Source organism: Melozone crissalis, unplaced genomic scaffold (assembly GCF_028551555.1).
Source record: "Melozone crissalis strain CALT ecotype California unplaced genomic scaffold, PUWL_Pcris_2 ptg000032l_1, whole genome shotgun sequence".
Taxonomy (NCBI): Eukaryota; Metazoa; Chordata; class Aves; order Passeriformes; family Passerellidae; genus Melozone; species Melozone crissalis.
The window spans coordinates 1,257,987-1,322,728 of record NW_026535810.1 but is presented as its reverse complement, the minus strand read 5'-3'; the positions used below and the strand labels follow the sequence as shown (position 1 = coordinate 1,322,728).

The following is a 64,742-nucleotide window of genomic DNA, read 5'->3' as shown; positions in this document are numbered from 1 at the left end:
GGGGCGGCGGCGGGCGCGGTGCCCAGCCCCGGGCTCCTCCGCTCCGCGCGGGGACAGCAGAAAGTAGGTCACGTTTGTCTTGGCCGCCACAGAAATTCCTCCGGCGGATTTAAAACGCGGCGGACGGGGCTGGGGGGCCCCCCCGACACCCCCACGCCGGCCCCCATCGCTGTCGCCCCCCCCCTAGGTGAGGGCACCCCAACCAGCGGAGGATGGGGGGTGAGGGATGCTGCACCCATGGGTGCACAGAGCACCCCGCGCCGCACATGGGGTTCGCACGAGGGGTCCCCCAGAATGAGGAGGGGGCGTCGCCTGCAGCAGCCTGTTCAGGGAAACTGAGGCACGCAGCGCACCCACCAGCCCGGGGTGCACTCCCCACTTCGGGGGGGGGGGCTTATGAGGAATGGACGCCCCTCGCCCGCAGCCTCAGGCCGGGTTTGGGGCCGGCGGTACCTATAGAGCCGGGGGCTGCAGCAGCAAATGTTTGTTCCATATGGGAACGGCGCGCCGAGAACTTCCAAGTATAGGCACTGGCAGGGATCCAGAGCTGCGCGGCCCCCGCCGGGCACCGGCCCCCCCGCCGCCCCCCGCCCCTCTCCCCCGGGACCCGGCAGAGCCCCGACACGCTCGGGGCATGTGTGGGGCTCGGGGTGCAGCGACGTGGCGCTGGAACCGCTCTGCGGTGGAATACGGGCTGTCCCCAAAGCCGGCGTGCGCTGGGTGGGCTTGGCCGCCCCGCCTCAGTTTCCCCGCTGAGGTGGCCTGGGGGTGCAGCCCCAAACGAGAGAGGTTTAGGGATAAACGGGGCGGCGTTTCAGGACGGGGTTCGCCACCCCAGCGAGACCCCAGCAGCCCCCTGACACCCGCGGCATCACCGGCACCCTGGGATCGCCCGGCGGAGCCTGCGGTGCCGCTCCAGGAACCGTCACTCGAGGAATCCCGGGCGCGCTGGGGCGGCCCAGACAGACAGACAGACACGGGAGGCGGCTCTTCTCGTCCTCCTCCTCCTCCTCTTCCTCCTCCTCCTCCTCCAGCGGGACACGTGTGATGAGCGCAGCCAGGTCTCAGCCCACCCTGCGCCGCCGGCACCCAAACCTGCGCGTCCCACCTGCAGCGCCAGGTGCTCTGGGTGGGTGCTGGGTGGGAGCGGGGTGGCAGCCGGCGGGAGCCCCCCCGGCGCCCCCCCAGCCCAGCCCCACGCCCAGGGGAGCGTTTCTGCTGAGTCGGGTGGTTGCAGGCGGCTGAAAACAACCCTGGGGCAAAGTCCGGGGCTGGGCCCGACGGCGGGAGCTACCTCGCCCCAACGGGGGCACCCAGCACCCCGCTCCCCACGACCCCACCCCGGGACCCCCCAGACAATGGGAGACCCCTCCACAAAGGCACTGACCGCCTCTGTGGGTGCCGGGGCTGCCCCACGGGGCCACTGCCGTGTCCCTGCCCCCCAGCACAGATGGGCTCCGGGGGTCCCAGCGCCCCCCCAGCCCAGCTGCCAGCCGGGTCAGGGAGGTGAGGCCCTAAGCGCTTTAGCCACGGTGCCAATTAGCGTGATTAGCACGGGCTGGGGGCAGGGCAGCCCCGCGGCCGCCGGCCAGGGATCCCCGGCCATGCGGGCACCGGGGCAGTGTCACGGTGGGCACCAGGGCACTGTCACACTGGGCACTGTGGCGTCACGGTGGGCACCGGGGCACTGTCACCGCGGGCACTGCGGTGTCACGGTGGGCACCAGGGCACTGTCACACTGGGCACTGGGGCAGTGTCACGGTGGGCACCCGGGCAGCGTCACGGTGGGCACCAGGCTGGCACAGATCTGCCTGAAAACCCTGGCTGCACCGGCTGGCACGGCCGTGCCGTGGGAGTGTGGCCAGGCACGGGGCACCTGCCGTGCCACGGCTGGCGGCACCCGGCACGCGCCGATGCCCGTGTGTGAGGCCGTGCCAAGCGCCACACGCGTGTCTGCGGCTGCTGTTGTCACACACCTGTGCCAGTGCCCGGCACACCATCACACCCAGTGCCATGCAGCGCTGCGGGCACGTGTGGCAGTGGGGACAGCGCGCTGTGCCGTGCTGTGCCGTGTCAGGAGGCTGCAGGAATCCCAGGCATGCACAGCAGCTGGGCAACCCGAGCAAGGGGGATGCCACGGGCCTGACATCAGGGCAGCCCACCCAGTGCCATGGCGGCGCTGCATGGTGCCCCCTCCCCACAAAGGATGGCTGAGCCCGGGTTTGAGTCCTCCCTGTGGCTCACGGCTCATTGAAGCCACCACTCGTAGGACAGCTGGTGGCTGCAGGGCTGGTGACCTGTCCCGACACTGACAGGGCACCCAACGTTGTGGCCTTGAGCCTCTGACAGGTCCTGTGTCCTACAGGTCCTGCATCACCACAGAGGGGACCTGCACCACGACCCAGCCCTGGCCCTGCAGCCCCCAGGATTGCCAGGAACTCTGCATCCAATCAAAGCCCCCAGGATTCCCAAAATTCTGCATCCAACCAAGGCCCCCAGGATTCCCAAAACTACATCCAACCAAGGCCCCCAGGATTCCCAAAACTGCATCCAACCAAGGCCCCCAGGATTGCCAGGAACTCTGCATCCAACCAAGGCCCCCAGGATTGCCAAAACTGCATCCAACCAAGGCCCCCAGGATTCCCAAAACTCTGCATCTAACCAAGGCCACTCCAGCCACTCCTTCCTGCCGTGTGTGAGCATTCAGCTGTGCCTCCTTTTCCCCATCCCACCGGAGCTGCCTGGCAGAGAAAGAGCCACAGTCCCCTATCCCCAGCAGCGTGTCCCCTGTGCCAGCACACAGGATGTGCCTCCTCCCGCTGTCACAGCTTGTCCAGGCTGCAGAGGTCACCCAAGAGGGTGACCCCCGAGCACCTGGTGTGTGCTGAGTGTGCCCAGGCTCAGCTCTTTGGGGTGGCTGCGGGCCCCGAGCCCCGCGGGGTGCCCCTGGCCCCAGGAGGTGTGCCGGGACGCCGGGAGCTATTCTCAGCCCTTGGCACGGCATGGGACGTTTCTAAATCGGGGGCTCTGGTTCACGTGCACGGGGACGGGGGGGGGGGAGCTCCTGGGTCCCCTCCCCCTGCTTGAAGGGGGGCAGGTGGCCGCCACGAGGTGCCCAGCGCGGGCACCCACGAGGGGACACAGGGACAGGCACCGGGACACGGCACCGGGACCGTGTCCCCCTTGAGAAGGGGACACACGGGACAGTGCTCGCAGCGTTCCTGCAGCCACCCGACCCTGTCCGAGGGTCTGCAGCGCGGGGGACACCCCGACCGGCACCGACCCCGCCGCGCCCCCCGCCCGCACCCAGCCTGAGCGGGGCCCTGGCAGCGCAGCCCGCGCCCGCCTTCGCCTACACCGCGCCCCCCCTTCTCCTCCTCCTCCTTCTCCTCTTCCCCCCCAGTCCGGAGGGGCACCCAGGCGTCCGGCCCCGCCCCCATGCACCGGCGGCTGCGCGGGGTCCGGCGGGGCCGGGGGTCCGCGGGATGGGACCCCCGGGGCGGCCCCGCCGCTGCCTCGGTGTCCGCTGACCCGGGAACGCGCTGGTGGGGCGAGGAGCGGAGCCGGGAGATTGGGGCGGGGGGGGGGGTCCCGCTTCCTGCAGCCGCCGCCCGTCAGGAGGGGTCGGGGGTGCGCCCGCAGCCCTCCCGTGCCCGCTCCGCAGGGTGCGGGACACCGGGGACACCGGGAGCGCACGGCCCGCGCTCCCCGCTCCGCGAACCCGAGCGCGGGGCGACCCCGCGAAGGTCACGGCCGCGGGAGGGAAAGGGGTGCCCGGGGAGCCCCCACGCGAGGATCCCGCTCCCGGGGCCCGCACCAATGCGGGGGGCGCACGCAGCCGCACCGAACTGCCCTGGGGAGGGGGGGACGCGCCTCGTCCCCACCCTGCGCCAAGACCCCCGGGCAGGGGAGCCCCCCCAAACCGGTTCCACCGGGGTTTGCCCGCGCCCCACCGCGGCCCCAGCCCCCTTAGCGCTGCAGCGGAGCCGCGGGGGTCCCCGGTGCCGTCGGGGGTCAGGCGGGGTGAGGCGCTGCCCGGCCTCCCGGTGCGGCTCCGGTGTCGGTGCCGGTGGCAGTCCCGGGCGGGGGGGTCACGGCTGAAGGTCGCGGTCCCGGGGTGACCTTGGCCGTGGCGCCCGCCCGCCCCTGCCTCAGTTTCCCCGCATCGCACAGCGGGGACGCGCCAGAGTCCGGTTGGGACCGCATCCCTAACCCCGGCGGCGACACCGGACCGGGGCAGGATCCGCCCCCCCGGGTTGGGGTGGGGGACACCCCGCGGGACCGCGGGGCGCCGTGCACAGGGGAGCCCCCGCCACGCCCCGCGCCCCGCTCAGGGCGAAGCCCGTGGTGCGGGACTCGAGCCCCCCCCTCCCACCCCGCCGCACCGGGGACGCCCCCCCCGCTGCCCCCGCCCTAACCGGGAGCGGCCGAACCGCCCCCCCCGCGCTCCGCTCTCGGCGCAAAAAAAAAAATAAAAATTTAAAAAACAATTTAAAATTTTCAAAATAAAAAAAAATCGCAGCATTCCTGCCGCCCTGCGGGGTGGGTGCGGGGGAGCGGACACAGCGGTCCCTAAAACCCTCACGGACACCCCACGGCGCCGTCACGGCCCGGCCGTCCACGGTTCCTCCCCCCCCCGCCGCGACAGGGCCACGGCCTGCCCACGGCCCGGCCCCGCGACCTGCCCACGGCGCGGCCCCGCGCCCAGCACCGCAGAGCCACGCCGCGGCCCGGACCCCGCCACGCCGCCACGCCACGGCCACGGGGGGGCCGCGGGGCCGGGGGGCCACGGCCGGGGGGGGGCTGCCCCCGTGGCGCGGCGTGGCGGGCGGGGGGCAGCGCCGTGCCCCGCATGCAGCAGCCGCGGGTGCGCTGGGGGTGGGGGGCGCGGTGCCCCCCCCCCCACCCGCCCCCCACGGGGGAACGCGGCCCCCCCGCCCCACGCCAAACGCCCGGATTTTCCAAGAGAAAAAAAAAAAAAAATCTTTGCCCGTGTTTTTTCCTCGCGGTTCGCGGCCCCCGAGCCCTCCGCGGGTGCCGAGGCTCCCGGAGCGATCGCCGCCCGCCCCCCCATTCCACGCACCGAACTGCGCCCGTGCTCAGCCGGGGGGGCCCGGGGGGGGCGGCCGTAAACAACCGGGGGGCGGCGGGGCCTCTCGGGCCGGCGGGGCCGCTCGGGCCGTACCTGAGGTCGACGGCGGCGGGCGCGGAGCGGCGGTGCGGGGCGCGGAGCGGGGCTCGGAGCGGCGGTGCGGGGCGCGGAGCGGAGCGGGGCGCAGCGGCGGCGGCGGCGGCGGACGAACGGCGCTGGCTCCTCCCTCCCCCGGCCCCGCCGCCCGCCCGCTCCGCTCCGCCGCGGCCGCAGCCCCCTCCGCCGGCCGCAGCCGCTCCCTGCACCCGCCGCGCCCGGCCCCGCGTGGGGACCCACGGGGGTACCGGGGCAGGGTGACCCCGGGATGGCGGGGTGGGGACGGTGGCGGTGGCAGGGTGTGAGTGTGTGTGTGTGTGTGTATGTGTGTGTGTGTGATGGGAGCCCTGGCCGTGCCCACGGGGATGGGGTGACAGCGACAACGAGGACGGGGGGTGGTGAGCGCAGGGTGGGGGGCTGTGGGCAGGGGGGGGCGAGGGGAAGTGCCCAGGGAGTTGGGGATGGCACCACGGGGAGCTGGGCACTGTGCCCACAGCGTCCCCGGGGTGGTGCCCGTGGCCACAGGGGTTTGGGACGGTGCTCGCGGGGATGTCGTGACAGTGACAACGGGGACGAGGGATGGCGACCACAGCGTGGCGGGCTGTACCGGAGGGGGAGCGGAGATGGTGCCCAGGGAGGCCCAGGGGATGCCCGTGGCAGGGTGGGGATGGTGCCCACAGGGACTGGGAACGGCACCCACGGGGATGCTGTGACAGTGACAACCTGGTGTCCACGAGGGCAGGGCACGGCTGCGGACGGTGCCCACGGCCATGCTGTGATAGTGACACTGGGGACCGGAGAGGCTGCCCACAGGATTTGGGGACAGCACCCAGGAAGGGCTGGCGCGGCGCCCTCGCTGGGTGGCAGTGGGGTGGAGATGATGCTCACGGAGATCTGGGACGGTCCCCACGGGGCTTGGTGACAGTGCCCACGAGGCAGGGGGCAGCTCCACAGCCCGCGGTGCCCAGCCCGGCCCGGGGAGGGGCACACACCAGGCACGGAGGTCGCACTCAGCCCCACGCCACAGGATCCGCTCCCGCAGGACACCAGCACGTCGGGGGGCCCTGCCCCTGCGCCCCCCGGGGGATGTGGGGGAGAACGGGGGTCGCACCCCGCTGTGGGGCCGCATCCGGAGCCGCTGTGGGGCCGGGGATGGCGGCGTGCACCGGGAACGCGGGGGGATCACTGCGGAGGGCGCTGAGGGTCGCCCCCCGGAGCCCCCCGACCCGCCCGTGCCACCCCACCCCCGTTCCCAGCAGCCCCTGCTCCCAGCCCCCCCTTTTCCTCCCCGGACTACACGTCCCGTCATGCCCGGGCTTAAAGCGGCTCTGCCGCCCCCCACCCCCGCCCCCAGCCCCGCAGCTCGGCCCTGCGACCCCCGAGGGGGTCGGTGTGGCCGCCCCCCAGCCCCCAGCCCCGTGGGTACCCCCCTCCCTGGGCTGCAGGGGCGGTGCGGTGACACCCAGGGGAATGGGGGTCCCCAAGGGATGAAGGCTTCTGGGAGAGGAGGGTCCCCAAGGGATGAAGGTTTCCTCGGCACGGGTGTGCCCAGGGGATGCTTTCCCATACTCGGGGGGTGCAGGGAAGGGGGGTCCCCAGCGGCTCTCAGGGCACGGTGCTGCTCAGAACGGGGACAACAAGGGGACAGCGCTACCCTGGGAACAGGGATCTCCAGGGGATGGCGGTCCCCAGGTCATGGGGACACCCAGGGAATGGAGGACAGTGACACCAGTGACACCTGGGACTGCTGGTGGCTGTCCCCACAAACCCCGAGGGACACCCCAGGACCTCCTGCTCCGCTGGTCCCCACAGCCCCGTGTCCCCACAGCCCCCACGGATCCCCCCGCTCCCTGGGTCACCCTGGGGCCCTCCTGGCCTGCCCGGCGCTCCCAGCGTGGCGGGGCAGCGGCAGCGTGACGGCCCCCCCGGCCCTCCCCGCCTGTTCCGTACACTTTATCCTCAGCAAACACGGCACGGCCGCGGCCCCCCGCAGCCGTCTGCCCGCGATAAGGCCGTGGCCGAGCTTGCCTGCCCCCAGCCCCGTCTCAGCACCACCTCATGTCCCCAAATCCCCTGCCCGAGGCTGCCTGGCAGCCCCCATCGCAGTGGGGAAACTGAGGCAGGGCTGGAGTTTGCCTGTGGCCCCTCTGGAGCGCATGGACCTCTCGCATTCATCACCAGCTCTCTGTGCCCTGTGAGGTGCCACCAGGGCCACCACAGCTCCCTCTGCACTGCCCCAGAAGGGTGAGGACCCTGTGCCCTGTGGCTGACCCTGATTTGGGGGGATTTGGGATTTAGAGGGGCTGTGCTGCTCTTGGGGCGCAGACACTCAGCCGAAACACGCTCAATAAAATTCATCCTGCTGCTCTGCTGCAGAGACACTAAATATAGCCCCAAATCAGCAGTGGTGCCCCCCCAGGACCCCCGGGAAGGGGATGACACCCAGCACCTCCATCCCCAGCATTGAACACCCCCATGGGGCAGCACCCACCACCAGCTTGGGGGGGTCCCAGCCCCACTGATCAAACCCTTCACACCCCACCAAACACCCGTCACCAGCCATGTGCCCCCCAGCAGGACGTGCCAGCAGTGCCCCCGTGGGAAGGGGGAGCCCCCCACGCTGGCCCCCGCTCGCCCCTCGCCTGCCCCCGGCGCTGGGAACGGCCCCGGCCCCTTCCGGCCCCCCCCCCCCCCCCGGCCCCGGGCCGGAGGCAGCTGTGCCGGGGCGCCCTGCCAAGCACCGAAACCTCGACGCCTTCCCCCCAACCCGGGGAGCTGCGACCCCCCAAGCACACCCTGCCACCCCCCACCACCCCCTTGCCCCCTGAATTTGGGGGTACCGTGCCAAGGAGGGAGGGGGGTCCACCACAACCTGAAGATCCCCGTGTTGTGTTTTCCTCGGCCAGCTGTGGGAAGCGGCCCCCCCTGCACAGGAAATCCCTCCTCACGGCCAGGGCTGCCCCCGGCGGGACCCCCCCTCTCTGCCGGGGCCCCTCGCCGGCTGGGCAGCGCTGCTCGCCCGCCTAATCCCGGCCCCGGCACGGGCGGATTTGCTGCGTCCCGGCCCCATGAATGATTAACCGGGGAATTAAGGGGCCGAGAAGCCCCCTCCGCCCCACCATTACCCTCCTTGGAAAATGGGGGCAGTGGGTGACTGAGCCTCCACCTCAGCCCCATGGGGGTCTTCGCCCTCCTTCTGAGCCTTGGGGTTCTCCTCTGGGGGTACTGACAGTGTTGGGGGTGCTGAGGGTTTTGGGGGGGTTTTGGGGGTGCTAGAGGTGTTGGGGGGCTACTGGGGGCGTTCTGGGGGGGTTGGTGAGCTGGGAATACAGAGGGGGGGGCGCTGGCAGTTCTGGGGGGCTGTGCCCCGGCCTTGCTCCCCATCCTCCCGTTGCCATGGCAACGACTGGCACCATCCCTGGGGATATTTTTAGCTGCTGGTGCTGCAGGGAGGGGGTGGGGGGCAGCCCGGGCCCATGGCTGTGCCACGTGTGTGCACACACGTGTCTGTGTCTGCAGCACAGGGCCGTGCACACCCGCGTGTGCCCACCCCTGCACTGGGGCCTGTGTGTGCAACACCTGCCCGGGGCTGCTGGTGTCTGCACACGTGTGCAAGAACACACTCGTGCACACACACACATTCCTGTGCATCCACACGTGTGAACTCACCTGCCTGTGTGCGTGCACACATTTGCACACCTGCACACACGCCCAGAGATGTGCTGGGAGACCTGTGCTGCCACCCCAGAGCCTTTGCACACTCCCCCCTCATGTGCACCATGTTTGCACATCCCTTGTTTTTGCACTCACCTTTTATTTCTACATCCCCTGTTCTCACACTCACCCTGTTTTTGCACGACTCCTGCTTTTCACATCCACACCATATTTGCACCTTCCCCCTGTGTTTGTACCCCCCCACCTTCCCACACCCCTGCTATTTGCACACCATGCCCTGTTTGCACACCGTGTTTGCACACACACCCTATTTGCACACTCACCCCCAGTGTTTGCATAGTCAAGTCCTATTTCCTCACTCAGCCCCACGTTTCAACACACACATACACACACACACCCCGCGTCAACCATCTCTCCCCCGTTTGCTCACCCACACATTGTTTGCACTCTCCCCCCGCTGTTTGCACACTCGCCCCCCGTTCGCACCCACCCTTTGCACACTCACTCCCGCCCCCGCCCGACCTACCCCTATCGAACTACAACTCCCATCACCCCCCGCGCCCGCCCTGCCCGGCCGCCCAATCAGCGTGCGACTTGTTGGCAGGTGCCGCAATGGCGGTGCCCAGGCGCTGAGGGCGTCGCCGGGCCGCGGTGAGGGGCGGTGGGACCCGGCAGGACCCGCGGGCACCGAACCTCGGGGGCACCGAGGGGCTCCGGGGCGGCTCCGAGCTCCTCCAGGCCCGGGGAGCGGGCACACCCCGATCTGCGGCCGCCCGAAACCGCTGGGCCGCTTCCCCGCGCTCGCCGGCCCGCTCTGGGGTCAGAGCCCCGTCCCCCTCGCCTTGAGCTGTCCGTCCGCAGGGTGACCATGAAGGTGGTGAACCTGAAGCAGGCCATCCTGCAGGCCTGGAAGGAGCGCTGGAGCGACTACCAATGGGCCATAAACATGAAGCGGTTCTTCCCCCGCGGAGCCACCTGGGACATCCTCAACTTGGCAGGTCTGGGGGGAGGCGAGGGGTTCCCCCTCCTTACTGGGCACACTGGGCTCTTTTGGGGGTCCCCACGCGTGTATTTGGGTGTTACCCCCAGTGTTCTCTCCTTTGGGGTATTATGGGGGTCCCTGTTGCATTTGGACCCCTCTTTCCCTTCCCACACTTCTTTTCAGACCAAAATTCCCATTCCCAACCATGTAAACCCACTCCCAACTGTTCCCGCCGTTTTGGGGTCATTCCCTCCTTTTTCCCTGTGGAAAAAGGTGTTCCCCCCTTTGGGGTATTATGGAGGTGCGTGTTGCATTTGGACCCCTCCTTTCCTTCCCACACTGCTTTTCACCCCAGAATTCCCATTCCCAACCATGTCAGCCTGTTCCCAGCTGTTCCCCCTGTTTTGGGGTCATTCTCTCTTTTTTCCCTATAGAAAAAGGTGTTCCCCCCTTTGGGGTATTATGGGGGTCTCTGTTGCATTTGGACCCCCCTTCCCCTCCCCGCCCCTTCCCACACTTCTTTTCACACCAAAATTCCCATTCCCAACCATGTAAACCCATTCCCAACTGTTCCCCCCGTTCTGGGGTCATTCCCTCCTTTTTCCCCATGGAAGGGTTCAGAGATCAGCACAGCGTGGCTTTTGGGACTAGAGAAGCAGCTTCAAGTTGAGCCAGGAGAGAATTAAGTTCGAAATGAGGAGAAATTTCTTCATTGAAAGGGTGTTGGAACAGGCTGTGGTGGAGTTACCACGTGGATGTGGCTCCAGGGGGTTTGGGTTATGGTGAGATGCTCTTGGAGGTCTTTCCAGCTTTAATGATTCCCTGATTTCCTGATTCTAGCACTGCACAGGAGCCAGGTGCTGCTCCCAAGGCTGCTTCCCAGCCCAATTCAAGGGCATTTCACAGAAATCCTGCCAAGGGCTAGGACTGGTTTAAAGATTTGCCAGGCTCTCCTGCTAATTATAGAAACTTGGTGCTGGGATTTTCCCTGTGCTGCAAGTCCCGGGATAAATAAACAGAGCTGCTGCTCCAGGGGGTTTAAAGGAACCAGCCCCACACAGGCAGCAGCTCTCACTCCTCTGAGTGTGGGGATCTTTCCCCTGTTCATGTTTTTCCCTTCTCCCCACCCTCCCATTGGGTTTTGTGTCAGTGCCTGTTTTTTGTCACACGCTGTCCCCGCTGCTGGGTTTGTCATCTCCGAGCTGTGGCCGTGGGGAGAGGGATTTGCTGTGGATGGATTTGCTGGGGGTGGGGGTGCTTGGCTCGAGGGCCAGCCCTGCTGCTGCCCAGCTGCTCCCTGGGGCTCCCAGGTGTCTGTGGCCACCCTGGTGCCACCAGCTCCTGCTCCTCTGGCCTGCAGGGTGCTTGGCTTGGCCTCATCTGTGTATCCCCCAAAACCAGCCACACAGAGAGGATAATTCCCTATTATTTCTGCAGGAATGGGTTTCTCCTGGCTCACATTTAGCCAGGGCTCAGTGGTTTCTTTGGGGCAGCCAGGAGGAGAAGGAGCCGTGTCCCCTTTTCCTTTTGGGAGCCACACGGGCAGGATGCTGGCCCTGACTCTGAGCATTGTTTGCACCCCATTCCCGAGGTCCTGATGGCTGGAACAGCAGCTCCCCTTCCTCACCACAGCCCCCAGAGCTGTCCTTTCCCAAGCTCAGCTTGGAAGTACAAAGGAGGGAGAGCTGGCACGAGGTGCCAGGATCACGGCAGGGCCTGGCAGATCGCTGCTGACACGTCTGCAGCAGGGAGCAGCATGTGGCTGGCTCGTGGTGACACTCTGCGATGGGCTGGGGAGGGGATGGCTGCCACCAGCCTTCTGTCCTCATCCCAGACCCTCCTGGCCAAGGATTCAGCCTTGGAATGACACCCAGGGAGTCTCCTGCACTCAGGATCTGGTGGTGCCTGCTCCTCTTCATCTTTGGGGTGACAACTTCCCACCGAGCTGCTGCTCCCCCTTTTACATCTGGGTGCTCTGACCTACTTGCAGGCTGCTCTGCAGCCCGGGGCCTGCTCAGGGAGGTGCTTCCTGCACTCTGCCATGGCTCAAATGGGCAATTAAAGGCTTGGCTGAGCAGATGGGACGGGCAGAGCCCCTCGGGCCACCGAGGGCCAGACGGGCAGGGCTGCGCCCAGCGCAGGGGACTGGTGGCCCCAAGCTCAGCCCCAGGTGCCTGGGTAAAAGACACTCAGTGGAGGCTGCAGGAGCCTCCTGGCAAGAAGTGGGAGGGAGGAGAATGTGGAGAGCAGCAGCAGCAGTTTCGGGGCTGAAGCAGGAGGCTGCAAGCTCTGCCTGAATTATTCAGGGATTAGAAAGTTGTGGGATTCGGTGAATTGAGGAGAAAAAAGGTTTGGAGTCTCTGTGGTTGGTACAGTTGGACTTTGCCAGCTTCCCTGGGGGATGAGGGGAGAACAGAGTGTGTCTGTGTGTCCCCATGTGCTGACCTGGGACCCTCTTTCCTTGCAGAGGCTCTGCTGGAGCAGGCCATGATCGGGCCGTCCCCAAACCCACTCATCTTGTCCTACCTGAAATATGCCATCAGCTCCCAGGTAAGGACCTGCTGCTGCTGCTGGGGGTCACCTTGCAGCCTCAGTGAGGTTGGGCAAAGCAACTGGGGTGTCCCCAAACCCCCATGTGAGCCTCTCCTGGGCTGGGGCAGACACCCCAAACCCCCATGTGAGCCTCTCTGGGGCTCAACAGACACCCCAAACCCCCATGTGAGCCTTTCTGGGGTTGGGCAGACACCCCAAACCCTCAAGTGAGCCTCTTTGGGGCCAGGACAGACACCCCAAACCCCCATGTGAGCCTTTCTGGGGTTGGGCAGACACCCCAAACCCTCAAGTGAGCCTCTTTGGGGCCAGGACAGACACCCCAAACCCCCATGTGAGCCTCTCTGGGCTGAGCAGACACCCCAAACCCCCATGTGAGCCTCTTTGGAGCTGGGCAGACACCCCAAACCCCCATGTGAGTCTCTCTGGGGCTCAACAGACACCCCAAACCCCCATGTGAGCCTCTCTGGGGCTGGGCAGACACCCCAAACCCCCAAGTGAGCCTCTGTGGGGCCGGGGCAGGCAGTGGAGGGCTCAGCCTGTGCCCTGGGCAGAGATGTTTCCATAAATAGCCTCTGCCATCGCCCAGGGTGGCAATTCTGCCCCCCGAGAGGCTCCGCACTCGCTCTGAGCTCCACAATTCCATATCCTGGCATTTAATATCGCCCAAAGTTTGTGTGAAACCCATCAGCCATCACCTAAAAATGTCTGTTTGGATTTGTGCCGGGTCAGTGCCCCAGCCCTGGCCCCGTCTGCGGTGACAGGCAGCGGGGCCGTGCCCTGACCTTGCCGTTCCTCAGCAACAGCCCCTGTGACACCGCGCTTGTTTTGGCTTTCTCTCTTGTAGATGGTGTCCTATTCCACGGTGCTGATGGCCATCAGCAAGGTAGGGCTCTGCCAGGTGCTCTCAGAGGTTTCACTCTTCACCCACAACCCCACAAATCCCCTTCCCTCCCCACAAACTCCCACCAAATATAGGTCAAGTGGAAAGCGACGTCCTGGGCTGAGTCAGCAGCGGGCAGCCGGCGCAGATTAACGCCCAAGCCTTTCTGTGTCCCCCTGGGGATGGGCTGCCGTGGGTCCCAGGGGGTTTTGGGGGTGTCAGTGCCTTGTCCCTCTGCCCTGGGGGGCCTGGCAGGCTCCTGCCTGTGTGTAACCTCATCCCAGCTGCTGGAAACCACATCCTGCTGTGGCCGGCGGTGCTGGCAGCGCTGTGGGGATCAGAGCTGGCCATGGAGGAGCTGGGCTGCAGCCACACACCACGCTCAGCTGTGCTCTGTGTCCCTCTGCTGCTTCCTTGGGGACACTGAGCGCCCTCCATGGCTGCCTCTGTGTCCCTGTGCTGCTTCCTTGGGGACACTGAGCACCCTCCATGGCTGCCTCTGTGTCCCTCTGCTGCTTCCCTGGGGACACTCAGCACCCTCCATGGCTGCCTCTGCTTGGTGTTATGATACTCCTCACAGGCTATGACAGACCCTCCACTGTCCTCCTTGGCAGGGTCACCTCAGGCCCCCTACTCAGGGTGACCAAAGGAGGAATGACTTCAGGGAGAATGATTTCTGTTGTTATGGGGATGGAGGGGAGAACTTCGCTAGCAGTCAGCGTTGAAAATTTTGGGGGACTGTGGGCTGAGTTTGAAGCTCTGGGAAGGTGGGGACCCCTCCAAGGGTCCCAGCACCGATCCAGGGGGGAGGGTAGAGCAGAGCCCAGCCCAGCTCAGCTCCGAAGGGCTCGGACTCGTTGCTGTTTGCCCGTGCCTCGTCTCTGCCCGTTCGCAGGGGCGGGCACAGCGCTGACCTTGACAGCCGAGCCTTCCTCCTTCAGCGCAGCGTGGGCCCAGCGCGGAGCTGCGGGCAAGCTCCGGCCCGGCGGGGCTCCCCATCTGCTGCGGGAGGAGGCGGGGGGGCCGCGCTTCTGCTGCCCGCCGCCCCCAGCCCCGCGGCCGGCCGGGCTGATGGTGCTGCCAGCCCCAGCGAGCCGGGGGTGGGCAGGGGGCTGGCGGCCGGCCCACCACAGCCCCGGCCTGAGGCTGCGGAGAAAACGCAGCCCCGGCCCTGCTGCCGCGGCCCCACCGCCTCTCACAACCCCGGGAGGGCACGACCTGGCCGACAGACAGCCCTGACCTACTTCTCATTCAAGTGGCTTCTGGGCAGCTGCCAGGGGGAGTGTCCTGTGGCCGCAGAGCTTGGCCCGGCCCTGGAGGAAGGGCTTGAGCTCGTGTGGAGCTGCCGGAGCAGTCCCCATGTGAAGCCTCTCTGTGTTCCCCTGCTCTAGTTCGATGACTTCTCCCGGGATTTGTGTGTCCAGTCGCTCCTGGAGATCATGGACATGTTCTGTGACCGCCTCAGGTACTGTGTGGTGTTCCAGCACTGCCAGCTCTGCCCTGGCTGTGCCATGGGCAGAACCAGAAACCAGCAGAGCCTGGGGGTCCTGTCTGATCCCAGAATACTCACCCTGGCAGAGGAAGGCAGGTTCCCTCTCCAGCTCTGTGTCCCTTACCAAGTTGCTGCCTTGTGGGTGCCAGCACAGGGACAGCAGAGGGAATCCAAACCCCACCAGCTTTGTGGGAAGCTGCCAGAAAAACCCCCCTATTCTGGATAAACCTCACTGTTTATCCTTCCCAGTTCAGCTGGATGAGGTGGGTGTAAGACCCCATGGTCTGAGGGTCTCTATTTCCTTTCCCTCTGCACCTTCCCAGGCCCCAGCTGCATGTCCCACTCTGCTCCTGCCCTAGGCACTGCCTTGTTTTTTTCCTTTATGCTTTTCCGCTGGTGTTGCAGGACCCAGGGGAGTCCAGACAATTCAGGCCACAAAAACTTTTTTAGAAAGCTCAGAAATCTTCCTGTTAACCCCTGACAGCCTCTTCTGGGAGGCAGGAGCGTGTGGCAGGGACAGTGAGAGGAGAAGGAGGATGAGGAAGGCTCTTCAATGAGATGAAATGAAGCAGCAGCAATGAATATGCATCAGTGGCAGATGTTGACAAGGAGCTGTCGCTGGCCAACTGCAGAGCCAGCCCTTAATCCTCTCCTGGCTGCTCTGATCCTCTGCTTAATTTGATCAAAACTTCTGGCCCCGATGATTTGTGCATCAGGAGGGGAAAGCGTTCACCTCTCGCAGTGCTGATCAATGCTGAGCCTCCCTTAGCAAGATAATTTGATTAAAAGCTTGGAAAGTTTCCCTGTGGTGGAGAGGCCAGCGAGGAGGCTGCATGGTGGGGGTGGTGGGGGTATCTCCTTCCCCCTGGCCCAGCAGGAATTCTGGTGGGATGAGCAGGTTGGGATCTACAGCAGGGGAGTGGGCTGGGAGTGCAGGACCTTTTGGGTTCCTCAGCCTACCCAGTGTCTGTGCCTCAGTTTCCCCACACACAATGAGCATATTCCCACTTGTTTCCTGTCCCAGCTGCCATGGCAAGGCTGAGGAGTGCATCAGCCTGTGCAGGGCACTGCTCAGTGCCCTCACCTGGCTCCTGCGCTGCGCCACCTTCTACGCCGAGAAGGTGAAGGATCCTCTGGAGCAGGCAGCAGCAGAGAACCAGCTGAAGATGTGCCTGGAGAGGCTGGAGAAGGTGCTCAGCAGCACCAAGAACCGTGCCCTGATCCACATTGCCAAGCTGGAGGAGACCTGTACGTCCCTGTCCCTGCATGCTGGCCCTGGGGAGATGTCATTGGCACCTCTCCCTTCCCCCTGCCCGGCTCCTGCCGCATTGTCCCTGCGGCTCCAGGCCCATCCATCTTCCAGCCCTGTTGCTGGAACCGTCTCCTCCCTGGCTCTGTGCCACTCTCTGCCCCCTCCCCTGCGTGCTGCCTTTGGAAGAGGAGCAGAATTAATGTGAAGGCTGCAGGAGCTGTTCCTGGGTGTGCTGTGCTCACACAGCCTGGCACAGCCCCACGCCTTGGTCTGTGTCTGGCCAGGAGGCTCTGCCAGGCTGGGCTTGGGGTGGGACCACACAGACCCCTGGGCTGGGCTTGCATCACCAGTGGGGACTCCCAGCCTCTTCAGCCTGCTGTAAACCTTGGAGCTGGCCTGCCTGGTTTCCCCATTTCCCTTCACTGAATCCCTGCCTTCCCTCCCCAGCCTCCTGGAGCACCGTGGAGCAGTCCCTGCTCAAGCTGGGAGAGAACCTGAACAACCTTGGCAGCTCCCCGCTGCGGAGCCAGGCTGATGACTGCGTGTCCCTCATCAAGAGGTGGCTGTGTGCTGCTGCCCTGTGGGCTCAGGGGGTGAAATGGGTCTGAGTCTCACTCTGAGTCCCCCAAAATCCTACTCTGAGGCTCCTGCACAATGGCTCCCTGCTTCCCCATCCCTTCCCTGCTCCAGCAGAGGAGAGAGGACAGAGCTAGTAGTGATTTATTGCAGAAGAGTCTTACCCAGGGGTTGCCCCTCTGGTGACCCTGAGACCTTTTACTGTCCCTCAGCTGCTCTGTCCCTGCTGTGGATCCCCCTGGAATTGCTCCCAGGGCTTGGCCGAGCCTTGGAGCTCCCAGGTGTTCCAGTGTCCTCTCCCGGGGGCAGCAAAGGTCAGGGGTTTGGCCAGGGAATGGGAGTGGGACAGGAGGAGCAGGAATCTGTCCCTGCAGGGCTCCAGTGACCCTGTGCTGTCCTCTTCCACCCAGCATCCCCACCATGCTCTCAGTCCACTCAGAGCAGCTGAACAAGACAGGCTTCCCCACCGTGCACGCCGTGGTGCTGCTGGAGGGCACCATGAACCTCACAGGAGAGACCCAGCCCCTGGTGGAGCAGCTGATGATGGTGAAGAGGATGCAGGTACAGAAGTGACAGTGTGTTCTGCTCAGGCAGCCTGGGGCTGTGGGGCCAGGCCATGTGTGTGCCTTCCCTGTGCTGGTCCTGCTCCAGGGGAGCAGCAGGAGCCCATCAACACCTCAGCAGGGCTTTGGCTGGGCTGGGGGATGAGCTTTGCTGCCAGCCCAGCACTGGGAGGGTTTGTGTTTGTGCCCCACAGCGCATCCCCTCCCCTCTCTTCGTGCTGGAGATCTGGAAGGCCTGTTTTGTGGGCCTCATCGAGTGTCCTGAGGGCACAGAGGAGCTCAAGTGGACAGCATTCACCTTCCTGAAGGTAGGGCCCAGCCCCAGCACCAAATCCCTGCCTGCTGCTGTCCTTTCCCTGCTCCTGCTGAGGTCTGAGCTTTGCCAGAGCAATCAATCCTTCTTCTTTGCAGTGTGCTCCTTGGGGTGCCCCCACCCCACAGTGTGCCACTCACCCCACAGTGTGCCCCTCGAGGTGTCCCCTACCCCACAGTGTGCCCACACCCCACCTTGTGTCCCTTGGGGTGCCTTCCAACCCCCCAGCGTGCCCCTCACCCACTCAGAATTCCCCTTGGGTTACCCCCACACCCCAAAATGTGCCCCTTAGGTTGTCCCACTTCTCGCAATGTTCTCCCCAGGGTGATCCCCACTCCCTACAATGTTCCCTTTGGGGTCCACCCCACCTGAGCCCTCCTGTCACCCCCTCAGCATCAACTGTGCTGTTAGGGGCCTCCTTTCAGCCCGGCCTCATTTTGTTTGGCAGAGTTTTTTCCTGAGATGTTATGGGGGAAATGTGGCTCCAGGTGATGGTGGAAGGACACTGCAGAGGGGAACAGGGGCACAAAATCCCCTGGGTGCACACCCTGCTCCAGAAATGCTGCTTTCCTGGGACTGGGAGAGCAGCTGTGTGCAGCTGTGTTGGTGTGGGCTGGTGCTGCTGGGGGGTCCCAGCTGTGGAACAGGGTCTGCCTTCATGTCACTGTGTGCCCTCATGTCACTCTGTGCCCTCATGTCACTCTGTGCCCTGTGTCTTTCAGATGCCCCAAGTGCTGGTTAAACTCAAGAAGTATCCCCAAGGGGACAAGGTGAGACTGGTGGTGTTACCTGCATGGGGAAATGTTCCCTGTCCCAAAAACCCTTCCCTGATGGAGCAGGTGGGGACAGGGGGAGGTGGGCTGGTGAGCTGAGTGCCTGGCTTTGTGTTTGTCAGGATTTCACTGAGGATGTGAACTGTGCCTTTGAGTTCCTGCTGAAGCTGACCCCTCTGCTCGACAAAGCCGACCAGCGCTGCAAGTGAGTGAGTGCCCAGCATGGCCACAGCTACCACAGCCACCCTGTCCTCTGTGTGGGGTGCTGGGGCACCTCCTGGCAGGGCTGGCTTGGTTTCTGATCCCATTTCTTCTTCCTGAGGAGCTGCTGCTGCCACATGAGTGAGGCAGCTGAGTCACGTGTGTGACACCCAGAGCTGCTGTGGACCCTGCAGCATCCTCAGAGGGGTGGGACAGAGCCAGGAGGGGCAGCTTATGATCCCCCTGCCCTGTGGCACTGTCTGGGGTGACAGGAATGCTGTCCTTGGGGCTACAGCTCTCCTCTCTCTCTCTCTTCCAGCTGCAACTGCATGAGCCTGCTCCTGCAGGAGTGCAGCAAGCAGGGGCTGCTCTCTGAGGCCAACATGAACAACCTCATTGACAAACGGTACAGCCACCCCAAAATCTGGGGAACCCCCACAAAGGAGCACCTGGTTTTGGGGGGTGCATGAGGGAGCAGCTGTGCTGACACTGCGGGACTGCAGCTGGGACATGCATGGTGGCCTGGGGGGACAGGATGGTGCTTTTGGGACAGGTTGGGTACAGGTAGAGTTTGTCCCCTCAGAGAGGCAGCTGGTGGTGGCCTGAGGCAGTGGCTGTCCCTTGAGGGTGCCATGGATGGAGGGAGGGAGGCAGGGTGATGGATTCCTACAACTGGCCCTTCTTTGGGGTCCCCCAGGGCCGCAGACAAGGAAAACTCTCCGTCACTGAAATCGGCCGAGAACGCCAACATCCAGCCCAACCCTGGGCTCATCCTGAGGGCTGAGCCCACTGTCACCAACATCCTGAAGGTCAGTGCCCTTCTGCAGCCCTGCTGGGCTGGCTGGGCTCAGGCCTGGAGCCCTTTGCCAGCAGCATCAGTCTAAGCAGGCAGCCAGAGTGCTTGGGAGGCGCCGGATTTCTCCCTGCCCTGGGGTGGAGTAGTGGAGGAATCACTGGAGCCTTGCTGCTCCGTTGTGGAGATGAGGAGCTCCCCTCCTCCTCTCCTTCCCAGGAGGAGCTGTCAGGTGGCATGTCATCAGTGCCAGCAGCCTGAGCCCAGCCAGCTCTGCCCGTCCTGCTCAGCTGCTCTCTGTGTGTATCTCCCCTGCTCCCTGGGGACTCCCCCTGTCCCTGTCTCACTCTGCTTGTTTTGCTGCTACTGAGTGACAGGGGGTGTTTTCCTGCTGATGGCAGGGGCTCAGAGATCTCCATCCCGCCTCTCCCAAATCCAGCAGGTCCCTGCTCCTGAAGGTTTCAGGGACAGCTCTTGCAGCGGGTCAGCTCTGTACCCATAAAGCTGGAGTTTGCTGCTACTCTGTAGCACACATCCCCCATGACTTCCATTTCCTCTTGCTTTTTTGCTTGTAGACCATGGATGCAGATCACTCCAAGTCCCCTGAGGGCCTGCTGGGGGTCCTGGGTCACATGCTGTCTGGGAAGAGCCTGGACTTGCTGCTGGCAGCAGCAGCAGCCACTGGGAAGCTGAAATCCTTCGCTCGGAAGTTTGTCAAGTGAGTGTCCACATGGATGGCACTGTGACTGGTGACCAGGGGGCTGGGGGGACAGGCACCCCTTAAACTGCCCCCTAAACAGGGCTGGATGTGCCTGTGAGCCTGTGGAGCACTGGGGAGGGCTAGGATCTCAGGGATGCTGCACCCCACATCACCCCATCTTTGCATGAACAGCACAGAGAATTGGAGCCAGGCTGGTCTGGGGTGTTCAGAAAACTGAAGGCTGTGGCTGAGCCCTGATCCAGGGCAGTGTGTCCCTGCCTTCTGCAGATACACATGTCCTGCTTAGTGCACACACACATGGGGCTGTGTGATGGGCTCCCCCAAGGTGGCTTGGGGGGTCTGTGCTCTGAAATGCCCTCTCTGGGGAGAGCCCTTGATGTGGGTGATCAGCTTGGCTGGAGCTGTGTGACCACAGGGAGCAGAGACAGGGAGGAGGTGACGTCCCTGGGGTGCTGGAGGGTGTCTGCAGAGCTGGGCCTTGCATCTCCTGCCCCTCTGTGCTGGAGCTTGGGAGGGTTCTGCAGGCCAGCCCTGCTTGTGTCAGGGCTGGGAATTGTCTGGTTGGACTGATCATGCTTTGCTGCCACTCTGTGCCCCTGCAGGCTGAATGAATTCACCAAGCAAATCACCGGGGAAATCTGTGAGTGCCTGTTCGTCCGTGCGTGGGGTGATTGGAGCTGTGTCCCCCCTGCTGCCCCTGCTGGGGTGCCCTGGGGCCTGCCTGGCTTAAACTGGGACTGGCTGTGGCACCAGAACCAGCTGAGCTGTGCCAGGCCTGGCTGGGGGTGCTGGCAGGGAGGGTGCTCTGTGCCACCAGGGATTTGGGGACACGCTGTGTGTCCATCCCAAATCTGGGGTGTTCCCGTGGGCTCCCTCTCCCCAGCTGAGCCTGGGGGCCCCTTGGCTCCCTCCCTGGAAGGGGTGATGTGTCAGCACAGCCCAGATAAGGACTCTGACTCCGTGTGATGAAACTTGCAGAGTGCTCTGACCTTCCATGGTGAGGGAGGCCCCACTTGGGCTGGGGCTGCCCATAGGGAGCCAGAGCTGCTCTGGGAGAGATGAGGTGGGGAGAGGCACTTGGAACATCCACTGGGGGGGTTAGAAACTGTCTGGGGGAACAGTGGGGGAACTGTGCCCTGGCCCCCTTGTTTGTGGGGTTCTGCTTCCCTCCTCCTGCTGAGGCTCCAAGGTTTTTATTTCTCCTCCCTCAGCCAAGAGTGGCCCAGTCCGGGCTCTGCTCTTTGACATCTCCTTCCTCATGCTGTGCCATGTGGCCCAGACCTATGGCTCAGAGGTAAGGATCCTTTGGGGAGGGATGAGAGGGTGGGACTGGATCCTGTGAGGGAAGGGAAGGATGAGGCTGGATGCTAAGAGGAGGTCTCAGATCTGCCAGTTCAGGCCTTGCGCTGCTGCAGCCTATCAGCCTCCTCTAGTGGCCAGCCTGCCACTGTCCCTCCTGTCCCTGCAGCCACTTCATAGCCCAGGGCACAGCACCCAGTGCCTGTCACCTGGAAATGTGTCCCTGGGGCTCTCTGGGTGCCAGGTGATGGAGCAGGACTGGCTGTCACCTCCCTGAGGAGTTGGACTGTGCTCCATTGGTGGGAATCGGTGGCAATGCTGCTTCCAACGGCCTTGCAGCTCACCAGACTGCTCCCAGTTTGGCACTGGCTGGCATGGCCAGGCAGTGTCAGCCCTCCCTGTCTAAGGAGGAACTCCCAGCCCTGCCCAAGAAACCACTTTGGGTTGCACGAAAATTTTCCAGGTTTCGACATCTGTGTGTGCTGGGAGGCGAAACGATACCGAAACCTGGGGATGCAGAGAGGGGGAGAGCAGGGTCCTGCCCAGGCAGCCCTGGGAGCAGGGAGGGGAAACCAGGCAGGGATGGATGTGCTCAGGGCTGTCCAATGAGATCTCATCCCCCCCTCCCAGCCCAGCAGCTTTCCTGCCCAGCTGCTGCTGAACAGATGTGTGAAACTTTTTTTGGACAAAAATAGTGTCCCCTGGGTGACACGGGCTGAGGGCAGGAAGTGATGTGTGGGGTTCCCAGCTCATGGCTTCTGCAGGGGTGACCCCAGCCCCAGGGACCTTATGGACAAAGGATTTGTTTGAGCTGGACACTGTGACCCCGTGGCCACCCTCACAGCTGGCCTGGCATCTCTGCTCTGAGCTGGGCTGTGTTCTGCTGGGGAGCACCGTGGTGTTAGGGGAAACCACAACCCACAGAGGGGAAACCAGTGCCTCAGAGGGCCTGACCAGTGCCCTGCCGGGGCCTGACCCGTGCCTGTCCCTCCCTCCGGGCCACAGGGCGGCGCTGTTCCCACGGCCATGAGCACCCTGGGGTGGGGGACAGACCCCATGGTGGGGATAAGCCCCAGGGTGGGACAGACATACCCCAGGGTGGGGGTCCCCAGCAGGGTCCCCACCTGGGGATGAGGATGCAGACCCCGTGTTGGTTCCTTTCCAGGTGATCCTGTCAGATTCCAACCCTCCAGGGGAGGTGCCCTTCTTTGAGACCTGGATGCTGACCTGCATGCCCGAGGAGGGGAAGATCCTCAACCCCGACCACCCCTGCTTCCGCCCGGATTCCACCAAGGTGGAGTCCCTGGTTGCCCTCCTCAACAACTCCTCTGAGATGAAGCTGGTGTAAGAGCCCACCCGTGTGCCCACCCTGCCAGCTCTGGGGGGAGCCCCCAGCCCCACAGCTGGGTCTGAATCCCCATCTCTCTCCCCCTGACAGGCAGATGAAGTGGCACGAGGTGTGTCTGAGCATCTCAGCTGCCATACTGGAGATCCTCAATGCCTGGGAGAATGGAGTCCTCAGCACGGAGTCGATCCAGGTGGGGCTGCTGGGGGACAGAGTGGAGCTGAGGAGGGGCCAAGGGTCCGGAAGCTCTGGGGTACCCTGTTCTCCTGCCCTGATCCCTCTGGCAGCTGCCTTGGAGCTTGGAAGTGGGAAATTGATGTGGCTCCAGCCCCTTGTTCTGCTCCAAAGCGCCCTGTGGGTGGCAGTGGGACTGGCAGGGTGTCACCCATGGAGGATAGAAGGGGTTGGACCCTACAGTCAGGACCCACAGCCCTGGGAGGTGATGGCTGCACACCCACCTGGCTGTGCTTCTCTCCTCTGCTAGAAAATCACAGAGAACATCAAGGGCAAGGTGTGCAGCATGGCAGTGTGTGCAGTGGCCTGGCTGGTGGCCCATGTCCGCATGCTGGGCCTGGATGAGCGGGAGAAATCTCTGCAGATGATCCGGCAGCTGGCGACGCCTCTGTACGGGGAGAACACGCTGCAGTTCTACAACGAGCGGTGAGCTGGGGCCAGGGGCTGCTCCTGCCCTGCTTCCCCTTCTCCACTTCCCAATCCTGTGCCATCTCCTGCCCGGCTTCCCCTTCTCCACTTCCCAATCCTGTGCCATCTCCTGCCCGGCTTCCCCTTCTCCACTTCCCAATCCTGTGCCACCTCCTGCCCGGCTTCCCCTTCTCCACTTCCCAATCCTGTGCCACCTCCTGCCCGGCTTCCCCTTCTCCACTTCCCAATCCTGTGCCACCTCCTGCCCGGCTTCCCCTTCTCCACTTCCCAATCCTGTGCCATCTCCTGCCCGGCTTCCCCTTCTCCACTTCCCAATCCTGTGCCACCTCCTGCCCGGCTTCCCCTTCTCCACTTCCCAATCCTATGCCATCTCCTGCCCGGCTTCTGCTGCCCAGCTCCTTGCTGCCTCCTGCCCCCTTTCCACTTTCCAGTGCCATTGTCTCCTGCCCTTCTTCTTCCCAGTGCCATGCCATCTTCCCTGTTTCTGCTTCCCAGTGCCATGCCATCTTCCCTGTTTCTGCTTCCTGATGCCATGCCATCTTCCCTGTTTCTTCTTTTCAGTGCCATGCCATCTTCCCTGTTTCTGCTTCTCAGTGCCATGCCACCTTCCCTGTTTCTTCTTCCCAGTGCCATGCCATTCTCTGTGCCCTGCTGTCCCTTCCCAGTGCCATGCCATTCTCTGTCTCTGTGCCCTGCTGTCCCTTCCTGTGCTGTGCCATTCTCTATCTCTGTGCTATCCTGTCCCTTCCCAGTGCTCTGCCATTCTCTGTGCCCTGCTGTCCTTCCCCAATGCCATGCCACTCTCTGTGCCCTGCTGTTCCTCCCCAATGCCATGCCACTCTCTGTGCCCTGCTGTCCCTTCCCTGTGCCATGCCATTCTCTGTGCCCTGCTGTCCCTCCCCAGTGCCACTCTCTGTGCCCTGCTGTCCCTCCCCAGTGCCATGCCATTCTCTCTGCCCTGCTGTCCCTTCCCAGTGCCACTCTCTATGCCCTGCTGTCCCTTCCCTGTGCCCTGACCCCATCTCTCTATGCCCTGCTGTCCCTTTCCTGTGCCATGCCACTCTCTGTGCCCTGCTGTCCCTTTCCTGTGCCATGCCACTCTCTGTGCCCTGCTGTCCCTTCCCAATGCCATGCCACTCTCTGTGCCCTGCTGTCCCTTCCCTGTGCCCTGACCCCATCTCTCTGTCCCAGCGTGGTGATCATGAGCTCCATCCTGGAGCACATGTGTGCGGATGTCCTGCAGCAAACGGCCACACAGATCAAATTCCCCTCCACTGGCATGGACACCATTCCCTACTGGAACCTTCTGCCCCCCAAGAAACCCATCAAGGAGGTTCTGACCAGCGTGTTCACCAAGGTGCTGGAGAAGGGCTGGGTGGACAGCCGCTCCATCCACATCTTCGACACCCTGCTGCACATGGGGGGGGTCTACTGGTTCTGCAACAACCTGGTCAAGGTATGAGGGGGCAGGAGGGACCCCCTAGTGCTGGGCAGGGTGCTGAGGGCAGGAATGGTGGGTCTGGTTTGTGTTCCCAGTGTCCTGGGGTCTCGGGTTGCTGTTGTTAATTGCTGCCCTGAGATGTGCAGGATGTCTCTGCTTGGGCCCACGTGGCTGAAGAACGAGTCTGGACTCTTCACTTTTCAGTCTTGAGGTTGTTTATCAATTCTTATCTATAAAATTTTCTTTCTGCCCAGCCGAGGTCTGCTCAGCAGGGCAGCCACAGGCACTCTGACCGCCCCTCTACACCACAAACCACGTACAACATATCTGCACTTAATTCCCAATACCTATCACCTGTGTTAGACAGTGCACTTCTACTCTAAACCAATCCCAAAGTGCCAACATCACTGCAGAAAATGGAGAACAAGAAGAAGAAGGAGAAAGGCTGGACACGCCCAAGTTCCTCCATCTTGTCCCCATAACCCCCATACCAAAAATCCTAAAATCTGCATTTCCACCCTGTGATTAATTTATTATTATACCATTCAAACCTCTGTGACTTTCAGGTCCTCATACAAAGCTGGTAACTTGTTCCAGGGGTCAAAATCAAATCCCCAGGGTCTCTGAGCCCCCCGGTGGGGTCCTCAGCAACTCTGGGCACCCAGAGGGATGCACTGAGTTCTGACACTGGGTGTCCCTGGGCTGGGTGCTGGGACAGTCCTGGCTCTGTTCTGGGCAGGGCCACCTCTCCCCTCCCCTCCTGCAGGAGCTGCTGAAGGAGACAAGGAAGGAGCACACGCTGAGGGCTGTGGAGCTGCTCTATGCCATCTTCTGCCTGGACATGCACCAGCTGACACTGACACTGCTTGGCCACATCCTGCCCAACCTGCTGACAGACTCCTCCAAGTGGCACACCCTCATGGACCCCCCTGGGAAGGCCCTGGCCAAGTAAGACCCCCCAAAGCAATGAAGACTCTCTCCTCAAGGCCTGTTTGGGGAGATGGGAGATGATCTGTGCTGGGATGAGGATCCCAGCTACGCAAACCCCACCCTGGCTTTGGCAGTGGCAGCAGTTCCCATCCCCTGCTGCCCCCTGAGGAGGAGGAGGAGGAAGCTGTTGTGTGCCACACCCCATTGTCAGGTGGGCTGGCAGCACCTGCCTGTGTCCCTGCTCTGTCCCCAGGCTCTCAGTTTGGTGTGCCCTGAGCTCCTACTCCTCCCACAGCAAGGTCCAGGCCTCAGCCCGGCAGAAGAAGAGGCACAGGGAGGACATTGAGGTGTGTCTGGGTGGGGCAGGGGCTGCCTGGGGGCTCTCTGTGCCCAAAAGCAGCAGTGGCTGGGGAAGGTGAGGGTGGCAGGAGTGGGTGGGTAAATCCAGACTCCCTGCCCAGCTTTTCTGGGTTCTCTGAGGCCTTCCAACCTTAAAATTCAGGATTCTCCTTTCTCTTTTTCTGGGGAAGGGGCTGTAATGAGCTGCTCAGCATGAGTCCAGCTTAGACTGAGCAGAGATCAGATCCTGGGCTGTGGGGATGAGATCTGGGGCTGTGGGGATCAGATCCTGGGCTGTGGGGATCGGATCTTGGGCTGTGGGGATCAGATCCTGGGGCTGTGGGGATCGGATCTTGGGCTGTGGGGATCAGATCCTGGGCTGTGGGGATCAGATCCTGGGGCTGTGGGGATCAGATCCTGGGCTGTGGGGATCAGATCCGGGGCTGTGGGGATCAGATCCTGGGGCTGTGGGGATCAGATCCTGGGCTATGGGGATCAGATCCTGGGGCTGTGGGGATCAGATCCTGGGGCTGTGGGGATCAGATCCGGGGCTATGGGGATCAGATCCTGGGGCTGTGGGGATCGGATCCTGGGCTGTGGGGATCAGATCCTGGGCTGTGGGGCTGTGCAGAGCCCAGGGTGGGTGATCAGCCCTGTGCAGGGTGAGGGGCTGGTGGGGCTGACCCCCCTGTCCCCGCCAGGATTACATCAGCCTGTTCCCACTGGATGACACCCAGCCCTCCAAGCTCATGAGGCTGCTGAGCTCCAACGAGGAGGATTCCAACATCCTCTCCAGCCCCAGTAAGTGCAGGAGGGGAGGGGGGATGGCTGCCCTGCCTCCCTGTCCCTTTTGGAAATGTGTATTTGCACAAAACCCCTTCCCTTCCCTTCCCAAACTGGCTGGGTGAGGGTTTAGAGCTCTCGAGTGCTTTTTGAATTATCTTGGAGTTTTTGCTTTTGGGAAAAGCCAATTTATTTATTTTTCTGGTCAGAACGACTTGAAAGGATGACATTACCCTTTCCTTTCCTGCCAGCTCAGGGGGTCTTTGTGTCCCTCCAGCCACCCCTCATGGAACCACAGCTGGAGGTGACATTCCTAGTGTCTGGGGCCGAATCCTGACATTCCAGTGCTGTTAACAAGGCTGAGGCAGAGCGGATGGGGCCCCTGGTGACATCCCTGTCCCTGCAGTGTCACGGGTTATGACATCTCCAGCTGGGGATTTGCTGGGGGGATCCATGTCACAGTTCCCACATACATTGTCCACACTCCTGAGCAGTGAGTCAGGACATTCTCAGGTCATTGTTTCTCCCTTTATCCCAAATTACTTTATATATTAGTTTTCGTCACATCCATTGACCTTCGGTTTCAGTTTGGTTTCATTACTGTTGAAATATGGGCTTTTCCCTTTATTTCACTTATCTTCTTTTACCTCCTGAGGCAGTCTCACCTCTTCCCAGTGACATTCAGGACTTTTTTGGGCTATTTGCTGCAGTGATGTGGAAATGCTGCTTCCTGCAGCCACCATGGAACTCATGTGATTCCATGAGAAAAGTGTGGGAGGGCTTTTCTTTTTCTGGTGAGCATCCTCAGAGCAGCACAAGGTGGATCCTGCAGATTAGGGCTGTGGGGTGTGCACAAGATCCGTCCTTCCCAAAGGGATTCCCATCCCTTTGGAGCGGACCTGACCCAGTTCTTCCCACAGGCGTGCCCAGCAATGCTTCACATCTGGGGGTCAGCTCAATCCTCCTGGTCTGTCCCAGGATTGGCTGCTAGATTTGGACGTGCTTCAGCTCTGATAGCCTGCATTGCACCCTGACAGTGAGATGGGAGGGCTGCTGTGCAGCTGTTGAACATCTGGCTCGCACACAGGATGTGTAACACGTGTGTGTTGCTGCTGTTCATGATCATGACACTCATGTCACCACGTGTCACACCCTAAAAGCAGCGTGGCAAACCTGCCTGGGCTCTGTGTGGGCTGGCAGAGGGGACAGGGATGGGGCAGAACCATCTGTGCTGTGTTTTTTAGGGTGCCCCACTGGCACGGGGGGCCTAAACCTCTTCTGCTCCACTGTTGCCTCATGGCAAAGCCCCTCCCAGAGCTGGGTGACCTTGAGTGGCCAGAGCTGGGCACAGTGGCTCAGCCAAGGGGGGCACAAAGCTGTTCCTGACTCTGTTCCTGCCCACAGATCGTTCCATGAGCAGCTCACTCTCTGCCTCCCAGCTGCACACTGTCAGCATGAGGGACCCTCTGAACCGAGTGCTGGGTAAGGTGGGGATGGCTCTGTGGGGTCACATCCGACCACTGGGACACCCCCAAATGTCACCTCACTGTTGCTGTCTCTCTGTCCCCACAGCAAACCTCTTCCTGCTCATCTCTTCCATCCTGGGGGCCAAGACAGCTGGCACCCACACCCAGTTTGTGCAGTGGTTCATGGAGGAGTGTGTGGAGTGCCTGGAGCAGGGCAGCCGTGGCAGCATCCTCCAGTTCATGCCCTTCACCATGGTGGGTGCACTGACAGCCCTGGCCCTGCTTGGGGAGTGCCCCAGGATGTGGGACACACTCACCTGTGCTTCTCTCTGTCCCTGGGCAGGTTTCAGAGCTGGTGAAGGTGTCCACCATGTCCAGTCCCAAAATTGTCCTGGCCATCACTGACCTCAGCCTGCCCCTGGGCCGCCGCGTCGCCGCCAAGGCCATCGCTGCCCTGTGAGCTGGGCTGCTCCAACAGGGGGGATCCCTGCTCTGGGGGGATCCCTGAGGAGCCCAGGGGTTTCCCTGATGCTCTGAATGCCTGGGATCCCTTCAAGAGGAGCCCAGGGGTCTCCCTGGTGCTCTGCATGCCTGGGATCCCTTGAGAAGGAGCCCAGGGATCTCCCTGGTGCTCTGCATGCCTGGGATCCCTGAGGAGGAACTCAGGGATATCTCCCTGGTGCTCTGCATGCCTGGGGTCCATTGAGGAGGAGCCCAGGATCTCCCTGGTGTTCTGCATGCCTGGGATCCTGAGGAGCAGCCCTGGGATCTCCCTGGTGCTCTGCATGCCTGGGATCCCTTGAAGAGGAGCTCAGGGATCTCTCCCTGGTGCTCTGCATGCCTGGGATGGCCCCTGTCACTGCTTGCTGGAGGGCTGCTCCCTCAGCACACAGAGCCATCTCCTTGCTCTGCCTCATGGCACTTTTGAGACTGAGACACCCCCTAATTTTTTTATTTTTATTCTGTAAATCAATCTTTTGTACAATCAGCTTTTGCCTCATCTCATTTGGGCTTCTGGGCCTGCCCAAAACCCCTCGGTCCTGGGGGTGATGGGGAGCAGTGGCCAAGCCCTGTGCTGGGCAGGAGGGGAAATGTCCCTCACCCTGTCCTGGAGCTGACAGTGGCTGCTGGGCTGCTCTCACTGGGTGGGGCAGGGATGCTTCCCTGCTGTGCTGTCAGCCACAAGCGGGGTCTTGTTGGGAATTCTGCCACGTGAGCGTGAGGTCTGGTTGGAATTCCTCCCCGTGAGTGTGAGTTCTCATTGTGATTCCTCCCCATGAGTGTGAGTTTTTATTGGAATTCTCCCCGTGAGTGTGAGTTTTTGTTGGAATTCCTTTCCATGAGTGTTTTTGTTGGAATTCCTCCTCATGAGTATGAGTTCTATTGGAATTCCTCTCCATGAGTGTGAGTTTTTATTGGAATTCTCCCCATGAGTGAGTTTTTGTTAGAATTCGTCTCCATGAGTGTGAGTTCTCATTGGGATTCCTCTCCATGAGTATGAGTTTTTGTTGAAATTCCTTTCCATGAGTGTGAGTTCTCATTGGAATTCCTCCCCATGAATGTTGGAATTCCTCCCCATGAGTTTTTGTTGGAATTCCTCCCCATGAGTGTGAGTTCTCATTGGGATTCCTTTCCATGAGTGTGAGTTCTTATTGGAATTCCTTTCCATGAGTATGAGTTTTTGTTGAAATTCCTTTCCATGAGTATGAGTTCTCATTGGGATTCCTCCCCATGAGTTCTCATTGGAATTCCTCCCCATGAGTTCTCATTGGAATTCCTTTCCATGAGTGTGAGTTCTCACTGTGATTCCTCCCTGTGAGTTCAGTCCGTGCTGAGCACGGGCAGTGGGTGAGTAACCGTGGCCTCGGCAGCACCACCCCAGCCCCGTGCTGGGACCGGCTGCCCTGGCACTGTGCCCACACCCTGCCAGCTGCTCCAGCAGTGAATCCTCCAGGAGCTGTCATGAGCTCTTGTCCCCGAGGCAGTGGCAGTGCCAGGGCGGCTGCACCCCTGCCCCTTCACTGGTGTTGACTCACGAGAAAGGGGAAAGTGGGGCCAGCCCTTCCCTCAGGGCACTGTGACTCCAGTGGGGCTCCCAGCCCTGTTTTGGGGGGCTCTGAAGGGAGATGGGGCCCAGGGGGATCCTGCAGGGGTTGTGTCAGTGCTGGCCAGGGAAGAGGCAGTGGGGTGGTGACTCAGGGCCAGGCTGACCCCATCTGATCCTACATGAGCTCAGCTCCTGGCAGCCCCCAAGCTTTGCTGGAAGGAGAGACCCCGATGCCCTTGGGGTAGCTGTGGGTGTTGCTGCTCCTTGGCCTTCACACACGGAGCATCCTCCCCTTCCCACTGCCCCTGGTGCCCACCGGGAGCAGCTGCGGGGCCGGGTGGGGCTAATGGAGCACCGGGATGGGCTGGGATGAGCCTCAGGCTGTTGAGAGTCCCACCCTGAGCTGGCACCTGTGCTGGCCCAGGGGCGGCTCTTTACCGTTAGCCCGGAGCAAAGAGCGGGACCCGGCGTGGCCTCGCCAGCTCTGTCAATATTTGCCGAGGCAGCTCCGTGTGCCTGGCGCTGGCACCGGCGCTTCCCCTTCCAGGAAGGGGCTGGAGCAGGAGAAGCGGGATTTCTGTAAGCGGGGCAGGAGGGAGGGAACTGCCCACCCCAAGGGTGAAGGCTTCCCCCTGGCACTTCGGGATCCAGGGCTGGAAGTTGGGGGGCAGGAACTGGGAGCCCTGGCACCCCCCAGCACTGTGTGGCTGGGATGAGTGTGGTGAGGGATGTGTGTGGTGAGGGATGAGTGTGGTGAGGGATGAGTGTGGTGAGGGATGCTGGGGTGAGGGATGTGTGTGGTGAGGGATGAGTGTGGTGAGGGATGAGTGTGGTGAGGGATGCTGGGGTGAGGGATGAGTGTGGTGAGGGATGAGTGTGGTGAGGGATGCTGGGGTGAGGGGTGTGTGTGGTGAGGGATGTGTGTGGTGAGGGATGAGTGAGTGTGTGGGGAGGGATGCTGCTGGTCATGGGATGTCAGCGTGGGCCCAGTGGCAGGAAATGGGGGCTGGTGAAGCTGGGACAGCCCAGAGTGGGCAAACACCCATTGGGGAGAGGCTGGGGGTGCCCTTAGGGGCTTTCTAGGGCAAGGGAGATGCCCAGGGCTCTCCTGACATTGCTCATTCACATTGGGGGTGCCCCTTTTGTCTATCCACTCTTCCTCACTGCTGAAAGCCTCCTCCTACCACATGGCACATCCCTGGGCACTGGGAGGGCTCTGGGAGGGCTCCTGGAGTATCCCTGGGCTCTGGGAGGGCTCCTGGCACATCCCTGGGCAGATCCTCTGTGTCACAGCAGCAGCACAAGGGTGGTTGGGGACCCCCAGTGCCATGGCAGGAAATGGGGGCTGGTGAAGCTGGGACAGCCCAGAGTGTGCAAAGACCCATTGGGGAGAGGCTGGGGGTGCCCTTAGGGGCTTTCTAGGGCAAGGGAGATGCCCAGGGCTCTCCTGACATTGCTCATCCACATTGTCCACCCGCTCTTCCTCAGTGCTGAAAGCCTCCTCCCACCATGGCACATCCCTGGGCGCTGGGAGGGCTCCTGGCACATCCCTGGGCAGATTCTCTGTGTCACAGCAGCAGCACAAGGGCGGTTGGGGACCCCCAGTGCCACCAGCCCCGGGATGAGCCCACAAACCAGCTCTGGGCACGCTGCTGGTGCCCTGGGCAGGCGTGGGTGGCTTCCAGAGCTTTCTAGGAATCGGCTCTTGCCCAAGCAGCCCTGCGGGGTGTGGGAGGAAGTGGCCACCCCACAGCATCTCCGGACCCTCAGCAGGCCCAGGCTGTGGGGTGGGGGCACTGGGGGGGCTGCATTTCATCTTTCTGAGCTGACACCAGCAGCCACAGCCCGCCCCAAAGTCCCATTCCCTCATCCCTCCTGTCTCTGTCCCCGTGTCCCCACAGCCTGGCCACTCTGCCTCCCTCCCACGCAAGCAGGAGACAGAGGAACAGAGAGAGAGAGAGTGCAAAAATAGAGTTTATTTTCATTTTTATCACATAGAAAAAAAGCGGGTGTTTCTTGGGGCTCACCCAGCTGCAGCAATAAATACAGTACAAAACCCCCCACGCCCAGAGCTCCCACACAACCACGGGACTGGGGCTGCGTCAGGCTCAGGAGGATGGGAATGTGTCCAAGTGGCTCCTTCCGGCCAGAGATGGACACAAATAAGTTAAAACTGCAATAAGAACTCCGAGTTTAGCAGGGAAGGGGGACAGAGCAGAGATGCAGCTCCCCAAAGTGCTGGGGCTCCCCAGAAAAGCCTCATCCTGGTGAGGCTGCTGCATCTTCGCTCCCCTCCCTCCTTAATGGCTAATAAATATTAATTACTAGAAATAACACCCATCAGATGTGTCCCTGCAGGCTGCAGCCCAGACAGGGAGATGCTGCTCTGGAGCATCCTCATCCTGGGATGTTTTCCCCTGGGATGATGCAGCAGCCCCAGCAGTGCGAGCCATGGGGAAACTGAGGCACGGGCAGTGCCAGCAGCAGCTGTGGGGGCTCAGCCCGGCTCCAGAACCTCGTAGCAGAGATACGCTTGTGTTTAAATATTAAACAAGGGTGATGCTGCACAGGGACCTGTGCACGGATCCACCGCGGGATCCCCTGGCAGGGGGGAGCATCCCCACACAGATAAATATTAAATAGCCATAAATATTAAATAAGCAGGAAATGGGGTGCTCCCGGGATGTCCCTCAGGTGGGACATCCACAGGCAAGGGTCAGAGGCTGGCGAGGTGCCGCAGTGCCCGGTACGCCGTCTCCAGGAACCGCTGGAAGTTGGCCAGGATGAAGAAGCCGCCGACTTGGTGGTGGAATTGGGAGGAGAAGGTGGGCACGGGGTCCTGGTTCTCTGTGGGGTACGTCACCGTGGCCAGGCCCAGGTCCTCCATCTGCAGCCAGGCAGAGGCAGAGGCGTCAGCTCCAGGCTTGGAGATGCCCCCCTGCCCCCGTGTGGCCCTTCATGGGCATGCAAATCCCACTGTGCCCACCCAACTCTTGGGATACAGCTCCCACCCTGCCCACCAAATCCTGTGAATACAACCCCTGCCATGCCCACTCATCCTTGTGAATGCAGCCCCTGCCATGCCCACCCATCTCTTGGGATACAGCCCCTGCCATGCCCACCCATCCTTGTGAATACAACCCCTGCCATGTGAATACAGCCCCCACCATTCCCACCCTTCCTTTGGGATGCAGCCCCCATCGTGCCCACCCCTCCTTTGGCATGCAGCCCCTGCTTTACCCACCTGTCCCCACAAAGTCCCCCCTTTGCCCCCTCACCTGCTGCTGGATGTTGGAGGACAGGTTGGCCATGTCCAGCTGCAGGGTGTCCACCAGCCCAGCGTGCCCGGGCAGCAGGGCACGGATGGTGGCCAGAGAGCCGTGGTAGACGCGGAGGCCGGCGCGGATCTGGCTGAAGCAGGTCTCCTGTGGTGGGCATGGCGTGGTCAGTGGGGCTGGGCATGGCCTGGCCACCAAGACACGGAGGCTCTGGGGTGGCCTGAGCCGCGAGCAGCTCGTGGCAGGGGTGGGCTGCCCGCACTCACTGCCTGGAAGGTGCGTTTGTGACACTGCTCCAGCGGCGCCTGCGCGATGTCCAGGTCCTGCCGCACCAGCAGCAGCTCGTCCTCCTTGCACAGCTGGAGGGTGTCACACTGTGGACAAAGGGGACAAGCTGAGGATACCAGAGGACCCCAACACACCCAGCACCCCCAACATCCCATCCCAAACCTGTGGGACCCTGGAGTGGAGTCGGTGCCGTGGGGACGGAGGTGTGGCTGTTGTGTACCCAGGAGGGTCACCACACGTCCCCCGTGGGTGCCCCAGCACCCTGGGGCTGAGCCTTGGGCAGTGCAGGGGACACTGCTGGCTCCTGGCCCTGCGGCGCTGATAAGGGCAGGGAGGGGGTCACCTTATCTGTGACCTCGCAGTGGCTGCCATCCCCCCTCGGCAGCGTGTGGGACTCACCACCAGGCGCTGCAGCGCAGCCACGTCCCCGCGGATCTTGCGGGTGAACTCGAGGTTCCTCTGCAGGAAGAGCTGGAAGTCCTGGTCCCCTGAGAGCTCGGTCAGCGGTGCCCCGTGCAGCGCCCACCACGGTGCCCACAGCAGCACAGCCAGCAGCAGTGCCAGCCCACCTGTGGGGACAGCAGGTCAGCGCCCACCCCACGGAGCCCCGACCCCACAGCTGGGATGGGCTCAGCAAGCAGGACCACTCTGGGGATGGTGGCAGCAGCAGCGTGGCCTGGGGACAGGGCAGAGACCCCAAAAGGGGAGAGACACCAGTGCTCCCAGTGCCAAGGACAGCAGCAGGGGACTCTGGATGTGTGGGTGCAGCAGGTGCCACAGGTAGGGTGGGTTTAGGGTTGCTCTGGGGGCAGTGTGGGCAGTGGTCCCATGGGCAAAGTGGGTTTAGGAGTGGTTTGGGGGCAATGGGAGCAGTGGGTGCTGTGGGCAAAGTGGGTTTTAGGGGTGGTTTGGGAGCAATGGGAGCAGTGGGTGCTGTGGTTGTGGGGGCAGTGGGTGCTGTGGGCACAGTGGGTTTTAGGGGTGGTTTGGGTGTAACAGGAGCAGCAGGGGAAGCGGGTGCAATGGGAGCAGTGGGAGATGGGGGTGCACCGTGGCTACTCACGGGTGAGGAAGCACATGGTGGGTGCCCGGCTCGGTGTCTCCTCCTCTGTGCAGCGCGGCCCTGCCCAGCCCGGCCCGGCTCCTCTCGCTCCTGCCTGGCTGTTCATTGATCGGGTGGCATTTATAGCGCACATGGGTCTCGGGGATTCTCACCGATGAGGCAACAGCGCGATTGCTTCACTGCCTTAATCACAGCATGCAAATCTCCCGGACCGGGTGCTCGGCCGCGGCCTCAGCCCGGGCTTTCCGGGGCCGGTGGGCAGCGGTGCCCCTCGGTGTGGCTGCAGCCCCCGGTGCTGCCCGGGCAGCGGGGCGGGTGCCGGGACGGGCAGGAGGTGCCTCGGTGACTCATTAACCTGCTCGCCGGGCTCCCACCGCGCTGGCCAGGTGTGCCAGAGCCCAGCACAGCAGGGTCGTGTGCGGGGTCACTCACAGGGTCACTCGCAGGCGGCCGGCCAAGGGGATGGTGGCTTCTCGCAGCCGCTGTCACTCTGGGGTTGTCCCCATCCCCGGCCAGGCGGGCAGCACCCCCTGGCAGCCCCCCCACACACCAGGGTGGGCGCTGGCGGTGTGACCTTCACGGTGGTGGCACCAACTGCAGTGAGACCCGGTCCAGGCAGGTGCCCAAGGCTGTGGCTCCCCGGGGCAGCACCACGGGGTCAGATCCTGCCCTGCTGGGCGCTGTGGGGCCGGGTTGTGCCCAGTGCAGCGCCAAGCACCGGCCCCATCGTGCTGACCCCACCCGTGAGGGGCCAAACCCCCCTCTGACCCTGCGGGGAAGAGGCTTCCAGGGCAGCCCTTGGCACGGGCTGGCTGCTCCCGGCCCCGTTGCGTGTACGAGGGAATTTTGGCTCGTGCCGGTTCCCGCAAGTCCTTCCAGGATCTGCTGGCCGGGTGCCAGCTGGCCGGCTCGGGCTCGGCACGGGCTTCCCGGGGCACGGGAGGCGCCGGCTCCCCTCACAGCCCCGGCCGGGGTGAGCCCAGGGCAGGACTGGGCTGGGGAGGCTCATCCTGCACCCCTGACCCGCGGCTGGGCCCCATCGCTGCCCTCCTGGGGGCCGTGGGGACAGGGATGGGGATGGGGACAGGGATGGGAACAGGGAACCTGGTTTCTGCAAGTTGCAGATATTGGTGGGCACTGGGATGGGCCACGCACCCATTGGGGTAATTTGTGGGGTACAGTTAGTGGGGTGCAGCCACAGCACCACTCCCAGAAGCTGAAAGTCCTGGAAGTTTCTGCCTCCAGCTGGGAAATAAACCCCCATCAGTGCAGCCAATCCATGGGTACCAAGCAGAGCCTTCCTGGCACAGCCAGGTGTGAACTCTAAAAATTACTGCTGACCTCCCTTGGAACCTGGCAGCACTAAACGTTCTGCCCTCTGGGTGTGTGAGAGGACCTTGCCAGCAGTCTGTTAATGGGATTTTTGGGAGAAACAGCCCCCCCAGCTCTGCCTGTCCCCACCCTGGTGGCCATTGAGGGGCTCAGGGTGGTCCCCTCAGTCTGAGCACCCACAGGACCAGCCCAGAGGGTGAGGATTTGCCCTCTCAGCAGGATGGTGCTTTCAGGAATTGTGCTGGCAGCGTGGGGGGGGGTTGAATCAGTGCCCAAAGGCCCTGTCAGCTTTCCAGGGAAGGAAGTGGTTTCAGATATGAAACTGGGGGTGTTAGGGGGAGGAGATGGCCCAGCAAACCCCCACCATGGGGCTGGAGCTGCTCAGTCCAGGGACTGTTCCAAGAACCCACCCCACTCTTGTATCAGCCTCGTGGCCACCCTTCCTCTTCCTGGGGCCCAACCTGGGCACCCTCAGCCCCTTCCTGGCATCTGCCAGCTGCCCAGTGCTCCTGGGATGTCCCTGTGTCCCCAGTCCCAGCCCCCCTGGCTGGGCTCTTGCCTTCTCTGGTGTCCCCCAGAGATCCCCAGAGCGGGAATGGGCTGGGACAGCCCCGCTCTTGACCTGCAGCCCTGGCTGCCATCCCGGCATGGGCGGGGCTGGGAGATTCCCAGATTTTCTCAGAGGACTCATCCCAGATGCTGATGGGAGCCACCTGGAGTGGCTGCATGTCTCCTGTCCCCATCACCCCCAGAGTTGTTGTGGGGGGCTCTGTGTCTTTCTTGAAGGAATCCTCCTGGGATACCATCCTGGAGCTGCTGGGGCCATTCCCAGCACCACTGAGACAAAGCTCCAGTCCCCCAGGATGGCCTGACCAGCTCCAGTCCCATCTCTGATGCCTCACCCGAGGGAGAGAGAGCAGAGACCCCAAACCAGCCCCATGCCCCTTCCTCATCCCAACAAACCCCCAGCAGGAGCCACCAGGGCTGGTGTTTTTCCATCTTTTATTTTAAAAGTCATAATTGAAGTTTAACAAAGTTTGACCCCGTTGTGGGAGCTGGGAGGGCACCAGTGGAGACCCCACTCCTGCTCCCTCCAGCCCCGCTCCCCTCGCTGCCCCCCGGCATCGGCTCCGATGTCACCACAGGGATCCTTTGAAGGATGTTTTATTGGGGAGGGGGTCCCACCACAAGTGCAGGTGGTCAGGGGGTGTGGGCCCAGGGAACCCCCCCTGTGTCCCCTCCCACAGTACAGACATGCAGGGATTTATAAAAGGGGGTCTGGGGGGGACGGAGGGCCCTGCTCAGCCACCATCTGTCCAAGGGACAAATAAAAAAGCACAGCCAGGGCCCAGGGTCACGGGAAACCATCGTCATCGTCCTCTGCCATCTCCTTGGCAAACTCCAGGTCCTGCTGCTCACGCTCCCGGCGCTCCTGGAAAGCAAAGGCGGAGGTTGGTGGCAGCTGGGGACAGGAGCCACATCCTTCCCGTGGCCGTGGTGGCCGCAGAGATCTCACCTCTGCAGATTCCAAGTCCTTGTTGTACGATTTGGGTGGGAACCTCATGGCCTGGAGAAAAAGAAGAGGAGGAGCTCAGAGCTGAGCCAGCCCTGAGCCACGTCCTGCTGTCCCCACCAGGGACAGGCTGTGCTCACCTTCACGGACATGTTGTGGATGTCGAGGCAGAAGGAGATGCGCTGGTGGAAGGCCAGCTGGGGCTCCCGTGTGGAGTAGATGTCGATCATCTCCTTGGACTGCACGTAGCCCTTCTCGTGGTTGATGCTGGCCTCGATCACGCCGTCCCGGATGGCCTGCGAGCCCGGGCACGGGGCAGGGCACGGGGTGTCCCCAGGGGCTCACACAGAGTCCCCTGAGCGTCCCCCAGCTCTCCCTGGAGGAGCCTCCACCCAAACCCAGCGGTGCTGCAGGGAGGGGTGTGGGGGAACGGGGCAGGGTGGGGGCTGTGGGCACATCCCACAGGGATGGGATTCCCTGTGCTGGTACCTTGGCAACGATGAACTCGGCGTCCTCGGGGCTGTCCAGCTGCAGCTTCTGGGCGATGTCAGCCAGGGAGATGCGCGAGTAGGAGAGGCTGATCATGCGGACACCTGCAGGACAAGGGAGGGGATGCAGCCCCCCAGGCCTGCCCAGCCTGCTGGGGGTCCCCAAACACCCTCCCCTCCTACCTGTCTTGATGACGTTGTGCCTCAGCCGAATGATCAGGGTGTAGGTGCCATCAGCCTGGAACTTGTCCCCAAACTGGTCAAGGACTTGGTTGAACTTGGCCAGGTTCCCTGTCCTGACGGCTGGAGGGAAGAAGGTGGGAATGGGGGAAGGAGAAAGGGAATTCCCACTGGGTCCCCTCCCACTGAGGATATTCCATGATCCCCTGACCCTGCAGGAAGGACATGCAGGCAGGGTGGGCAGCCATACCCTGGGTCAGCAGGAAGTAGGGCATGAGCGAGCGCTTGAGCGAGGGCTGCCGGAACTGGAGCCTGTCCGGGATCTCCCCGAGGAGCAGCTCCACCACGATGAGCAGCTTGTGCACCTGGGGCACAGCAAGACTCTGAGTGAGTCCCCACGGGGCCTGAAACTGTCCCTGTGCACTCCAAGAGGTCTTGCACCCATCCCCGTGGGGCACAAGACTCCAGGAGATTCCAAACCTGTTCCTGTCCCAAATCTGGACTGGAAGGTCCCAGATTTGTCCCTGGGAAGTTCCAAACCAGGGAGATCCTGCACCTGTCATCCCTGCAGGGCCCAACACCCTGGGAAATCCCAAATCTGTCCCCATGGGGCCTGACCGTGGGAGATCCCACAACTGTCCCTGCAGAGCCCAACCCTGGGGGCTCCCAGATCTCATCCTGAAAGGCGCCAAGCCTGGGAGGTCCCAGAACCATCCCCGTGGAGCCCAACCCTGGGGAGCCCTGGACCTGATCCTAGGAAGTGCCAAATCCCAAGGGATCTGACATCCAAGGAGGTCCCAAACCTGGGAGATCCCAAACTAAACTCCATGGAGCCTGACATCCGAGAAGGTCCCACATCCAACCCCTGTGAGATCCCAACCCTGGGAGCTCCCAACCCGAATTCCATGGGGTCTGACATCCCAGAAGGTCCCAAACCTGGGAGTTCTCAAACCTGGGAGGTCCCAACCCAAATTCCACAGTGCCTGACATCCCAGAAGGTCCCAAACCTGGGAGCTCCCAAACCTGGTAGTTCCCAACCCAAATTCCATGGCCCTTGACAGCCTAGAAGGTCCCAAACCTTGGAGTTCACAACCATCTGTGAACACCCAAACCTTGGAGTTCCCAAACTAAATTCCACGGAGTCTGACATCCCAGAAGGTCCCAAACCTGGGAGCTCCCAAACCAAATTCCATGGAGTCTGACATCCCAGAAGGTCCCAAACCCGGGAGATCCCAAACCAAATTCCACAGTGCCTGACATCCCAGAAGGTCCCAAACCTGGTAGCTCCCAACCCAAATTCCATGGGGTCTGACATCCCAGGAGGTCCCAAACCTGGTAGTTCCCAAACCAAATTCCATGCGGTCTGACAGCCCAGAAGGTCCCACATCCAAGCCCTGTGAGATCCCAAACCTGTGAGCTCCCAAACCAAATTCCATGGAGTCTGACATCCCAGAAGGTCCCAAACCTGGGAGCTCCCAAACCTGTGAGCTCCAAAACAAAATTCCATGGGGTCTGACATCCAAGAAGGTCCCAAACCTGGGAGCTCCCAAACCTGTGAGCTCCAAAACAAAATTCCATGGGGTCTGACATCCAAGAAGGTCCCAAACCTGGGAGCTCCCAAACCTGGTAGCTCCCAACCCAAATTCCATGGCGCCTGACATCCTGAAAGGTCCCATAACCAACCCCTGTGAGATCCCAACCCCGAGGGGTCTCAGCCCCAAGCCAGGGGGCTCCTGCCCCCTCCTCACTCACCGTCTGCTTGAAGCCCACGGCCGTGTGCTGCGGCGCCTTGCGCAGGGCGTTGGTCATGGTGCGCCGCGCCTCCGAGTACTCCAGCTGGATGGCCTTGATCCGCCCTGCGCCCACACGGGGCGGGTGGGGAAAGCCACCCAGTGAATCCAACCTGACCTACACGGATGGGGCTCCAAATCCTGCCTGGAAGCCCCACCTCCAGCTGATCAAAGGGGTTCTCTGAGGAACCGGAGGTGCCGGGAGGCAGCGCAGGCGCCGAGCCCCGCTCACCTGTGTAGTACAGGTACCGAGCCCACTCGTTGTTGTTGGCCTGCTCGGGGAACACGGATTTGGAGACGAGTTTTTCAGCCTGGTCGTAGAGGTTGTAGTGGAGGTAATTCCTCAGGAGCAGGTTCAGGAGCGTGGCCTGGCCGTCGGCGTCGTGGCGCAGCGTGGCCGTGCGGAGCCGGGCGTGCAGGAAGCTGTGGGGGGGGACAGGGAGTCAGGGAACAGGGAGGAAAACAGGGGGATCAAACTCAGGGAAAGCCCCCCACAAAAAGAGAGAGGAAAACAGGGGGATCAAATCAGGGACAGCCCCCCACAAAAAGAGAGAGGAAAACAGGGGGATCAAATCAGGGACAGCTCTCCACAAAAAGAGAGAAGAAAATGGGGGATCAAGCTCTTCCCACAAAAAGAGGGAGGAAAACAAGGGGATCAAGCTCTTCCCACAAAAAGAGGGAGGAAAACAGAAGGATCAAGCTCAGGGACAGCCCCTCACAGGAAGACGGAGGAAAACAGGGGGGATCAAGCTCTTCCCACAGGAAGAGAGAGGAAAAGAGGGGGATCAAGCTCAGGGAAAGCCCCCCACAAAAAGAGGGAGGAAAAGAGGGGGATCAAGCTCAGGGATCCTTTTAAGGATGTTTTATTGGGAAGGGGTCCCACCAAAAGTGCAGGTGGTCAGGGAATGTGAGCCCAGGGAACCCCCTGTGTCTCCTCCCACAGTACAGACATGCAGAGATTTATAAAAGGGGGTCTGGGGGGGACGGAGGGCTCTGGAGTTTAGTTTGGGATCTCCTCCCATAGGAAGAGGGAGGAAAACAGGGGGATCAAATCAGGGACAGCCCTCCATAAAAAGAGGGAGGAAAACACGGGGATCAACTCTTCCCACAGGAAGAGGGAGGAAAACAGGGGGGATCAAATCCGGGACAGCCCTCCATAAAAAGAGGGAGGAAAACAAGGGGATCAAGCTCAGGGAAAGCCCCCCACAAAAAGAGGGAGGAAAACAGGGAGATCCAGCTCTTCCCACAAAAAGAGGGAGGAAAACAAGGGGATCAAGCTCTTCCCACAAAAAGAGGGAGGAAAAGAGGGGGATCAAGTTCAGGGACAACCCCCCACAAAAAGAGGGAGGAAAACAGGGGGATCAAGCTCAGGGACATCCCCTCACAGGTAGAGGGACAAAAACAGAGGGATCAAGCTCTTCCCACAAAAAGAGGGAGGAAAAGAGGGGGATCAAGCTCAGGGACAGCCACCCCACCTCCGGACCACGTCGAGTTTGTTGAGGAATTCGTAGATGCGGGAGTGGTAGTAGTAGCACTTGGCCACCACCAGGTCCAGGGCCCGGCGGTTCTGGGAGCTGATCTTCTGCATCAGGTCATCGGACACCTTCTGAGCCTGAGGGACAGCAAGGGAGGTCAGAGCAGGGGGACTGATCCCAGGAGGGGCAGAGACTACCCGGGCTGTGGGGAACAAGCAAACACTGCTGGGATGAGGGACAGCACGGGGCAGAGGCAGGGGATGCTGTGGGGCAGCTCAGGGTCTCACCTCGGGGTACCTCTTGCTGTTCATCAGGTAGATGACGAGCAGCAGCTGCAGGTAAGCCTCCACCTCTGGCAGGAGAGGGGCTGAGGCTGCTTTCCCTGTCCTTGGGCGGAACTGCAGCTCAGCTTCTGTGTCCATGGACTGAGGGGAGAGAGAAATTCGGGATCACTGTCCCTGTGTGGAGACAGCAGCCAGCCCAGGACTGCAAGGACCTGTCCCTGCTCACATCTGTGTCTGAGCAGAGGGGCTGCTCATCCCCAGTGTCACCAAAACCCACTGCCCTGATCCAGAGGCTCCTTGGAGAGGGAAAGAATCACGGAATTCCAGGTTTTTTGAGTTGGAGGGGCCTTCAAGTTCATCCCTACCCTGCCACCTTCCACTAAATGAGGTTTTTCCAAGCCTTGTCCAACCCAGCCATGGACACTTCCAGGCATGGGGCAGCCACAACTTTCCTGGGAAATCCATTCTGGTGCTTCACTGCCCTCACAGGGAAGAATTTCTGGCCAATATCCCATCTAAACCCACCCTCTGTCAGTGGCAAGCCATTCCCCCTTGTCCTGTCACTCCAAGCCCTTGTAAATATTCCCTCTCCATCTTTCCTGTTGCTTCTTCAGATACTGGGAGACCACAATAAGTTCACCCCTAAACCTTCTCTTCTTCAGGGTGAACAATCCCAATTGTCCTTGTCCTTCCTCACAGCTGAGCTGCTCCATCCCTTTGAATATCCTTTGGATTCACTCCTACACCTCCACATCCTTCCTGTGCTGGGGCAATGTTGTTGCAGGCTCCTAGCTGGGTAATAATTAGCATTATTTATCATTGCAGAAGGCTGACCAATTGTTTTATTCTACTATATTAAACTATATTTACTAAGAAGCTCATCACTTTTACAGACAGTCTGATACAGCTTTGAATTAAGTGGTCATTCTCTTTAAACTGACCAGTTTTAAACTAAAACTTTAAACTAAACACCATCACCAGCGTCTAACCAAGAAATCCCCCTTTGGTAAACAACCTCCATAACACATCCCACACGTGCACAACAACAGGTGCAGCAAGTGCAGATAAGAATTGTTTCTCATTCTTTTCTCTGATTTTCTCACAGGAAAACACCTGGGGAAGTCCTCGGTTGCTCTCTGTGGCCAGAGAGAATTCTACAGGGGGTAGGGGGGTGTCAGCAGAGCAGGGCAGAGGGGAGGGCAGCAGGTGTCCCCTACCTCCTCCAGGAACCCCAGCAGGAAGTCCCTGACAGTGCAGTTGGAGGTGAAGAAGCCGTGGATGGCCTTGTGCAGCACGTTGGGGTTGAGGCGGCGCGAGGTGGAGGGCAGAGCCCGCAGGGCCCTCAGGACGTAGCGCGGCTCCTTCCCCGACACCGCCTTCTCCAGCTGCTTCACGTGCTCCTTGATGTCTGTGGGGACACACACGGACACCCCTCAGCCCAAATCCCCTGCCAGCACAGCCAGGGCTGCCCCCTCACCCTGTCCTGCTGTTCTAATGTGCCTCTGCCCATGCCCTTGGTGTCCCCAGTGATCCCACCTGCCCTGTTTGGAGCTTCACGTGCTCCTTGATGTCTATGGGGGAAAAATCCTCTGCCAGCAGCACCCCAGAGCACAGCTAGGGCTGTCCCCTCGCCCTGTCCTGCTGCTCTGAGCTCCCTCTGCCCATGCCCTTGGTGTCCCCAGTATCCCACCTGCCCTGTTTGGAGCAGCGGGGTGGAGAGGCCCTTGCAGAGTTTTCTCCCTCTGCACCCCCGTGGGGTCCCAGCACAGCAGCCCCCCTGTCCCTCACAGTCTGTCCCCAAACACGCCCTCACCCTTACAATTCCCTTCTACAGTGATGGCCCCAAAACACAGTTCCATCCCCCATTCTCCAGTGATCCCAAAACAAATCTCCCCCTTCCATTCTGTCACACACTGCCCCAAACACCCTTCTCCAGTGTCTCCCGCACAGAAAACACAGCTCCCATCTCCATTTCCCTCCCTAAACCCCTTTCCCTATGGTGACACCCCCCCAAACACACCTCCCCTCTCCCTTTCCCTTTCCCCAAAGTGTCCCCTACCCTAAACTCAGCTCTCATTTCTCTTTCCCTCAGAGCCCCCATCACTGATCTCATCATTCCCCTCCTCCATCACCTTTTCTCAGCCCCCCTCACGTACCCCCACCCTGACCCCCTCAGGGCTTCCTGTACCTCCCCCCAATCCCCCCCTCCAACACCCCCAGTCTGTGCCAGGCCCCCTTCAACCCCCAACCCCCTCAGTCCCCCCCTCATCCCCACAGACACCCCCATTACAACAACACCCCCCCCTCACCCTCCAGCGTGATCGCGTCCAGCTCCCGCTGCGGCTGCCGCTCTCCGCCCGCCTCGGGGGCCACCGGCGCCGCCTCCTCGTGCATCTCGACGTCGGGAGGCGCGGGCGGGGGTCCCTCCGGGGGTGCCTTGGCCTTGTCGCCGCGGCGGCGGGACGCGCCGTCCTGCTTCATGGCGTGACACTGCACAACGGGCCGCCAGGCGCGACCAGCCGAGCGACGAGCGACACACGATCGTCTCCTTCCGCCTTTCGCTCGGCCGTTTCCGCCCTCACTCGGGTTGTTCCGTCGCGCTTTCGGAGAGCTCACACAGAGCTCGGGGAGTTCCGGCGCGCCCGCTCGTGGAGTTTCGTGATGATCTCGGGTGTTTCCGTCTTCGCTCGTGGATTTTCGCCTGCATTTTCGGGCGTTATCGTCGAGCCCTCTCGGAAGGTTCCGGTATCAATCGGCTTCTTTCGCCGCTCTCCTTCGGGAATCTCCGTAGAGCTTTCGGGCGTTTCCGCCGGGTGCTGAGCTGTTCCCGCCTTTTGGGGGCGCGAGCGAGTCTTCGGTGAGGTCCCGTGAGGGGCTTGTCCATGAGGGGGCATACCGTGAAAGGGGCTTGTCTGTGAGGGGGATCCCGTGAAGGATCCCGTGAGGAGCTGGTCTGTGAGGGAGCATCCCGTGAAAGGGGCTTGTCTGTGAGGGGGATCCCCTGAAGGGTCCTGTGAGGGGCTTCATTGCCCTGTATTGTCTGTGAGGGGGATCCCGTGAAGGGTCCCGTGAGGGGCCGGGCTGGGATCGGGGATTCTGTGAGGGGCCGGGCTGGGGCCAGGTCGGGACTCCCGTGAAGGGTCCCATGAGGGGCTGGGCTGGGACTGGAAATTCTGTGAGGGGTCCCGTGAGGGGCCGCACTAGGACAAGGTCGGGGGTCCCATGAAGGGTCCCGTGAGGGACTTGTCTGTGAGGGGGCACTCCGTGGAGGGTCCCTTGAGGGACTTGTCTGTGAGGGGGCATCCTGTGAAGCGTCCCGTGAGGGGCCGGCCTGGGACCGGGGATTTTCTGAGACCTCCCGTGTGGGGCTGGGCTGGGACAAGGTGGGGGAACCCGTGAGGGGTCCCATGAGGGGCTGGGCTGGGATCAGGGATTTTCTGAGGGGTCCCTTGTGGTCCATGTGGGGTCGGTCTGGGACCAGGGACCCCGCAAAGGGTCCCTTGTGGGCTTGGGGACCCTGTGAGGGGCTGGGCTGGGATCGGGAATCCCGTGAGTGAGGAGGGAGCTGGGAGCAGGGGTCTCATGAGGGGCCAGGTTGAAGCTGGGAGTTCTGCGAGGGATCTGGTCTGGGACTGAGGCCAAAGGGTCTCGTGGTGGTTCCAGGTTGGAGCTGGGCTTTCCTCGTAGCTGTTGCAAGGCAGAGCCTGGTCGCTGGTGCTCCCAGAACCATCAGTCCCCACTCAGGTGGGCAGTGCTGCCCTTGCTGCAGGCACCCATGGCCTCCAGAGACCCTCCCAGGGTCCCACAATCTGAGGGACCCCCCTGATTTCCCTCCAGGGATAAGTGCCTGTATTTTTCTTATAGCATCCTGAGCTTGTCAGATGTGCTGTGGAACCAAAACCACACAAAATTAAGAAATTGACTTTGACAGCACGCAATTATGTATCAAAAAATCCTCTTTTATTTATAGAGTGATAACGAGAGTATGATTGCTCCAAAGTGCTCCATGTGTCCATTGAACATCTCAGGGATGATGGCAGTGCTGGGACCAGGGAGGTGTCAGTAAAACAAATCCACTTTGACATCCAACCTTTAGTACCCATAATGAATTTTCCTGCCTTAAATTTCCTTTTGCCAGCCAAATCAGCCTTGATTATTAACAAGGATGATATTGGGAGAGAAAACTGTCTTGTTAGCAGAGATTTCACAAGACCTCGCAGAGGGGTTCTGTGGGCTGGGCCAGGGACCTGGAACCACTCAGGAAGTTAAGGGCATACAGGGCCACAAACAAGGCAGCTATGGCCTCGAAGGATTGATCCCTAGGGAAAGCTGATCCATCTTCCTGGAGCTGAACTCCACTCAGCTCCACCAGGGCAATGGTTAACATCTGGTCCTCCTCCTGTGAGAAGAGCACGCTGGCATCCACAAGAAAAGTCTCCTTCTCCTTATCCAGGTCATGTTTCAGGAGATTTGCAACCTTCACAGCAACAACAAAAAAAGCAAAATCAGATTTTCAATCAATTGTCAACTTGTGTCATCATTATGGAAATGTTGCTAGAATTAACATAGCCCCTGCTTCTCCTTGAAGGGAGCCAAGTGTGATTTGTGTTCTCACCAGGTTCAGCTGTTGGGACACAATCTTCCTTTCCAAGGATTCCAGCAGCAGCAGCAGCTGATCCTCTGTTAACTCTGCAGAAATAAACTGGGTTTGGATCCAAAACCTCCCAGCAAGGTGATGGAGGTTGCTGGTGGGCTGGGACTGCTGAGCAGGATGGGAAAGAGTGAAGAGGATGGGAAGGGTGATCATTTCTTGTAGGAAATGTTTGTTTGGTCAAAGTTCTTGGGATGTTTTAGTAGAAATGGTTTGTGCAGGCTCACAGTGAGAGTGATGTGGCTGTTGCTCACAATATCCCATATGGAATGTGGAGTTGGAAGGGATCTAAAAGGATAACTGATGTGCAACTCCTGTCCCTGCACAGACACCCCAACAACCCCACCCTGTGCTGAGAGTGTTGTCCAAGCCCTGCTGGAGCTGTGTCAGCCTTGGGGCTGTGACCATTGCCTGGGGAGTCTGTTCAGTGGCTGAGCCCCCTCTGGGATAAGAACCTGTCCCTGGTATCCAAGCCAGCTGTCCCAGACACAGCTCCAGCCATTGGCCTGGGTCGTGTTGCTGGTCAGCAGAGCAGAGATGTGGGCTGGCCCTTGGGAGGAAGCTGTGGCCAGAATTGAGGGAGCAGGGAGCCCTGGGTGGGTGCAGAGGGGGTTTCTCTCCTCTCCCCTCCGTGGGTCTTAGATGTAGATTCTCCTTGAGGAGGAGGAGTATGAGAGGAAGGCAGGAGGGAATGGCAGGAGTGGGAGTCATCCCTGCCTTGATTTTCCTCTTGAAGCCCCAAAGCCTCACCCTGCAAAGCATCAAGGACGTAGGTGATTCCTTCTGCCAGCTGAAGGAGATGATGTCTTGGGGATTGCTGCAAGGTGCTGAAGAGTTCTTTTAAATCTGGGCTCTCAGTTTTCAGCTCATAACCATCATTTTCCTCAAGAACTTCTTCCATCTGTGGGGAACAAGGTGAAGAAATGTCAGGATTTGAGGGCAGAGGCTGCTGCCTGTCCTGAGCAGGGAGCTGTGCTGAGAGAGGGAATTTTGGATGGGCAGTTGTGGCCCAGGGCAGGTGACTTGTGGGACAGGAGGAGTGGTGTGGATGTGTCTGTGTTTATAAATTGTGTCAGTAAAAGCTTCACTTACTTTCTGGCTGAGCTCTTGAAGGAGTTTCTCATCTCTCATCACAGCTTTGATGGTGTTTAAGATGATGAGCAGCAGGTCTGGAGACAACTCGGGGAAAATTCGGCAGGAATATCGAACTTCTGTCCTCACTTCTCCTAATTTTCCTGCTGAGGGACCTGCAAACCAGAATGAGTCCAAATCTGTCACTTGAGTTCTAGGAGCTCAGTGGCAGCTCTAAACCCAGAGTTTGAAACACTCATTTGAGATCGAATTGGGGCAATTGTGGTGTCTCAGGGAAGATGCAAATCCATCTCTCCTGGTTGTTTGCTTTATGCTGGGAAATTCCATCTTACCCAAAGCAGCCAAAAGTTGTGAGAGTGGAAGCAGTAAAATACATTCCTTACCATCAGCTATATAAGCTTGGCTTCTCACAGCTTCTGCTGGGAAGTAATCCAGATCTAAAAGAGGACAAAACAACACTTTTCTATACCAGCCTTCCCAGTGGTGGTCACCCCCTCAGCTTCCTCCCTGGCCCTTCTCTTCTGAGTAGGAAAGGAAAAGAAACACCAAAACTCTGCTCTCTGTGCCATTTATCATAAGGAGCTCTGCACCTCCTGAAACGTGGATCTGAGCCTTCCTTCCTTCTTTCCTTTCTTTACTGTCCCCTCTCCAAAGAGCATCTTTGAACTTGTATGGTTATCTGACCTCCCCCAGGTGATTTCTGTCTCTCACACTGCCTCCTCCTGTCTGCAGACAAGCTGAAGGTAGCTCTGAGGGCAAGAGGTGCTTCATAAAATGTTCTTCCTCTTCTGGAATGGAGAACTTGGTCATTTCTGGAAGTTGCTTACCCCATTTTCCATCTCTAATGTGCAGTGGGATGGTCCTGAAGGCCAGAGTGCAGCCCTTGGGTATCACTATGCTTTGTTTGTCCTCCCTGTTGCTCTGCAGAAAGAAAACAGCCTGTCAGAACAGCTGGGTGCAGGTGTTGGGAAGCAAGGAGGGAGAAGCCAAACCTGTGCACAGAGTGAAGCATAAAATTTGGCCTTGAAGCCCCCGTCTGCCTTGGTGGATTCCATGTACACGGCCTCCTCTGAGGCCTCGAGGGTTTCAGTGACCACGTACAGCCTGATGTCAGTTCTCTGGAGCTGTCGGATGAAGGAGTGATCCATGTTGATTTCCCTAAAAGAGGAAAAGGATGGGAAGGGTTTGGAGCACCAGGAACAGCTGAGGCATCTGGGAGGGATAAACCTGTATGGGGGAACTTGTCACTCATTTCCTGTCTAACCTGGCCTAATTAGAGGAAGTTCATGTCCTAAGGTTTTAATCTTGGGTTTTGGCTGTGAAAACTCATTGTTGACCTGGAGGGAGATGACTGGAACATGTCTGATCCCTTTCTCATTCCTTACCTTTCTTTTCTCAGTGCCTCCAGGTATTGCTGTGATATGCTCTTCTTCTGTGGCGTAATGGAAAACTCTTTGGACAAGGAGGCACCTCCTTTCAGCTCCACATTTGTAGGGTCAAATGAAATGCTGAGACCTCCATCAGCTTGGTCAGCACTGACTTTTGTGAGAGTGCATTGGCTGGACTCTTGATGGAGGGACTCTGAAACAATTCCATGGATTATCTTAAACAGCACTACAAGGACTCAGCACTGTAAGTATATAATACACAACAAAGCTGGAAATTGGTACAGTTCAGCCACAAAGAGTTCAAAAATAATTTCTGTGATATTTGATAAATTCATATTGATAAATTTGGGTTTTACCTATGCTTTTGCCATCTTCTCCAGGCAGCAGCACATCATCCAGTGTGAAGCCTGTTCTCTGGTAGTAGGGAGCTCGATGAAATACAGTTTTTGGTTTGCTTTTTTTTTTCAGTAGATAGAGAGGCCTGAAGTGCTCATTGTCTGCGATGCTTTCAACAGGAACCAGTCCTTTGCACGGATCCATTTGATTTACAATGAATTTGGTGAGTTTTTTAAACATTCTGGCTGTGGCTGAGGTTTTGAAGCAAAGGGGATTTGTGCCTTGGGAAAGAGGGAACACAAGCTAAGCTGAATTACTTGAAATAATAGGAGGACATTGTAACAAAGTGTGACTCAATGATTGAGAAGATTTCAAAATAATGCCTCAAAATCCCCCTCACTGTCCAAGGACACAAGTTTCACAGAGTTGTTTCAGGGAGTCTTTTAAGAGGAAGCAGCAGGAGCTGTGGGTTGTTTGGCCTTGTCCCCCTTTGCTATTGAGCCTCAGTGATTGTGCAGAGAGAGCACAGCTGGCAGACCCTCAGGATGCTGATTTTGGAGACAAACGTCCCCAAAAACAGAGAGACACCTACCCAGCCCAGCCTCATTGGGCAGGCCCTGGTAGTCTGCAAGGGAGAGCTGGTGTTTGAGAGCCAGAAGTAAATCCCTGTCTGTTTTCTCAGACAGCTTGTTTTTATCAGTGTCAACTTTCTGCTGTTTTATGGGAAGAAGGTGGGGAGGGAAAACTGGGCAATCAAGCCTGATATTGATGGGAAGGGACCTTAAGGTTCCTCCCATTCCCCCCCCTGCCATGGCCAGGTACACATTCCACTTTCCCAGGCTGCTCCAAGCCCTGTCCAACCTGGTTAGAAACACTTCCATGGATGGGGCAGCCACAGCTTATCTGGGCATCCTGTTCTGGGGCCTCAGCATCCTCAGAGGGATTTCTTCCCAATATCCCATCTAATGCTACCCTGTTTCAATTTAAACCATTCCAAAGACAAATAGCCTTGTATGCTCAAGGTTAGTAGTCCTTGCAGGTCTCATTCCCTTGAAGGTCTCCAAGAAGAGAAGAAAAACTAAACAAGAGCACTTAACAGAGAGCTCCCACCAACCCTCTCCCCTTCCCAAAGCTCTGGGATAATGCACTTACCTGTTTGTGGGGTGGGGGGTGTGCAGAGCAGACCCTGGGGTGCTGAGGTGATGTGGCCTCTGGAGAGCAGCAGGACTGGGGAGAAAATCTCTGGCTTCCCTTCTGCTCAGAGGTGTGGAAGTGTTTGTGAGGTACAGGAGCCGTGAGTCGCACAGGAAGCTCGCGCCACCACAACGCCAGAGCAAAGAGTAAACTGATTTCTCTTACCTTGCAAACAGGGGTTCCCTGAAGCAGCACCTGGGCAGGAGCAGTGTTAGACCCAATCTAACAGTGTTAGACCCAATCTGTGCTGGAAGAACACTGGCATTCCCCAGCAGTTTATCAGGAGCTGTTCCCAGCTGTGACGTCACTTCAGCAATTTTACATCCTCACCACCCGTGTTCCGCTTCCACAAATCCGCCGTTGCTTACGCAACACTTCCTTTTTACTCATTGAGCACAGTCTGTTACAGGAGTTACTGGAACTTCTGCAGGTGTAGGAGATGTAAATCCAGTGCTGGAAATGTCCCAGACCAGATTGGGCAGGAATGTGCCCTGCCCCTGGCAGCAGGTGGGACTGGGTGGCTTTAAAGTCCCTTCAGACAAAGCCATTCCATCCTTGTGTATTCAGCTTTATAGAGGCATGTAACACTGCTGTTCTTTGACAGATGGAGAAATGGACTCAGGAGGAGATATTGACAAGAAATTCCTCTCTGTGAGGGTGATGTGGCCCCAGAACAGGTTTCCCAGAGAAGCTGAGGCTGCCCCATCCCTGGGAGTGTCCCAGGCCAGGTTGGATGTGGCTTGGAGTAGCCTGGGCTGGTGGAAGATGTCCCTGCCATGGCAGGGGGTGGGAATGGCCCTGGAGCATTAAGGTGCCTTCAAACCCGAGCCATTCCATGTCTCCTGGGTACATTGCCATGCTTGTTTGACAGCAAAAGCCATCCATGTGAAGATTCCAGGACTCAAGCACAAGTTTTTTACCTGAATACTTCATTTTTATTAGTCTCTCTTAGAATACTGTACAAAGGAGTAATAAAAGTATTCACACTTTATTTTAGAAAGTTCTCTACATGAGACTGCTGTGTCCACATCAAGGGCCCTTATTTCTGGTACAGCCTCAATCCTGAGGTTGTCAGGTGTGCCATGGGACAGAAAAGACACCAAATTAAGAAACAGCCTTTGAGACCACCAAATTGCTTAGCAAGAAGCTGCACTTTATTTATAAAGCAATAATGGGAATATTTATGGCATCTCTCTGAAGTGCTGCCCAAGTCTCTTGAGCATCTTGGAGAGATGGGAATGGAGAGGTGTCAGTGAAACCTTTGGGATTTCCCCATCTTCCTACAACCAGTAGTTAATGGAGTCCCCACTGAACCAGAGAGGGACCAGGGTGCATCACTGCTGATGTTTTCCTTTGGCTTTTGTTTTCTTTTCATTTCCTTCCTTTTCCTTTGCATTTCATTTTTGCCTTTGCATGTTCCTGCCCATCTCCCCTTCCCCTTCCCCTTTCCATCCTCTTTCCATTCCCTTTGCCCTTCCCTTTCCCATTTGCAGATTGCAGAAGCAGCAGCAGCATTTTGAGGGAAGCAGGATTACATGAATCATTGGTGCCAGGCCTGTGGTTGTTTGGGCTTGTGGATTTTCCTGTTTTCCCTCAGTATTTTTGGGGAGACAGACAGACAAATCCACTTTGATATCCAGCCTTTAGCATCCATATTGAATATTCTAGCTATGATTTGCTTTTGCCAGCCAAAGCAGCCTTGATTATTAACTAGGATGATATTGGGAGAGAAAATTTTCTTGTCAGCAGAGATTTCCCAACATCTTGTAGAAGGGTTCCCTGTGCAGGGCCAGGCACCTCCTACTTGGAACCACTCAGGAGTTTGAGGGCATACAGGGCCACAAACAGGGCTGCCACAGCCTCGAAGGGTTCATCCCTAGGGATAGCTGATCCCTTTTTCTGGAGCTGCACTCCACTCAGCTCTACCAGAGCAATGGTTAACATCTGGTCCTCCTCGTGTTGGAAAGAGAGCAGCCTGGCATTCACAGGGAAAGGCCTCATCTCATATTCCAAGTCATGTTTCAGTAGGTTTTCAACCTTTAAATAACAATAAAAAAGCAAAATCATTATTTTAATCAGTAATCAAGTTGTGACACTATGGAGATGTTGCTATAATTGCAATAGTCTGAGCTCCTTTGAAAGGGGCCAAATGTGATGTGTCTTCTCACCAGTTTCAGCTGTTGGGAAACAATCTTCCTTTCCAAGGATTCCAGCAGCAGCAGCAGCTGATCCTCCATTAACTCTGCAGAAATAAACTGGGTTTGTATCTGAAATATTGCACCAAGCTTAGTGGTGGGCTGGACTGGTGAGCAGGATGGGAAAGAGTGAAGAGGATGGGAAGGGTGATCATTTCTTGTAGGAAATGCTCCTTTGGTCAAAGTTCTTTGGATGTTTTAATAGAAATGGTTTGTGCAGGCTCACAGTGAGAGTGATGTGGCTGTTACCCACAATATCCCATATGGAACGTGGAGTTGGAAGGCACCCAGAAGGATAACTGATGTGCAACTCCTGTCCCTGCACAGACACCCCAACAATCCCACCCTGTGCTGAGGGTGTTGTCCAAGCGCTGCTGGAGCTGTGTCAGCCTTGGGGCTGTGACCATTGCCTGGGGAGTCTGTTCAGTGCCTGAGCCCCTCAGGGATAAGAACCTGTCCCTGGTATCCAAGCCAGCTGTCCCAGACACAGCTCCAGCCATTGGCCTGGGTCGTGTTGCTGGTCAGCAGAGCAGAGATGTGGGCTGCCCTTGGGAGGAAGCTGTGGCCAGACTTTGAGGGAGCAGGGAGCCCTGGGTGGGTGCAGAGGGGGTTTCTCTCCTCTCCCCTCCGTGGATCTTGGATGTAGATTCCACTTGAGGAGGAGGAGGAGGAGTATGAGAGGAGGGAATGAGAGAATGGCAGGAGTGGGATTAATCCCTGCCTTGATTTCCCTCTTGAAGCCCCAAAGCCTCACCCTGCAAAGCATCAAGGACGTAGGTGATTCCTTCTGCCAGCTGAAGGAGACGATGTCTTGGGGATTGCTGCAAGGTGCTGAAGAGTTCTTTTAAATCTGGGCTCTCAGTTTTCAGCTCATAACCATCATTTTCCTCAAGAACTTCTTCCATCTGTGGGGAACAAGGTGAAGAAATGTCAGGATTTGAGGGCAGAGGCTGCTGCTTGTCCAGAGCAGGGAGCTGTGCTGAGAGAGGGAATTTTGGATGGGCAGTTGTGGCCCAGGGCAGGTGACTTGTGGGACAGGAGGAGTGGTGTGGATGTGTCTGTATTTATAAATTGTATCAGTAAAAGCTTCACTTACTTTCTGGCTGAGCTCTTGAAGGAGTTTCTCATCTCTCATCACAGCTTTGATGGTGTTTAAGATGGTGAGCAGCAGGTCAGGAGACAACTCGGGGAAAATTCGGCAGGACTTTTCAACTTCTGTCCTCACTTCTTCTAATTTTTCTGCTGAGAGATGTACAAACTAGAATGAGTCCAAATCTGTCACTTGAGTTCTAGGAGTGGACAGGCAGCTCTAAACCTGGGTTTGAAACACTTCTCTGAGTGTTTCTGAAGCAATATGAAATTTGGGCAGTTATGGTATCTCAGGGAAGATGCAAATGCATCTCTCCTGGTGCTTTGTTTTATGCTGGGAGATTCCATCTTACCCAAAGCAGCCAAATGTTGTGCATGTGAAAGCAGTAAAATACATTCCTTACCATCATCTACATAACCTTGCCTGTCCTCAACTACATGATCTTGATCTTCGTCTTGGAAATAATCCAGATCTGTAGCAGGATAAAAAGGACATTTATGGTTTTCTAGACCAGCCTTCCCAGTGTGGTTCACCCACCCTGTTTTCTCCCTGGCTCTTTTCTTCCAAGCAGAAAATTTCAGACCCAAACTCTCTTCTCTGTGCCATTTATCACCAGGAGCTTTGCAGCTCCTCAAAAGTAGATCAGACACTTCCTTCTTTCCATTTTTTACTGACCCCTGCCCAAACAAGATCTTTCTTGTGTGGCTCTTTGACCTTGCATGGGCTGTCTGGCTGCCCTCAGGTGATTTCTGTCCATCACACTGCCTCCCTCTCCTTGCAAACAAATCTAGGATGTATCTGGGGCCAGGTGACTCTTCATAAAATGTTCTTCCTCCTGTGTACCTTTTCTAGAAGGGAGAAACTGGTCATTTCTGGAAGTCGCTTACCCCATTTTCCATCTCTAATGCGTAGTGGGATGGTCCTGAAGGCCAGTGTGCAGCCCTTCGGTATCACTATACCTTGGTTGTTCTCTCTGGTGCCCTGGTGAAGGAAAACAACCAGTTAGAACAGCTAGGTGCAGGTGTTGGGGAAGCAAGGAGGGAGAAGCCTGTGGAGAGTTTAGTTCAAGAATGGCTTAAAGAAAAAGGCCATGAAGACATACAATTGAGAGAAAAGTAAAAGGTAAAAGTAAAGCAGTTCCTAAAGCAGTTCCCAGCCTGATTTCTATAAACAATTAGACTCTCTTTATAAAAAATAAAGTTCTCAGACAGTCTTCCCATAACAAGCAGAACACCTTCTCTGGGAAAAGCTGGCACCCTGGGAACCGATATGGAAGTTTTGGGAACCTTTCATATCACAGTGGGAACGTTGGTTCTATGTTTGATAAACAATTGTAGGTTTTGTAAAACAAAAGGAGTGGTTAGAGTTTTCTCTGTTAGCCTATCGTGAGCTCGGATTTTGCAATATGCATGAGGTTAATTAACACTGTTATATAAAGTGATTGATTGATCAATAAATCGGAGTTCGATGCATCAATCGGATGGTCCTTCTCCCTTCACTTCAATAGAAGCCAAACCTTTGCAGAAAGTGTAGCATAAATTTTGGCCTTGAAGCCCCCATCTGCCTTGGTGGATTCCTCGTACACGGCCTCCTCTGAGGCCTCGAGGGTTTCAGTGACCACGTACAGCCTGATGTCTGTTCTCTGGAGCTGTCGGATGAAGGAGTGATCCATGTTGATTTTCCTAAAAGAGGAAAAGGATGGGAAGGGTTTGGAGCACCAGGAGCAGCTGACACAACTGGGGGGATGTGTTGGTTTTCCATAGCCTGGATTTTGGTTTTTGGCTATTGAAAAACCCTTCTTAACGTGGCATAGGCTGGAGGGAGATGACTGGATTGTGTGTGCTCCTTTTGTCATTCCTTACCTGTCTCTTCTCAGTGCCTCCAGGGATTGCTGTGATATGCCGTTCTTCTTTGACTTGACAGAAAACCCTTTGGACAAGGAGGCACCTCCTTTCAGCTCTACACTTGCAGGATCAAATGAAATGCTGAGACCTCCATCAACTTCATCAGCTCTGACTTTTGTGAGAGTGAATTGGTTGGAATCTTGATGGAGGGACTCTGAAACAATTCCAGGCATTATCTTAAGCAGGATTACAGACTCAGCACTGTCAGTATATCACACACAGAAGAAAGCTGGAACTTACTAGAGTTCAGCCACAAACAGTTCCAAAATGATATTATCTCTGGTGTTTGATAAATTCATATTGATAAATTTGGGTTTTACCTGTTCTTGTACCATCCTCTCCAGACAGCAGCACATCATCCAGTGTGAAGCCTGTTCTCTGGTAGTAGGGAGCTCGGTGGAATATGCGGTTTGATTTTTTTTTTTTTTTCAGTAGACAGAGAGGCCTGAAGTGCTCATGGTCTGCAATGCTTTCAACAGGAACCAATTCTTTGCGTGGATCCATTTGATTTACAATGAATTTGGTGAGTTTTTTAAACATTCTGCTGTGGATGAAATTCTGAAGGAAAGCCAAGTGGATTTGTGCCTTGGGAAAGAGGGAACACAAGTTAAGCCAAATGACTTTAAATAATAGCACAGAATCACAGAATCAACTAGGTGGGAAAAGATCTTTGAGATCATCTAGTCCAACCCATGACCTAACATTTCCTCATCAACTAAATCATGGTGCTGAGTGCCATGTCCAGTCTTTTTTAAAATACGTGCAGGGATGATTACTCCACCACTTCTCTGGGCAGATGATTCCAGTGGCGTATCACTCTTTCAGTGAAAAATTTTTTCGTGATGTCTAAGGAAAACTTCCCCTGGTGCAGCTTAAGCAGGATGTTGTAACAAAGTGTTTCTTTAATTAGTAAAAAGTTTTCAAAATAATGACTGGTATTACCCAAGGCACGAGTTTCACAGGGTTGTTACAGGGAGCTTTTGGAGAGGAAGCAGCAGGAGCTGTGGGTTGTTTGACCTTGTCCCCCTTTGCTGTTGAGCCTCAGTGACTGTGCAGAGAGAGCAGAGCAGGCACACTCTGAGGATGCTGATATTAGGGGCAAATGTCCCTGAAAATAAAGAGAAATCAGCACAGCCTTATTGGGCAGGCCCTGGTGGTCTACAGGGGAGAGCTGGTGTTTGAGGGCCAGAAAGAAATCCCAGTTTCCTTTCTGACACAGCTTCTTTATATGAAAAAGTTTCAGTTTCACTTTTCTGATGTTTTACGGGAAAGAGCTGGAGAGGAGAAATTGAACAATCCAGAACGGTTTGGATGGGAAGGGACCTTAAAGCTCATCCCATTCCTCTCCCTAAGATGGTCAGGGACACCTTCCACTATCCCAGGTTGCTCCAAGCCCTGGCCCTGGACACTTCCAGGGATGTGGGCAGTGTGCCGGTGTGGCTGTGTGTCGGTGCCTGGCCACACAGGAATTCCTTCCCAATATCCCATCTAACCCTGCTCTCTTTGAGTTTAAACAATTCCAAAGACAAATAGCTGCCAGTGCTCCATGTTATTAGCCCTTCTGAGCTCTTTCCCTTGAAGGTCTCCAAGAAGAGAAGAAAAACTAAACAAGAGCACTTAACAGAGAGCTCCCACCAACCATCTCCCCTACCCAAGCTCTGGGATGATGCACTTACCTGTTTGTGGGGTGGGGGGTGTGCAGAGCAGACCCTGGGGTGCTGAGGTGATGTGGCCTCTGGAGAGCAGCAGGACTGGGGAGAAGTTCTCTGGCTCTCTGCCAAAGGTGTGGAAGTGTTTGCTAAGTACGGGAGCCGTGAGTTGCACAGGAAGCTGGCACCCCACAAACACAGAGCAAAGAGAAAATTGAGTTTTCTTGCTGAAGTAGGTTCCTGGAAGCAACACCTGGGCAGGAGCAGTGTTAGATCTGATCCATGCTGGTGGTTCCCTGGCTGTTCACACCTGAGTTATTATTCCCCACGGTTATTCTCAGTTGGAGCAATTCACTATCCTCCTCCCCAGTGTTCCATTTCTTCAGAATGGCCATTGCTTGTGTGAGTCTTCCTTGAGCAGATTCTGTGATAGGGGCTGTGGATAACTCGAAATTCTACAGATGTAGGAGATGTAAGCCCATGCCTGGAGCTGTCCAACATCAGACTGGACAGGAATGTGTCCCTGCCCCTGGCAGCAGGGGGGACTGGGTGACTTTAAAGTCCCTTCAGACAAAACCATTCTGTCCTTCCATGCTTCAACTTTATCGAGCCAGATAATGTTGCCTCTCTTTTACAGATAGAGAAATGGACTCAGGAGGAGATATTGGCAAGAAATTCCTCTCTGTGAGGGTGATGTGGCCCCAGAACAGGTTTCCCAGAGAAGCTGAGGCTGCCCCATCCCTGGGAGTGTCCCAGGCCAGGTTGGATGTGGCTTGGAGCAGCCTGGGCTGCTGGAAGATGTCCCTGCCCATGGCAGGGGGTGGGAATGGCCCTGGAGCATTAAGTTGCCTTCAAACCGGAGCCATTCCATGTCTGCTGGGTACATTGCTGTGCTTATTTGACAGCAAAAGCCATCCATGTGATGATTCCAGGACTCAAGCACAAGTTTTTACCTGAATACTTCACTTTTATTAGTCTCTCTTAGAATACTGTACAAAGGAGTAATAAAAGTATTCACACTTTATTTTAGAAAGTTCTCTACATGAGACTGCTGTGTCCACATCAAGGGCCCTTATTTCTGGTACAGCCTCAATCCTGAGGTTGTTAGGTGTGCCATGGGACAGAAAAGACACAAAATTAAGAAACAGCCTTTGAGACCACCAAATTGCTTAGCAAGTGGCTGCTCTTTATTGATAAAGTGATAATGAGAGTATTGTAGTATTGCTCTGAAGTGCTACTCATGTCCCTCAAGCATCTCAGGGAGATGGGACCGGAGAGGTGTCAGTGAAACCTCTGGGATTTCCCCATCTTCCTGACACCAGCAGTTCATGGATCCCATGCTGAAACACAGAGGAACCAGAGTAAGTGAACCACTGATGATGTTCCTTTTGGCTTTTGTTTCCTTTTCATTTCCTCCCTTTTCCTTTGCATTTTCCTTTCCATTCCCTTTACTGTTCCCTTTCCCATTTACTGATTGCAGCAGCAGCAGCAGCAGCATTTTGAGGGAAGCAGGATTACATGAATCATTGCTGCCAGGCCTGTGATTCTTTGGGCTTTTGGATTTTCCTGTTGTCTTTCTGCATTCATGGGGAGACAGACAGACAAATCCACTTTGATATCCAGCCTTTAGCATCCATATTGAGTTTTCTTGCCTTAAATTTGTTTTTGCCACACAAAGCCTTTCCACATCTCGAAGAAGGGATCCCTGGGCAGGGCCACATGTATCTGCAAGCCACTCAGGAGGTTGAGGGCGTACAGGGCCACTAACAGGGCTGCCATGGCCTCAAAGGGTTTATCCCTAGGGATAACTGATCCATCTTTCTGGAACTGCACTCCACTCAGCTCCACCAGGGCAATGGTTAACATCTGGTCCTCCTCATGTGGCAAGAGCTGCCTGGCATCCACAAGAAAAGTCCCCTTCCTCTTCACCTTGTCATGTTCCAGGAGATTTGCAACCTTCACAGCAACAAGAAAAAAGAAAAATCAGAATTTCAATCAGTTGTCAGCTTGTGTCATCATTATGGAAATGTTACTAGAATTAAAATAGTCTGTGCCCCCTTGAAAGGAACCAAGTGTGATGTGTGTTCTCACCAGGTTCAGCTGTTGGGACACAATCTTCCTTTCCAAGGATTCCAGCAGTAGCAGCAGCTGATCCTCTGTTAACTCTGCAGAAATAAACTGAGTTTGGATCCAAAACCTCCCAGCAAGGTGATGGAGGTTGCTGGTGGGCTGGGACTGGTGAGCAGGATGGGAAAGAGTGAAGAGGATGGGAAGGGTGATCATTTCTTGTAGGAAATGTTTGTTTGGTCAAAGTTTTTTTGGATGGTTTAGTAGAAATGGTTTGTGCAGGCTCACAGTGAGAGTGATCTGGCTGTTACTCACAATGTGCAATATGGAATGTGGAGTTGGAAGACACCCAGAAGGAAAATTGATGTGCAACTCCTGTCCCTGCACAGACACCCCAACAACCCCACCCTGTGCTGAGGGTGTTGTCCAAGCCCTGCTGGAGCTGTGTCAGCCTTGGGGCTGTGACCATTGCCTGGGGAGTCTGTTCAGTGCCTGAGCCCCTCTGGGATAAGAACCTGTCCCTGGTATCCAAGCCAGCTGTCCCAGACACAGCTCCAGCCATTGGGCTGGGTCGTGTTGCTGGTCAGCAGAGCAGAGATGTGGGCTGGCCCTTGGGAGGAAGCTGTGGCCAGAATTGAGGGAGCAGGGAGCCCTGGGTGGGTGCAGAGGGGGTTTCTCTCCTCTCCCCTCCATGGGACTTGAATGTTGATTCCACTTGAGGAGGAGGAGGAGGAGTATGAGAGGAAGGCAGGAGGGAATGGCAGGAGTGGGAGTCATCCCTGCCTTGATTTTCCTCTTGAAGCCCCAAAGCCTCACCCTGCAAAGCATCAAGGACGTAGGTGATTCCTTCTGCCAGCTGAAGGAGATGATGTCTTGGGGATTGCTGCAAGGTGCTGAAGAGTTCTTTTAAATCTGGGCTCTCAGTTTTCAGCTCATAACCATCATTTTCCTCAAGAACTTTGTCCATCTGTGGGGAACAAGGAGAAGAAATGTCAGGATTTGAGGGCAAAGGCTGCTGCCTGTCCTGATCAGGGATCTGTGCTGAGAGAGGGAATTTTGGATGGGCAGTTGTGGCCCAGGGCAGGTGACTTGTGGGACAGGAGGAGTGGTGTGGATGTGTCTGTGTTTATAAATTGTGTCAGTAAAAGCTTCACTTACTTTCTGGCTGAGCTCTTGAAGGAGGTTCTCATCTCTCATCACAGCTTTGATGGTGTTTAAGATAATGAGCAGCAGGTCAGGAGACAACTCAGAGAATATTTGACAGTGGATTTCAACTTCTTCCAGTCCGCTTTTTAATACTCTGCAGGTTTCAATTTCTTCCAGTCTGAATTGTAATGCTCTGCAGGCTTCAACTTCTTCTTCTTCTTCGAATCCATGTCTGAATTCGAATTCCATTTGGGCTGAACATTCTTCATATATGTCTTCTAAGCTTCCTGTCTCGGATGTGTTTTCAGTGTCTGCTAAAGGAGGAATCCAAATCTGTCACTTCTGAACAAGGAGCTCACTGGCAGCTCTAAATCCAGAGTATGAAACCCTTCTCTGAGTGTTTTTGAAGCATTATGGAATTGGGGCAGTTGTGATGTCTCAGGGAAGAGGCAAATGCATCTCTCCTGGTGGTTTGTTTAACACTGGGAAATTCCATTTTACGCAAAGCAGACAAAAGTTGTGCAAGTGAAAGCTGTGAAAATATATTACTTACCACTGCAGAGCCTGAGGACGTATTCTTCAATTGCAAAATGCTCCATATCTGCAGAAGCATAAAAAGGACATTTATGGTGTTCTAAACCAGTCTTCCCACTGTTGGTTACCCACCCAGTTTTGACCTTGGCTCTTTTCTTCTCAGGAAAAGAAGGGACACCCAAACTCTGTTCTCCATGCCATTTATCAACAGGAGCTCTGCAGCTCCTGAAATATAGATCTGAGACTTCCTTCTTTCTTTACTAATCCCTCCCCAAACAGCATTTTTCCTGTGTACTTCTTTGACCTAGCATGGGCTCTCTGACCTCCCCCAGCTGATTTCAGTCCCTCACACTGCCTCCATGTCGTTGCATACAATATGAGGCTGTATCTGGGGCGCAGTGATACTTCCTAAGATCTTCTTCTTCTGCACTATTTCCAGAAGGGAGAAGTCTGTCATTTCTGGAAGTTGCTTACTCCATTTTCCATCTCTAATGTATAGCGGGACGGTCCTGAAGGCCAGAGTGCAGCCCTTGGGTATGACTATGCTTTGTTTGTTCTCTCTGGTGCCCTGGTGAAGGAAAACAACCAGTTAGAACAGCTGGGTGCAGCTGTTGGGGAACAAAGGAGAGGAAAAGCCAAACCTGTGCACCAAGTGTGATGTGACATAGGACATTAAAGACCCCGTCTGCCATGATGGATGCTGTGTAGATAGTCTCCTCTGAGGCTTCGAGGATTTCCGTGACCATGTATAGATTGATGTTTGTTCTCTGGAGTTGTTGGATGAGGGAATGATTCATGTTGATTTGTCTAAAAGAGGAAAAGCATGGGAAGGGTTTGGAGCACCAGGAGTGGCAGATGCAGCTGGGGGTGCTCAGGCTGTAGAAGAGGAGGTTCAGGGGTGAACTTGTAACTCCAGTTGAGGCATTCACATTCTCTGAACAGAGAGACATAATTCTCTATCTCAGGGTTTTTCTTGAAGAAGCACAGAGAGAACAAGAGAAAGTAGTTTTTTCTCATTCACTGCCTGTGTTTGTGCCCATGTGGAATGTGGTATGGAGATTGTTTACCCAAGGTGATTGCTTGATTGCATTCTGGTTGATGGTTGTTTGGATTCATGGTCCAGTTGGATCCACAGCTGTGTCGGGACTCTGGGCAGAGAGTCATGGGTTTTTCTAGTTAGTTAGTTAGTTAGTTAGTTAGTATTATATAGTAAGTAAGTATGTAGTATAGTATCTCTTTAAAATAGTATATAATATAGTATAGGTTTAATAAAGCAATTGTTCAGCACTTCTGAATCAATGGAGTCAGATGCCAATCATTTTCCCTGCATTAGGATACCATGCACCGATATCCAGTCTTTGGCCTAGTTAGGGGAAATAATTGCCCAAAATTCTTAATCTTTGCTTTTGGCTGTTGAAACCCCATTATTGAGCTGGTGTGTGCTGGAGGGGGATGATTGGAGTGTGTGTGCTCCCTTTGTCATGCCTTACCTTTTTTTTCTCAGTGCCTCCAGTGATTGCAGTGGGATGCTCTTCTTTTGTAGCTTAATGGAAAAGACATTCAACGAGGAGGCACCTATTTCCACTTCTGCATTTACAGGGCCCAAAGGAGCACTGGCACACCCCTCAACCTGGTCAGCACTGGTTTTTGTGATAGTAAATTGGTTGGAGTCTTGATGGAGGGACTCTGAAATAATTCCATGCATTATCTTAAGCAGGATTACACAGACTCAACACTATAATTATATCACACACACACATGAAAGCTGGAACATGGTAGAGTTCAGCCACAAATGACCCAAACACATTATCTATAGAATTGGTGGTCTTTAGATTGAAAAATGTGAGTTTTACCTATGCTTTTACTATCTTCTCCAGGCAGCAGCACATCATCCAGTGTGAAGCCTGTCCACTGATAGTAGGGAGCTGAGTGGAATATGCGTTTTGATTTTCTCTTTTTTATCAGTAGACAGAGAGGCCTGAAGTGCTCATGGTCTGCAATGCTCTCGACAGGATCCAATTCTTTGCTCGGATCCATTTGATTTGCGATGAATTTGGTGAGTTTTTTAAACATTCTATGGCTGAGGTTTTGAAGGAAAACCAAGTAGATTTATGCCTTGGGAAAGAGGGAACACAAGCTAAGTTGAATTACTTGAAATATTAGTAGAATGTTGTAACAAAGCCTGACTTTAACTATTAAGAAGATTTCAAAGTAATGACTCACATTATCCAAGGATACAATTTTCACAGGATTGTTTCAGGGCATATTTGGAGAAAAAGCAGCAGGAGCCAGGGGTTGTTTGGACTTGTTCTGCTCTGTTAGGGAATCCCAGTCATTTTGCAGAGAGATTGCAGTTGGCAGACTCTGAGGGTGCTGATTTTGGAGACAAATGTCCCCCAAAATAGAGAGAAATCAGCTCAGCCCAGCCCAGCCTTGTTGGGCAGGCACTGGTGGTCTGCAGGGGAGAGCTGGTGTTTGAGAGCCAGAAGGAAATCCCTGTATGTTTTTTGACACAGCTTTTTTTTTTATCAAAATGTTTCAGTTTCACCTTTCTGGTGTTTTCCAGGATGGAGCTGGGGAGGGGGAATTGGGTAAACCAGACTGGTTTTGGTCAGAAGGGACATTAATGCTCATCCCATTCCTCTCTCTAACATGGGCAGGGACACCTTCCACTCTCCCAGGTTGGTCCAAGCCTCAGCCAACCTGGCTTTGGACATTTCCACGAATGGGGCAGCCATGGCTTCTCTGGGCAACTTGTGCCATGGCCTGATCAGCCTCACAGGGAGGAATTTCTTCCCAATATCCGATCTAATGCTACCCTGTTTCAATTTAAACCATTCCAAAGACAAATAGCCTTGTGCGCTCAATGTTAGTACCATTTCCACAACACATTGTTTTGGAAGTCTCCAAGAAAAGAGGAAAACTAAACAAGAGCACTTGACAGAGAGCTCCCACCAACCCTCTCCCCTACCAAAGCTCTGGGATAATGTACTTACCTGTTTGTGGGGTGGATGCCTCCTGTGGCTGGAGGGTGTCTGAAGCAGACTGCAGGACTGCTGTGGCTTCTGGTGATACTGAAATCACCCAGAATAAACTTTCTAACACAGTTTGAAGTGTTAGAAAGCAGGCATTCTTCATCTGCAGAGAACACACAGCAGATCTCTCCTTATCCTGTGTGTGTGCTGAGACTGTACAGCCAGGTGTTTATGTACCATGCTTATACATATTCATTACAATGAGCTGCTGATCTAACACAGAAACGTCACTTTCCTAGGAACAAATTTGCCTGCACCCACCTCTTGCTGAAAGCCCTTTTATGGTCCTGGACGTTCAAAAAAAGGGTTCTCTGGTACTCATATTCACTGAATGCTTTGATATTAAAGGTGACTTTTCCTTGAGCTTTCTCTTACCTGACAAAACAGGGGGCTCCCCGAAGCAACTCCTGGGTAAGGCAGCATTAGACCTGATCCATGCTGGAGGACCCCTGGCTGTTCACAGCAGCTTATCCAGAGTCTGTTACAGGGACTGTG

The 64,742-nt window shown here is 57.5% G+C and overlaps 7 protein-coding genes and 1 long non-coding RNA gene across 8 annotated transcripts in view; 2 read left to right on the top strand and 6 right to left on the bottom strand.

The window, feature by feature from the left end:
* Window positions 1–5,247, bottom strand: part of LOC128940331 (uncharacterized) — a 6,617-nt gene extending 1,370 nt beyond the window's left edge. The window contains exon 1 of the long non-coding RNA XR_008483287.1: window positions 5,186–5,247. This is a non-coding gene — a long non-coding RNA (uncharacterized LOC128940331). The remainder of the gene's footprint in view (window positions 1–5,185) is intronic.
* Window positions 5,248–5,737: 490 nt separating this feature from the next.
* On the top strand, window positions 5,738–8,215 carry LOC128940023 (proline-rich proteoglycan 2-like). Its single transcript, XM_054281348.1, has 4 exons — window positions 5,738–5,742; window positions 6,231–6,606; window positions 7,017–7,202; window positions 7,763–8,215. The coding sequence occupies exons 1-4, from the start codon at window positions 5,738–5,740 to the stop codon at window positions 8,213–8,215; spliced, it is 1,020 nt and encodes a 339-aa protein (XP_054137323.1).
* Window positions 8,216–9,556: 1,341 nt separating this feature from the next.
* Window positions 9,557–28,932, top strand: MED24 (mediator complex subunit 24). The gene is made up of 25 exons (XM_054281657.1): window positions 9,557–9,861; window positions 12,313–12,395; window positions 13,243–13,281; window positions 14,670–14,743; window positions 15,795–16,018; window positions 16,470–16,581; window positions 17,009–17,159; window positions 17,356–17,469; window positions 18,197–18,244; window positions 18,370–18,452; window positions 18,768–18,854; window positions 19,146–19,257; window positions 19,817–19,959; window positions 20,565–20,602; window positions 21,174–21,256; window positions 22,427–22,605; window positions 22,700–22,799; window positions 23,091–23,266; window positions 24,461–24,725; window positions 25,477–25,658; window positions 25,894–25,987; window positions 26,681–26,780; window positions 28,167–28,244; window positions 28,335–28,483; window positions 28,572–28,932. Exons 1-25 carry the CDS (start codon window positions 9,732–9,734, stop codon window positions 28,686–28,688), a joined length of 2,961 nt encoding a protein of 986 aa, XP_054137632.1. The 5' UTR covers window positions 9,557–9,731; the 3' UTR covers window positions 28,689–28,932.
* Window positions 28,933–32,991: 4,059 nt separating this feature from the next.
* On the bottom strand, window positions 32,992–34,920 carry CSF3 (colony stimulating factor 3). Its single transcript, XM_054281677.1, has 5 exons — window positions 34,905–34,920; window positions 34,241–34,410; window positions 33,820–33,927; window positions 33,554–33,700; window positions 32,992–33,162 (listed from the first exon to the last, which is right to left on the bottom strand). Exons 1-5 carry the CDS (start codon window positions 34,918–34,920, stop codon window positions 32,992–32,994), a joined length of 612 nt encoding a protein of 203 aa, XP_054137652.1.
* A 2,301-nt stretch (window positions 34,921–37,221) lies between these two features.
* On the bottom strand, window positions 37,222–44,493 carry PSMD3 (proteasome 26S subunit, non-ATPase 3). Its single transcript, XM_054281666.1, has 12 exons — window positions 44,276–44,493; window positions 43,184–43,374; window positions 41,970–42,107; window positions 41,683–41,819; window positions 40,440–40,630; window positions 40,170–40,273; window positions 38,668–38,782; window positions 38,421–38,540; window positions 38,239–38,342; window positions 37,890–38,045; window positions 37,753–37,803; window positions 37,222–37,668 (listed from the first exon to the last, which is right to left on the bottom strand). The coding sequence occupies exons 1-12, from the start codon at window positions 44,445–44,447 to the stop codon at window positions 37,591–37,593; spliced, it is 1,557 nt and encodes a 518-aa protein (XP_054137641.1). The 5' UTR covers window positions 44,448–44,493; the 3' UTR covers window positions 37,222–37,590.
* A 1,677-nt stretch (window positions 44,494–46,170) lies between these two features.
* Window positions 46,171–49,673, bottom strand: LOC128940320 (gasdermin-A3-like). The gene is made up of 9 exons (XM_054281668.1): window positions 49,454–49,673; window positions 49,095–49,290; window positions 48,702–48,867; window positions 48,537–48,630; window positions 48,093–48,146; window positions 47,706–47,864; window positions 47,368–47,592; window positions 46,582–46,655; window positions 46,171–46,443 (listed from the first exon to the last, which is right to left on the bottom strand). Exons 1-9 carry the CDS (start codon window positions 49,671–49,673, stop codon window positions 46,171–46,173), a joined length of 1,461 nt encoding a protein of 486 aa, XP_054137643.1.
* Window positions 49,674–52,370: 2,697 nt separating this feature from the next.
* LOC128940022 (gasdermin-A3-like) lies at window positions 52,371–56,356 on the bottom strand. The gene is made up of 8 exons (XM_054281347.1): window positions 56,137–56,356; window positions 55,775–55,970; window positions 55,429–55,594; window positions 54,800–54,893; window positions 53,919–54,061; window positions 53,577–53,727; window positions 52,796–52,869; window positions 52,371–52,664 (listed from the first exon to the last, which is right to left on the bottom strand). The coding sequence occupies exons 1-8, from the start codon at window positions 56,354–56,356 to the stop codon at window positions 52,428–52,430; spliced, it is 1,281 nt and encodes a 426-aa protein (XP_054137322.1). The 3' UTR covers window positions 52,371–52,427.
* A 2,392-nt stretch (window positions 56,357–58,748) lies between these two features.
* On the bottom strand, window positions 58,749–63,285 carry LOC128940021 (gasdermin-A3-like). Its single transcript, XM_054281346.1, has 8 exons — window positions 63,066–63,285; window positions 62,703–62,898; window positions 61,854–62,019; window positions 61,563–61,780; window positions 60,691–60,832; window positions 60,349–60,499; window positions 59,557–59,630; window positions 58,749–59,421 (listed from the first exon to the last, which is right to left on the bottom strand). The coding sequence occupies exons 1-8, from the start codon at window positions 63,283–63,285 to the stop codon at window positions 59,119–59,121; spliced, it is 1,470 nt and encodes a 489-aa protein (XP_054137321.1). The 3' UTR covers window positions 58,749–59,118.
* Between the last annotated feature and the right edge of the window lie 1,457 nt (window positions 63,286–64,742).

Excerpts from the sequence above, each read along its gene's own strand:
- LOC128940023 (XM_054281348.1), top strand. Across the intron at positions 6,607-7,016 it reads GCCCCCCAGCCCCCAGCCCC|CCCCCACGGATCCCCCCGCT; the intron begins GTGGGTACCCCC and ends GTGTCCCCACAG. Across the intron at positions 7,203-7,762 it reads CGTCTGCCCGCGATAAGGCC|CAGGACGTGCCAGCAGTGCC; the intron begins GTGGCCGAGCTT and ends TGTGCCCCCCAG.
- MED24 (XM_054281657.1), top strand. The coding sequence starts at position 9,732 with ATGAAGGTGGTGAACCTGAAGCAGGCCATCCTGCAGGCCTGGAAGGAG. Across the intron at positions 13,282-14,669 it reads TGCTGATGGCCATCAGCAAG|TTCGATGACTTCTCCCGGGA; the intron begins GTAGGGCTCTGC and ends CCCCTGCTCTAG. Across the intron at positions 18,453-18,767 it reads AAAGCCGACCAGCGCTGCAA|CTGCAACTGCATGAGCCTGC; the intron begins GTGAGTGAGTGC and ends TCTCTCTTCCAG.
- CSF3 (XM_054281677.1), bottom strand. Across the intron at positions 33,928-34,240 it reads CTGCGCTGCAGCGCCTGGTG|TGTGACACCCTCCAGCTGTG; the intron begins GTGAGTCCCACA and ends CTTTGTCCACAG. Across the intron at positions 33,701-33,819 it reads ACAAACGCACCTTCCAGGCA|GAGACCTGCTTCAGCCAGAT; the intron begins GTGAGTGCGGGC and ends TGCCCACCACAG.
- PSMD3 (XM_054281666.1), bottom strand. The coding sequence starts at position 44,447 with ATGAAGCAGGACGGCGCGTCCCGCCGCCGCGGCGACAAGGCCAAGGCA. Across the intron at positions 42,108-43,183 it reads TGCTGGGGTTCCTGGAGGAG|TCCATGGACACAGAAGCTGA; the intron begins GTAGGGGACACC and ends CTCTCCCCTCAG. Across the intron at positions 41,820-41,969 it reads ACAGCAAGAGGTACCCCGAG|GCTCAGAAGGTGTCCGATGA; the intron begins GTGAGACCCTGA and ends GCTGTCCCTCAG.
- LOC128940320 (XM_054281668.1), bottom strand. The coding sequence starts at position 49,673 with ATGTTTAAAAAACTCACCAAATTCATTGTAAATCAAATGGATCCGTGC. Across the intron at positions 47,593-47,705 it reads AGAGCTCAGCCAGAAAGTAA|CACAGCTCCCTGCTCAGGAC; the intron begins GTGAAGCTTTTA and ends TCCCTCTCTCAG. Across the intron at positions 46,444-46,581 it reads TGTCCCAACAGCTGAACCTG|GTTGCAAATCTCCTGAAACA; the intron begins GTGAGAACACAA and ends GTTGCTGTGAAG.
- LOC128940022 (XM_054281347.1), bottom strand. The coding sequence starts at position 56,356 with ATGTTTAAAAAACTCACCAAATTCATTGTAAATCAAATGGATCCACGC. Across the intron at positions 55,971-56,136 it reads AGAGGATGGTACAAGAACAG|AGTCCCTCCATCAAGATTCC; the intron begins GTAAAACCCAAA and ends GAATTGTTTCAG. Across the intron at positions 52,870-53,576 it reads CGTCCTTGATGCTTTGCAGG|AGTTAATGGAGGATCAGCTG; the intron begins GTGAGGCTTTGG and ends TTATTTCTGCAG.
- LOC128940021 (XM_054281346.1), bottom strand. The coding sequence starts at position 63,285 with ATGTTTAAAAAACTCACCAAATTCATCGCAAATCAAATGGATCCGAGC. Across the intron at positions 61,781-61,853 it reads ACATCACACTTGGTGCACAG|GGCACCAGAGAGAACAAACA; the intron begins GTTTGGCTTTTC and ends TTCCTTCACCAG. Across the intron at positions 59,422-59,556 it reads TGTCCCAACAGCTGAACCTG|GTTGCAAATCTCCTGGAACA; the intron begins GTGAGAACACAC and ends GTTGCTGTGAAG.